Here is a 72,089-nt window from a genome sequence, read left to right as displayed (position 1 = left end):
TACTAAATTGGATTTACTAGGTCCGTACAAATTCGGAATACATTCTCAGGCCTGGTTTAGTGTGTACCAAGCATGGAAAATCATTTGCATTCATTTCATACATTCATTTACATTCAGTTGCCTCTAACTTTTGTCATCAACAGCATTCCACAAAATGATGTATATAGCTTTTGTAGGTACTGTTATAAGCTACAACTTTTGTTAGCAAGTCAAATCCGTATCTCTGATGCATGACGAACAAGAGCGAACAGAAGCCACTACTGTTTTTCAGTGAATGTATTTTACATTCACTGAAAAACAGTAACAAGTTCTGCCCGCTCTAGTTCGTGATGCATAAGAGATACAGATTTGAGTTATGAACAAAAGTTGTAGCTAATAACAAAACCTACAAAAGCTATATACATTATTTTGCGAAATGCAGTTGATGACAAAAGTTAGAGGCAAATGAATGTAAATGAATGTATGAAATGAATGCAAATGATTTTCCCTGCCTGGTGTGTACCATATTTTTTTATGAATTTTTAGAATGGTGTTAAATAATGACCTACAGACTAAATTTTTTTCGCCGAGATTCCTACAGCCGAGTAGTTCTGCAATTTATTTAGCTGTGATTCAGTAAAACAATTGCCGAGACTCAGCTAACAAATATCATTTTGCTGAGATATCAGCTAACAAACAGATATTTTGCAGATATATTAGCAAAAGTTAATGCCGAAGTAATCGGCTGTTGGAGATTTTACCGAGCTAGATTGAGTGTGTTTTACATTCTTAAGTTTTCATAACAGTTTAAAGGAATGCAAACACGTCAATTGCCAATTTCTCGTGAATAAAAGAACAATCTCGCAAACAAACTATACCAAATGATAGAGGAATCATTCCTCTACCTGTTTGTGTTGTTATATTCGCGAGAAATCGGCAAATGACGTGTCCGTTTACAAAAGCAATTACGCCCTTATCTCGAAGTTCTCCGGAATTGTTGTAACGTTTTGACAGGATACAGAAAATACACAGGACAACATATAACACATGCAGATACATGTGTTTTTACAAACTGATCGAATTGAATCAAATCGACTGTTGGTGCGTGAAATTACCACTCGTGTGAAATAATCCACGTTCAAGGTTTACAGTTTCCTAAATAGAAACTATTATGCTGATAAACATTCTTAAATGAAAAACATGCATATAATTATTAATTAACTTTATGAGTAGGTATGTGAAACAATGAGGTGTCCCACAGGTGTCGAATGGTTCAAAGGGTTGGGCATGAGCCGCGACTTAATACGCATTATAGGGAAGAGCGCTACTTCGTCGTAATCGCCCATTTCCGTTCTATCGAGCAGAAATCATCAATTATATCAATGATTTCACCTCGTACAAATCAATAATACGTTTGTTCCGATCCGTTATTTCATAAGCCACAACATGAACCCTATTACAGTGCATTGTATGAATATTTACACACATTGTTTTCAAAACAAAAGAAGCGCTCCTAGCGAATCCACTTTTTCTTCCATCATCCGTAGTGCGGGATGTGCTTAGTAGGACGGAAATTAGATCAAAACCCCTATCAAGACTTATGTCCAATCACTGCTCGTTAGACTCGTATTTCTATCGAACTGGGCTCTCAGGCAGCAATTTATGTGCGTGTGGCAGTGGTTATCACGATATCGAGCATGTTGTTCGGTCATGTACCTTACACCGTGTTGCCAGATCTGAGTTATCCACATCCCTCAGGGCCCGAGGAAAACAACCCGCGATACCCCTTAGAGATGTCTTGGCGAGCCGAGACCTCGACTATTTGAATTTAATTTATGTGTTTTTAAAACGGATAGATTTGAGGATTTAGTAGTTAGTGTCATCTTGTGTTCTCCCAAGTTGTTAGCTGCCCATCGGTGTACCCCCATGTTTGTCTTTTTCATCAGAGTGTCGCCTAGTTCGAGATCAAGAGCACATTGGTCTCCAAACCTTGTGTTCACAATCCCTACCCTGCCATCCATTTGTTACAATTTGTTACCCCTAACCTCGAGATAGCCGCGAGTAATCGGCCCCCGCTTTGCTAACGTTAGTTTTAAGTAATTTTGTTGTCTAAACAATGAATATCGGCTCCGCAAAGCTACAGCAAATGAGCCTGGAAAAATAAACGAATTATTAAAAAAAAAAAACGATGTTATATCCCACACGAATATTTAACAACATGGCAACACTGTATGCGCGAAGGTGCTTTGTGAGTCAGTCGGTCTAAATGTCGTACGTTTTCCCTCCTCTTGGGTAGGGGAAGAATATTGACAAAGTGAACTGAAAATCAGTTTTTCAACAATACTCATCATCAATCCATCGCCAACAATATTATCTTTTCAATAATATTGGCAGGATGTCAATTTATTGTCAGTATATTGACTCGTGTAACGAACACTTTATACCCCGTACAGACTATGGCTTATATCATGTAATATAGGCTGTCTTGCAATGAGCACTCATATATCTAGTTTTCACTGGAAATCCTATGTACGAGTGCTCATTTGCAAGACAGCCTATATTACATGATATAAGCCATAGTCTGTACGGGGCGTTATAGTACGTTCAGACTACAGAGTTTCAACATGTTATAACTGTTGTCAAATAATTGCAACACAGAAACGACCATCAAGATAGCGCTAAGACAGGAAGGTCCCGAAGAAACGTGCTCAACTTTTTGGCTCAGCTCTGATACTATCTTCGGTCCCAAGGTAATCGATGCACCTCTCGAAACATAGGAAAATCCACTATCCCCTCATTTTATCTGTCAAACTTTCATACACTCAAAGATAAATTAAATCAAAAAAGCTTAAAAAGTATGCAGTTTCTCGCTTCACCTTATTGAGTCCGAGCCATGATTACTTTGTCAGTAGTCAAGCATGATTAAAATTGGAATAATCTTTCCATTATTAAATTTAATTCTTGTTCAATACTGATATATAATAAAAAAAAGATTAAAATTCAATCAAAAATGTTTAAAATAGAATCAAAAATGATTAAAAAATATTCAAAAAAAGATAATCTACAATCTAATCAACCATGATTAAACTGGAATTAATATCAGATGCTTATTTTTCAGAAAGAGAGGATTAATTTTTAATCATTCGATATGATTAAACTGAGTTTAATGTCATATTGATTAAATTTCAAGCAAAATGGGAATAGTTCAATTTATCAGTGTAGCGAATCAAAACAAACATAGTACTGCACTGAAACAAAGATAATAGTTAGGAATACTATTTTGCAGAAAACACTTATTTTCAGAATAACTACGTTTAAAACCGTTAAATCTACCATGATTTCAGTATAGTTGACTATAAATATAATCAAATTTACTGCCATTCTGTCAAAACTACTATGCTTACTCAAACGGCATAGTAGTTTTGATAGAAAAAATAGTAAAATTAAATGAATTTCGTTTCTGCAAAAATCTATTGGTGGCAGTATTTAATTTAAACCATCAATATAGTATTTTTGCCAATGGATTTTGTTTCTGTGTGGAATTTCGACTACACTGAAAAAAAGTTTTCACTTAGTTTCTATTAGGAACGCACATAGTATTTTTCCAAAACAAAAACGATGATTTTTACCTGAATATCACATAGCATTAGAAATTCTATATGAGAAATCATATGCACACTAAGATTTTGTTTTCGTGTTCGGTAAATTTTACCGAAATCAGAACAGCTGAACGTTCGGTAAAACTTTGACCTTCATTTTAAAGGCTATTGAACTTGAAAATACTTTCAAAACATGGTCAACCTTGTTTAAAGGATCAAATCTTGTCATTTTAGTGGAGATTTAGTTTCAAAGTAGCTGAAAAGCAAATGAATTGAATTGCATAAATTTTACCGAACAGTTCAGCTGTTCAGATTTCGGTTAAAATTACCGAAGTCGGCGATAATTTCTAAGTGTGTAGATTTCATTTGACACATAACGTTCATGTGATTTAGTGGTGCATTTTCCAATTATGGGATCACATGAAAGTTATGTGAAATTCACATGAATATTTTCCACTGGTTATGTGATTTATTTTATGAGTGTAGAATGGGATACGTTAATCGTTTGCTTGGGACCAATAGGCTAGTCAAGTAGTGAGCCAATTTAAAATCGTTAGTTTCGTATTGATTGTTGTTATAACTATATAGTCTGAACAAAACATTTAGCATAGAGGTAACTCTAAGACCAGAAGGTCCAGAAGAAACGTGGACAAGTTTTAGGCTCAGCTCTCGTACTTTCTTCGGTCTCAAGCTAATCGATGCACCCCTCAAAACACAGGAAATCCACGAACCCTTCTGTCAAACTTTCATAGCGAATGGAGAACGTTAATTGATTTGCTTGGGACCAATAGGCTAGTCAAGTAGTGAGCCAATTGTAAATCGTTAGTTTCCACTCGTTGGTATTAGTGTATGGTTATTAATGTTGTTAATGTTTATATATTGATAATATTGTAAAGAAATATTGACGTGTGTAATGGGCGCTGAAAGAAGATATGTTACGTGATATTGATAGAAATATTTCAGTTGTTTTTCTGAATAAAATTTCAACGACAGAGTCTTTTGCTAACATCTCATTGTTTTTTTTATTGTCAACAGCAGAAGATAACCATGATAAGACCAAAGGGTAGGTCAATCCGCACACCAATCTTGGGTCAAAATTTTTCTCAGTGTGCTGTAAGTGTACCGTTGGTGTGCTGATTGTGCCGGCGGTTGCGGGCATAGGGCAAGCTGCTATTTTAAAAGAAATACGAATAGTATGGTATACTTGGCAACCCAGTATTTCTGACAGCTTGAATGTTCAGGTTTGCAATCGCAACGGCTCCGAAAATGTCGAATATCGTGGTCGATAAGGATTCTTTCTACCGACGAATACAACGCCTCTACGCCAGCTGGAAGGAACCAGAGTTTCCCATGTTGATTCGCTGCAGAAGGTGGATTGCATTCTGACGGCAAATCATCCTCGCTGAAGACCTGGCTGCTGGGATTACGGTGCTGTGCAAAAAGTCAATTTTTTTCCAGACCAGCAAGAAGAAGGTTGATTCCCTGAAGCAGATCGAGAATGAGGGTGAGGAGGGAGTTCCGTCGGTGAAGCTGCTGGTTCGGGATAAGAACGACAAAGACAAGGCCAATTTTGACAAGCTGCTGGAGGCTATTAAGGGATCCAAGGATGGCAAAACTTTGGGCGTTTTCTCCAAGGAAAACTTTCCGGGTGGCGAGTCCTCTAAGGAGGGCTCCGAGGTTATCACCATCAGACGGTAGATATATTCAACAAGTACCCCAAGGATCACGTCATGGAGATTATGGCTGCTGATAAGAAAGTAAAACATGCCAAACTGTCGGAGGGTGTCGAGCAGGCACTGATGGACAAAAGCTACGTCTCCGGTGTGGATACCAACTAGTTGGACATGTGCTACCCGTCGATTATCCAGTCGGGTGGCCATTACAGCTTGAGCGACAAGAACTATCTGCACATTGGATCTATCATCTGTACTCTGGGTGCTCGTTACAAGTGCAACTACTACAATGTCATCCGAACGTTGCTGGTTGCAATCCGACGGAAACGATTCCGAAGCACTACACTTTACTGCTCGATCTGCAAGAGGAACTACTGAAGGTGATGGTTCTGGGTAAGAAGCTCTCGGAGGTTTTCGACGTCGAAATGGTTTATGCCAAGAAGAAGGATCTCAAATTAAGACGTTCGGTTTTACCATCGGGTTGGAGTTCCGGGAGAATTCGTTCGAAATTCAGGTTAAAAACTGTAAGTTAATTATTGTTCAAATGAGTTTGGTTTGGTAGACGACCAATTGACCGACTACTTTTCACGGCACAATCGCACGCAATTTTTATTGCTTCCACTCAACCTAATTAACTTTTATTTTCATTAAAAAAAATCGAAAACCATTTATTTCATCTCGTATAAGATGACACGTATCCGAAAATAAAACTACTCTTTAACTTAATTCAAATTTAAATCCTCCAGAATGATCTAGGCCCCCTCCAGATTTTTTTTAAAGATATATATAACTTAAATTGTTGGAATTAGCATCTCCAAAAAATATGGAGCGAGCGTGGATCATTCTGGAGTAGACCAGGCACCCTAGGCACCCCCATTAGTTATGCCAATGGTTAGTAGTACACTCCATTTGCGTAGTAGCTGAAATACTTGTGACTGGCATCGATCGCAATCGACAGCCTTCCGAAGCCTACATTTGAAATTTAAATGTGAACCGAGAAGTTAATGGCTGGACTGAGTTCCTCTAGAATATTCAATAAGAGTATGTTTCTGAAATACACAGTCAAACAGCACTTAATGTTGTAAATAATTTCTATGACAGCTGTCCAGCAGTGCTCCTATTTTATTTAATGAACAAATAATTGCCTACGAGATTGTGTCGAAAGTGTACCAATGGATGTGCCCAAGCTGTGCCGAATCTACTTTCGGCACACTGTGCTGAGTGACTTACCCCTTGGATAAGACATTTGTTATTTCACGCATATTTCAATTCTTGCTGTGCACGTACCAGTGCTGAGATTTCGCGTGATATTGACAACATTGTTTTTCACATAGCCACTGACAGACTTGATCCTCAAAAAAACTTTCGTCAAAATTTTATTCATTTTTTCGTCAATGACAAAGGTTCACCTGGTGTATTCTGTGTCACATTATTGTTATCCAAGCAGTTCAGGACGTAGATGTTTCTGCACTCTTACGGCTCCATATAATTGTGTACGTCAAGTCATTTTTTGATAGAAGAGATTTTTTACAGGCAATTTCAAAATCATCTTCAAAACTTTGTTCTGAATCCTTTGAAGTGCTTTTTTCCTGGTTGTGCAACAACAAGATCATATTGGTACAGCGTAAAGCATGGCCGGTCTAAAAAATTGTTTAAATATTCGAATTTTATTCGTCAGGCAAAGTTTGGATTTCCTGTTTATAAGAGGATACAAACATTTTGTATATTTGTTACATTTGGCTTGAATGCCCTCAATGTGATCTTTAAAAGTTAAATTTTGGTCAAGTACTAATCCAAGATATTTCACTTGGTTTGACCAGGAAATTGGAACTCCGTTCATAGTGACTATGTGACTACTACTAGGTTTCAAAAACGAAGCTCTAGGCTTATGTGGAAATATTATAAGTTGAGTTTTGGAAGCGTTGGGAGAAATCTTCCATTTTTGTAAATAAGAAGAGAAAATATCTAAACTTTTCTGCAGTCTGCTGCTAATAACACGAAGACTTCTTCCTTTAGCGGAAATGCCTGAGTCATCAGCGAACAAACCCTGAGGCAAATTAGGGAGGTCCGAAGTGAAAATGTTATACAATATAGGCCCAAGAATGCTACCCTGAGGAACTCCTGCTCTAACAGGTAGTCGATTAGATTTGAAATTTTGATAATTTACCTGCAGAGTTCTGTCAGTTAAATAATTTTGAACTAATTTCATAATATATCATAATATATTGGAAAATTAAACTTTTTCAATTTAGCAATAAAACCTTCATGTCAAACACTGTCGAATGCTTTTTCTACGTCTAGAAGAGCAACTCCAGTTGAGTGGCCTTCAGATTTGTTTGAACGAATTAAATTGGTAACTCTTAAGAGTTGATGAGTAGTTGAATGTCCATGGCGAAATCCAAACTGCCCATCTGCAAAAATTTAGTTCGTATTAATGTGAAGCATCATTCTATTCAAAATTATCTTTTCAAAAAGTTTACTTATTGAAGAAAGCAAACTTATTGGGCGGTAGCTAGAAGCTTCAGCTGGATTTTTATCCGGCTTCAAAATTGGAACAACTTTTGCATTTTTCCATTTATCAGGAAAGTATGCCAAATGGAAACATCGGTTAAATAATTTTACCAAGAAAGACAAGGTAATTTTTAGTTACAGACGTTACTTCGTCCAAATCAGTCCCCCAGGAATCATCAAAAATAAATTGTGGGAACTCTCGAATTGCTTAGCAAGTTTCTGAGCTTTTTCCAAATTTGTGATCAAAATTTTACCACCTTCTTTAAGCGCTGGAATAGGCTTTTGAGGTTTTTTCAAAATTTTTGTGAGTTTCCAAAATGGTTTGGAGCTCGGGTCTAATTTAGAAACATTATTTGCAAAAGTTTTGTTCCTCAGGGCAGAGAATCGCTTTATAATTTGTTTTTGCAAATCCCGCCAGATAACTTTCATGGCAGGATCGCGTGTTCTTTGATAATGTCTCCTACGGACATTTTTAAGACGGATCAAGAGCTGAAGATCGTCGTCTATTATAATTGAATCGAATTTAACCTCGCATTTTGGTATTGAGGCAGCTCTTGCTTCAACTATAGAAGTAGTCAGAGATTCAATAGCATAATTAATTTCATCTTTGGTTTGCAAAGGAATGTTTGGATCGAAGTTATATTCCGTAAATGTTCGATACTGCTCCCAATCAGCTCTATGGTAATTGAAAGTAGAGCTGTTGGAATTAGAAATTATTTCTTGGGATATTTCAAAAGTTACTGGAAGGTGATCAGAACCGAAGTCAGCATGGGTAACCAATTGGCTACAAAGTTGACATGAATCAGTTAAGACCAAATCAATAGTTGAGGGATTTCGTGCAGAAGAAAAGCATGTTGGGCTGTTTGGATATTGAATAGTGTAATAACCTGCAGAACAATCATCAAACAGAATATTACCATTGGAATTGCTTTGAGCATTATTCCATGAGCGGTGTTTTGCATTAAAATCACCAATAATAAAGAATTTAGACCTATGACGGGTAAGTTTCTGAAGGGCACCCTTGAGAAAATTTTTAGCTTTTTGCGTGCTCTCAACTTAGTGTTCTAAATGCACTTCCACAGTTATTAATTGAGAGCTTTCGATGCTTGTACCATTTTTGCATTGGTATAATTGTGTGGCAAGTCCAATCATACTTCTGTGCCCGGGGAAGTCGAGACATTTTCCAACCCGAAAAATTCCTAGACCAGACTGGGAATCGAACCCAGCCACCTCCAGCATGGTCTTGCTTTGTAGCTGTACCTTTACCGACTGAGCTAAAGGAGGTCCCCATCCCGACGTCCAATTTGTAGTTAAAACTTAACTTTCACGAAATTTAAAAGTTCCATGCGAAGAGCATGGAAATCGGAAGTGGTTATCACAATAGGGGGAATCTTTTCCTTCTTGGCATTAAGCCGGGAAAGTTTACTAGAATTTTTCTTGGATGATGAATCATTCTCATCATCCGTGAGCAAATCAAATTGATTACTCAAATTAATTTCATCAGAAGGGGGATCAACAGTTTGCCCCTTTCTTTTGCGCTTAGGCGCCATGGCGGCAGTAAATTTTTATCCAAATTGACTTCCAAGCAGATTACTATAAGAATCTGAAGGATCGAAGAGGAATTTTCCAAATTGATATCCAAGAAGGATTACCTCGGGTAGGGTCCAAACAAGGATCGAAGAGGAATAAGAGTTGAATAAGGTAGAAATTTTTTACAGTTTGAGAACTGAAAAGTGCTGTTTAAATTTGTTGTAGCTTTAGGTAGTAGTAACACTTCCTTCAGCAAAAAGCAAATAGATCCGCACGGCAAGAGAGCACGATGTGGACTGGCCACCGTATTCTCTGTATCGGTTCGGTTAGGCGCCTTCCTTACCTTGAAGAAATGAAGTCCGGCCCGCTTCATTGTCTGCTGGACGCATCAGACGGAAGAATTGACCTTCTTGGCTTGGATGCATTGTCTCGTATGTATTGCCACGTGGTAGAAGAAACAGATGTGTCATGTAACGTTTTTGAAAACGCGTTGTACGTGAACCAGATTAAAGATCCAAGGATTGTTAAGATCAAAACTGATTTATGTATCGCTGAGAGTAAAGATTATGAGATACGCGATAATCTTCTTTTTCGCAAATACAAGAACCGTCTACTCTTGTACGTTCCGAAAAGCATGGAAGATTCGGTTATCTTTAAATGTCACGATAACCTTGGACATTTTGGTATCGATAAGGTCAGTGAACTGATCAAACGTTCGTATTGGTTTCCCGGTTTGCGGGCGAAGTTAAAGGATCACATCGTGAAATGTGTGACGTGTATATCATTCAAACCGAAGCAGAATAAGTTAGATGGACCATTACATCTCGTGGACAAAACGAATGTTCCATTTGCAACGATCCATATTGATCATTTGGGACCGTTAGATAGGACAAAAGGCAAGAACGAACATATTCTTGCAGTAGTTGACGCGTTTACCAAATTTTTGAAGTTGTATCCAACGAAGACTACAAACTCGCGTGAAACGATAAAACATTTGAAATCATATTTTATCGCATATTCTACGCGAGATGTTCTCGTATTGGATCGTGGTACCGCGTTTACCGCAGATCAATTCAAATCATTCGCTAACGATCTTGGATTTCGACACCAGCTTGTAGCCACCGCGTGTCCTCAGGCTAATGGCCAAATAGAGCAGTACAACCGCACACTAGTTCCGTTGTTAAGTAAGCTAGTAGAAACTCGTAAGCATCAATGGGATACTGTACTCGTCGAAGCAGAATTTCTGCTGAACAACACGCTTAATCGATCTATCGGAGATATTCCTCCTCGATTGCTATTTGGTGTGCTGCAAAAACGGTATATTTCTGATGGTTTGACAGATTACGTAGATGAGTTGAATTCACACAACGATCGGAATTTGACCGATATCCGCGAAAACGCTGCGCGATCGATTAGTAAGCTGCAGCATTATAATAAACAGCAATATGATAAGCGCTGCAAGGTGCGTACGCATTGCAGTGAAGGCGACCTTGATTCGATTCGTAGCGTTAGACAGGTAGAGGTTAGAGGAAAATTGCAGCCAAAGTTTAAAGACCCTTACGTCATCAGAAAGGTTCTTGATCGCAATCGGTATTTTATTTCGGATTTAGATGGTTTTCAAGTAACCAACAGACGTTTTGAAAGTATATTCGATCCCATGAACATGTGACTTTATCAGAAGAGCAACAATGAAGAGCTCAATAATTTTTCTGATTCAGAAATCGATTATGAAGATGTCGAATACTTAGATGAAGAGTTTCAGTAAGTGAAAAGTACAAAACACTGCGAGTAAGATTTTAGCTCAGGTTAAAAAAGAGAAAGTTGATCAATTGAAATTTAAACAGCCAATGTAAACAGACACCACAAGAGAGAGAACACCAGCGTTTCGAGGAACTGTCGCGGTCGACAGTAGTGTCAGGATGGATGTGCTGTAGCAACCTTGTGCACACTGTCCTACCCTTTTTTTTTATACAGGGGGAATCTGCTCCCAGACTCCTGAGAAGATAACTCAGAGTATGGGGATGGGAGAAATAGCTCTCCCGACCCACTAAACCTTACCCTTAGCTCTAGGCCCTTGCCCTCCCCGGAACCGCCCGAAAGCATTGCGTCATGGGAGGGGGCCGGTGAGCAGCTGTGCTGGGCCTTCCTCTTGTTGTTCGTTGTTCGTTGTTCGCCTGGGTTCTAGAGCAGACGTGATAGCCAGCCAACTGTCCAACAGGGCAGCTTAGGACAGATATGACCGCTTACCAGCTGCGTGTGCTAAGCACTCTAAGAACTCGGCGTCACTCCTGCCTTTGCACAACGAGGGTTTGTGCAAGGTTTCTCTGCGGTAGTTCGTTTAGCCGCAATATCTCTCCCTTGGGTTCGATAATTAGCGTTTCCAGGGCACACCACGAGGAGGCGAACTACTTCATGCTTCGAACTACTGTCCTACCCCTAGAAGAGGATTATCTCTCAAGTTATCTTTTTCCCGCATGATGAGCTGTCACTTTGACAAGTCTGTGTTCGTGCACATCCGTTAAGCTCCCCGCCAGAGGTTTGAGCTAACTTCCGTCGCGGCGTGTTCTCTATTCTCAAACAGATTTCCACACAGTACTGACAAATAAAATTTCTCTCTATTAAATATAAAAACGTGTTCGTGTAAAATCGCCTCAGAACATCGCAAATAATACCACAGAATGTTGGGACAAATATGTCGCATATGTCGTAAAAGTGACAAACAATGTTTGCGATGCATAACATATTTTGAAAGTAGTTTACACTGGTTTAAAAACCTAAAAAAAAACCCAGGTGCATGCTATAATTTATTTAGCACTGGAATCTTGTGACTGAAACAATAGCTTAGTAATTATAGAATTTTCAGATTTTTCATGGAATGTTGGAGTAGAATAGACTGAACCCAACAAACAATTGAGAGCTCTTATAAAACACCTGAGTTGATCAAACGTTGAATAATAGCTTCCAGAGTTGTACAAGAATGTAGTTGTATTGCCATTTGGTTAAAAGCTTCAAAAGCTGCTTGGAGCACTCTTAAATGATTGTTTACGTTCGACCAACCACCAACCACAATTTTGTTGCTAAAAATAGCACAAGTGATAGGCACGTTTATATGACCATAAGGCAATGATTATTCAACTGCAAGAGAAGTCACTCAAGATGAGCTTCATATACTTCTCTCATATGATCAAAATATGTATTCAAGAATAGAGCAGATGGAAACAGAAGCGGCTGGCAATCCGGGATCATGAGTTCGAATCTTGCTTCGAGAAACCTTCGGTGGAGTAGAGGTAAATTTATATATAGGTTTTATTAATAAATGCAAACATTAATTTAAGACATATATCATATAATCAACGATAACATTTCTAGATAAATTCTCTCAATTAATGATTGGAGAGATTAACTGAAAGAATATCAATCAAAGATTAAACAGATGCTTGTTACTACTTCCTCCATGATCACAGAATGTGAATTATGGCATAATTACATATTTTTTCAATGTGCACAAATAAATTAAATTAATAAAAACTGTACAAGCAATTATTTTGGCGTACCACTACAATAGTTAAACTCATTTTAATCTGTGAATATTGTGAGTACTTACACAACGGTTATTAAGGAGTCATTAAAAAGTGCTATAAACGCTTTTCACCGCTTGCTGTGTAGTGATTATTTAGGAGTCATAAAAGAGTGTAACAAACGCCTCTCTAATACATTTCGAAGCAGCTGTTAGGAGGTGTCTACAAACGTTGTATTAGAGCTTTCACCAAAACAATAAAGCTTGAGTTTACATATGTATCTATAAACGTTGTATAAAAGTTGCTTCTATCCGGTTATTAAGGAGTCATTGAAAAGTGTTATAAACGATTTTCACCGTTTGCTGTTCAATTAATATTTAGGAGTCATGAAAGAGTGTAACAAACGCCTCTCAGGTTTCCTCTCTACTAAATTTCAAAGCAACTGTCAGGAAGTGTCTACAAACGTTGTATAAGAGCTTTCACCAAAATAATAAAGCTTGAGTTTAAATATGTATCTATAAACGTTGTATAAAAGTTGCTTCTATCCAGTTATTAAGGAGTCATTGAAAAGTGCTATGAACGCTTTTCACCGCTTGCTGTACAATGATTATTTAGGAGTCATAGAAGAGTGCAACAAACGCCTCTCAGGTTTACTCTCTACTAAATTTCAAAGCAGCTGTCAAGAAGTGTCTACAAACGTTGTATCACCAAAATAATAAAGCTTGAGTTTAAATATGTATCTATAAACGTTGTATAAAAGTTGCTTCTACTCCTATACCGCGTATACATATAATGCTGTAGTTGAACAGGTTCTCCAAACCAGTGTAAACAAGAGTTTTACAGAAGTTGTAATAAACAAATTGTACAGTTATTATTCAGCATGCAGTTGAATAAAATCACAATGGAAGCGTTTCTTCAACAAGAAATTGATTTTGGGTAAACGTTTTACTTTATACGTTAGACAACACCTTTGTGTTGCAGTTGTATAGGTTCTCCAAACCAGTGTAAACAAGGGTTTTATAAAAGTTGTGGTGAACACATTGTGCAATTATTATTCAACATGCAGCTGAACAAAATCAAAACGAAAGCGTTTCTTCAACTGGAAATTGTTACTTGGGAACACAAGTGCTACCATTGCATACACTGAATTATTTTTTGCGAGAAAGATTCCTTTATCCAATAAAAATGTTAATTTAAATTGCAGACGTTAACACAGACGTTATCGGCAGTTATCGATTTACAAACCTGTATGGGGTGGACTTACCATGAGCGGCAGTACCGTATAGTCTTGAAACCCAGACACACAGTCCACAAATCCGGACACTTAAAAGTTGATTATCGATTCCTACCATAATCAAAATAGCACGTCCATCTTATCATGGTCTTTTAAGTATTAGTCAGAATCTTCACACATATTCATTATGTTACAAAGTAGTCGGAATCAGGGTTTTTAATCGATAATAGAGCCACGTCCTGCTCATACACATTTAAACGTATTCAACCGTACTTAATTCCGAATGTACTCCCCGTAATTATGATTCGTATAAGCAACAGTATGCTCGTTTTCGAATCATCTCTCCCATCATCGATCAGAATTTGAAACATCTCCCGCAGTTCGGGCGTGACATAAATAAGTAAAATCACATCTTCAGGGGAATATCTGCCGATGGCAATCACCAGTCATTAAAACCGAAGAATTGCAAAAATAAATGCCCAACAAAAACGGAACCAAAGCAGCGCAGAACGAAACTATTCAACGCTGAAAAGTGGGACAGTAAATCACTTGCTTTGTTTACACAAATTTCTACAGTTCCACCAAAGCTGCAAGCGTGGAACTGATGTACTCTCATACTATGAGTACACCATTTCGGGAGAAAGAAGAACTCCAGCCGAGAGAAGTCGCAGAACGTGGTCCAGATGGTGCTTATAAAATATGCCAAAATATCTACAAGCAAAAAACAACAATAACAAGCTGTTTGGAAAAGAGCACGCTCAACGCGACGCCTCCCACTTGGGCCCCATCGTTTCAGCGTGAAGGCAAGAGGGGTACGCCATACTATGCGATGTTGTCGTAGTACATATGAGGCGCAAAAAAAAAAAGACAAACATATTGTGGCGCCAGTACTAAACCGAAGCGCGCTAGTCAGACAAGCGTCTTCCGAAGTCATTGGCGACATTTGCGAAGACCGGTGATACCAGGGAGAAATGCCGCTCTGATTTTCAGTCGGAAGCACAATAACTCACTTACGCTACTCATCAGTGGAATTTAACTGTACAATCAAGCGTATCAACTTTGTAAACAAGTTTTTTTTTGCAAAGAACAGTGACGTGCGCTGGATCCAACATAGCACTCATAGCAGGCCTACATATCCAGATTGCTAACTTGATAAACCCCCCTCCTTCCTCCTATCTTCGGATCCTCTGTGACACAGCAGCTAACGGAACGTTTTCAAAACAATATCCCCGTCAGTGCAAGTACAGCACTAGCGATCAAATCTTGCGAACCATGACCATACAGCAATAAATTCGCATTCTCCGTTCTTCGTTGCACGCTATGACGACGACAACGACGAGAAACCCTTTTAGGAACGCGGAATCCGTGAAGGTCGGATGAGGGACGCCGAAAAGCAGGGAGGCAGGGTGGTTACGATCGTACAGCAATGCATATCAGAAAAAAGGTTCATAAACATCCTACAATGATAGTAGGCTGTACTCCGCCAGTAGAAGTTGTTGTTATTGTCCCCATCGACAACGGCTTCGCGTACTCCACACACATGACCTCTTTTCAGAGTCCCTTTCGCTTCCATACCCAAAACCGACCTTCCTCACCGCCCCACCTGCTCCAAGCTCAGCACAATCTTTTATCACCGCAGCGCTAAACTGAGCGGCTTTTTGTCTCTATCTCTCTCTCTCCGGTTGCACAGATGCGTGCAGCAACGAATGACGCCGCTGTTCTTTGCCCCAAGTCCGGTTCCTCCCCGCTCGAGTTCACTTCGCGTATTTTTTTCGCGGTTCTTCTTCCTCTTCGGCTGATTAGTGCTCTTTTACTTCTCCCATAATCTCGTCCACACAAACATCTCACTCTTCCTCTCTCACACTCGGTGACTGTGCTTGGCTTAAGCCGAATCCCTCTCAGCCAATCGTGTGTAGCGTCATCAGAAAAATTTGAATTTTCAACCGTTGGAGCATGGCACTAAAAACCGAAGCCGGCTTCGCTTGGCTTGGAGCGTCACTTTCGTCGCGCACACGCCTCTTGGATGCACTCTTTCGCTGGGGCAGTGCCCGGTTTTGTGCTGTGCCTCACCCCCGTTGCGGCCTGTGCCTGACCTCCCCAAGGATCTCTCCCCCTGTGATTGGCGAGGCTGGTTGGTTCGTAGTTCACGACTGAAATTTGTGAGTACCTAGTAGGTACCTATCGTACGTGCTGCAGCATGTTGATGACGAAGATGAAGATCGAGGATCATCGATCGGGAAGGAGCAGGTGGGTGCATCGTTGCAGTTAGAGAGAGAGAGAGAGAGAGAGAGAGAGAGAGAGAGAGAGAGAAAATAACAGGGCCCTCTGTTTGAGTTTGCAGTAGTAGGACGAGTCGTTTAAAGTTCGAGTTGGTTCAGAGCAGCTCGGTTCACTATTGTTTATACATTCTAATTGGAGCTTCCACTTTTGTCTGTGCATTTGAGGAAATACCTCAAGTCCCCTCATCCATCATCTGAGCTAGGTAAAGGAGTACGCATTCGATCAGTATTGTCGCATTAATGGGCCCTTTGCTCAATTTTAACATCTGTTCAATGTCCAAACTGCCGACTTAGTAAAGAATTCACTCCCAAATTTGTAACATGTTAATGTAGATTTGCGATTGATATTTTTCAATATCAAATCTGCATTAAAAAATCTGTTATTTAAGTTAGTATCAAGGTCATTATTTAAATATTCTTCTTTGGTAGTATTTCCCTCAAATCTTTATCTTTATATTTATTCGGATCAGGGAAAAGCCCATTTGAGTAGAGCTTCAAAGCTTTTTTCTCAAATAAGCATAAAACCTCTTCATCTTTTAGCATCAACAGATTACAATAAAAAATGTACATTTTTTTTTTCTTAAAACTAGGCAAACATTCTTATGATTCTAAATTTGACAACTATTTATGCTAACCTACCGGAGCAATTCACGGAACTTACTTTTATTAACAGAACGGGACAAGTGAAAGTTGAAGACATGACAACAACGATTGAACACACGACAAATACTACTGATAAATGAGTCTATAGCCATGATTAGTGTGGAACGTAGGAATTCGAAAAAAAATATGTGAGCGGAGGGAACGACGACGAATATCGAAATTCAACTCAACCAATACACCAGGGCAATCTATGAGAGACTGAAACATGTCAGATACGAAAGAAGCCTTAGTAATGTTCCTGAGGCTCTCGAGAAGATCGAGGCCGATTAGTTTACAGTGATCTTCTTAAACTTACGAGGTTGAAAGGATCCTTCCAAGGCAATCGACGAAGAGCAAAACGGACAAACTTGCGTTGAATTGCTTCTACTTGTTGTTTACTGTTTTGATAGTATGGGGCCCATACAACAACTACACACTCTAATGTACAGCGAACCAAAGAACAATACAGGGTCTTTAAACAGTGAACATCTTAGAATTGTTTTGCGGCACACACAATGAAACCCAGGCATTTTGATTCTTTGGAGGTAGGAAACATTCCTGCATGATCTTTAAAAGTTTAACTCGTATCTAAAAGAATACCCAAATCCTTAACTGTATATTCACGCTTTAGAGTTTTACCAGCGATAATGAAATCACATGAGTGTTTACGAGCAAAATAAATCACTTAGATTTGTTGATTTGTTGAGTACCATTTGGAAAAATTGCCAAGCTCCCTCTGAAGTTGACAGGTTATTACAAAGTAAAGTTTGAAGTCATCAGCATACGAGAGCTTAAAACATTTATAGTAATAGGTTGACGTTTATTATTTATTTATTTATTTATTATTATTATAGTCCATCTGACTTGATAGTCTCAATGAAACACTTAAATCTAAATGTAGTCACTCATTAAAAATTAAAAATTGGTCAACAGCAAACGATGACGAAACATCGAGGCATTGATGTCAAAGTCAAATAGGTCAGAGGCTTCGTTGAATTGATGAATCATGGCGACAAAGGAACTGTTTGCAGCATAGTTGGTTGCATATACTACTTCATGTAGCAAGGTTCTCGGACGGAGTGTTCGGGCAGGAGCATACAGATTAATTTTGGCCAGTAACTCAGGAACATCATATTCTGCGAGTAAAACTTTAGCAACGAAGACGACCTGCGATATGTTTCGTCGCTTAGCAAGAGTATCCAAACCCAGTAAACGACAGCGGTCAGCATACGGTGGTAAATTCAGCGGGTCACTCCATGGAAGATAGCGCAGTGCGTATCTGACGAATTTGCGTTGAACAGCTTCGAATCGTCCACTCCATACAGCTTGGTAGGGATTCCAGACTACACTCGCGAATTCCAGTAGTGAGCGTACCAATGAACAGTAAAGGGCTTTAAAACACAGAGGATCACGAAATTCCTTAGATATCTTGAACATGAATCCAAGCTGTCGATTAGCTTTGTCGATCGTGGTTGAGAAGTGGCGAGTGTATGTGAGCTTTTCATCCAACATGACACCGAGGTCTTTAACGTGATCGACACGTTGAACTGCAGTTCCAGCAACGTTATAATCAAACAAAATAGCAGTCCTAGTTCGACGGAAACTAATTACGCAGCACTTTGAGACGCACAGGACCATAAAATTACGTTCACACCAATCATTAAAGATTTCAAGAAGGTTTTGTAGTTCTAAACAGTCGGCATAGCCTCGAACGACTAGATAAATCTTCAAGTCATCGGCAAAAAACAATTTACCTCCTCGTAGTAGAATAAACGTTACATCGTTCACAAATAAAGAGAAGAGCATTGGTCCCAAAGTGCTACCCTGTGGAACTCCTGATCTGTTCGAGAAACAGTACGATGAGTAGTTTCCAATGCATACAGTAACTTCACGTTGCACGAGGTACGATCTAAGCCAGCTGCAGAAGGAAACAGAACATCCAATTTTTTCAAGCTTTGCTAGCAGAACGTCGTGCACAACTCTATCAAACGCAGCTTTAAGATCAGTGTAGATGGCATCCACTTGAAGTTTCTTGCATACATTTTCCATACAGAACGACGTAAAGCTGACGAGATTAGTTTCCACGGAGCGGCCAGGAAAGAAACCATGTTGACATGTACTTATGTAATGCTTGCAGGAAGCAAACAATCTCTCATTTATCAGCGACTCAAACACCTTAGATTCAACCCCAAGCGAGGTAATCCCACGGTAGTTTTCCACATTGCGTTTGTCTCCTTTCTTGAAAACAGGGAACATAGTAGACCGTTTCCATAGTGCGGGAAATTTCTGTTGACGAAGTGACAGGTTGAAGAGCAAGGACAACGGAGCAGCTAAGATATCGGAGCATTTTTTTAGGACTGCAGATGGAATAACACTCGGACCTGGTGAAAATGATGATTTGGTTTTACTCATCACAGAGAGAACCATTTGTACATCTACGACAAAAACATCCATGTTTACGACGTCGGTTGGCACATCACGGACGGCTCGCTCAATTTCTGCTTGCGATGGGGAGTCATTCGAGAAGACGCTTAAGAAGTGCCTAGCAAATAGGCTGCATTTGTCCTCAGTTGTCAATGCTACGTCATTGCCGAGAAACATTTTTGACGGCAGTCCAGTTTCCTTCCTCTTAGTATTCACAAACGACCAGAATCCCTTGGGGTGGCATTGCAGATTATGTTGAGTACGAATTACATACCTCTTGTAAAGAAGCTTGTTGTAGTGGCGATAATCATTGCTGGCAATTGAAAAATTTCGCTTGGTAAGGGTACATCGTCGATGAGTGAGAGCACGGAGAGCTCTAGATCGCACTCGTTTCAGGTTGCGGAGAGTAGCGTTAGGCCGATGACATAGTAACGCGTTTAGCGAAGCGTGCGCGTGCGCGTGTGCGTGTGCGTCTGAGCTGCTTTGATGAGCGTCCATGCAAAATGCTTGGTAAAACGCTTACACCTGTCATAGTAAACGCGTTGCGCTGCGTCAGCAATAGCGTCAAAGCACTCCTTGAAGTGTTTTCAAGCGCGTGCACGCAAAAGACTGTTGTAGTGCCATTGAAATTAAATGGTGATCGACTAGGTAACTGCGATTTCTGTCGTATAAAATGAATATGAATAATTGCGTCATAAATAGCATCGGTAGATTAAGTACATTTTAATATAGCCGGCATTTTTGTTCAGTTAAATGTTACATGTTAAATGTTAAACAAACTGTTAATAAAGAATTTTGAAATGTAAAATGTTAAATGTAATATGTTAATTGTTAAATGGTAATTGTCACATTTTACATGTAATGCTTCATGTTGAATGTTAAATATTTATTGATAAAATGATAAATTGTAAGTGTTAAATCTTCAATTGGTTAATTTTAAATGCAATTGTTGATTGTTAAACGTGAAATGCTTAATGTTAAATGTTAAATGCCAAATGCTAGATGGTAATTGTAAAAAAAATTAGATGTTAATTGCTAAATGTAAAGTGTAAAATGTGCATGTTAAATGTTGATTGCTGATGTTAAATGTCAATTGTTAAATGTTAATGCTGAATGTGTATGTCAAATGCTAAATTCTAAATGATACATGTTAAATGTAAATTGTCAATTGTTACATATTACATGTAATATGTTAAACTTTAAAGTTTAAATGTTAAATATTTAATGATATAGGTTTAATGCTAAATTTAATGCTAAATATAAATGCAACATGTGAATTGTAAAATATAAAATGCTTAATGTTTAATGCTAAATGTTATATGTTACGTACATGTTAATTGGTAAATTTTAAATCAGAATGTTTAATTTTAGATGTAAAATCTGAATGTGAATGTTAAATGCTAAATGCTCAGGATAAAATTTTAAATTTAACATATTATACGTAAAATGTAACATGTGAGATGTAAAATGTTTATTGATCCAGGTTACATTTAATATGTGAAATTATAAACGTAAAATGTTAAAAGCTAAATGTTAAATGTTAAATTTTTAATGTTAAATTATAAATGTTAAATGTTCAATATTAAATGTAAGATGGTATATGTTAAATGCTAAATAGTAAATGCTAAATATAAAATGTAAATTATAGCAATTTAATTTGCGTTAAAACGTTAAATGTAAATTTTTTAATGTTAAATGATACAAGTTAAATGTTCAATAATAAATTTCAGATGGAAAATGTAAAATGCTGAATGTTAAATGCTAAATGTTAAATGCTTAATAATAAATGCTGAATGTAAAATGTAATGTATAAAATGCTGAATGTTAATTGCTAAATGATTAATGCTAAATGTTACACGTTACATGTTACACGTTTAGTGTTAGTTGTTAAATGTTTAATGATAAATGTTAAATGTTACATGTTTCATGTTTCATGTTCCATGTTCCATGTTAAATGTTACATGTTATATATAATATTTAACATTTATAATTTAACATTTTACATTGTAGCAAGTAACAAACAACATGTAACATTTAACATTGAACATGTTAACTTTAGTATTTAACATTTAACCACAGACAAACAGACATAACGCATAGAATAATTTTCGCAGTAAAACATCGTCGCTAAAACTCTACCGCCATCTGTTGAGTACACTGTGATAGGCAGTAAGCTCAACAGATGGCAGTTGTGAATAAACGTCATACGACTCCCATTGCGCTTGGGCCTTTAGCAGTTTACATTTAACGATTTGCATTTAACATTTAAAATTTAGCGTTTAGCATTGAACATTTAACGTTTATCAATCAACATTCAGCATTATAAATTAAAACAATTTAACATTCTACAATTCACATTTAAAATTACGCATAAAGCATTTAACATTTAGTATGTTCTATTCAACATTTAAAATTAAACATGTTCAATCTATTTCTTGTGTTGAAAACAACGCCTCGTTTGCAACAAAAACGAAACAAATATTTTTGCGCGTTTTCCTGCTTTGCTGTCATACCGAATAGCAACCCATCTCGGTTTGCAACTTGGTCCACAAATTTGATGACACGCTGCTACCCGGTCGTGTGTTCACGGTTTTTCGCTATTTTGTAGACCCATTTACGAGCCCACTTAGCTCCCATTTGGTCGTTGGGTTGCCGAAATAGAGATAAGGCCCCGTTTGGAGCCCGCGGTGGAGATGCTCTTAACGATAAATAAACCGATGGAACTTTTCATTAGCTACCGATTATGAAGAAAAAATCCGACCCGCTAGAACATTCCTCAAAGTGCTTACGCAAGTGAACTGCTGTTTAATTGGAATTAAAATGCATATCGACTCAGAAACACTAATTTCGCTAGTTTTCGCAAAAAAACCACTGTGGGATAAAACGGTGAAGCAATACCGGATCAGGACGTTTGTGGACAAGCTCTGGCGCCAGGTTTCAACCGAATTAGGAAACGATGTTACAAGTAAGTTAAAAGCAAATTGCAATATATGGGTGCGGAAATCTTATGTTTCTTTTTTGTTCTTCAGCGGAAGCTTGCAAGAAAAAGTGGAAGTCATTACGGGATCATTTCGGGAAAGAGTTGAGAAAAGTTCCTGAATATAGATCAGGAGACCCAGGACCAGATAACTACGAGACGTACACCGCTTGGCCACATTTCAAATCCATGCTGTTTCTTAAGGGCCAAATGATACCACGAAAATCTGGAGGCAATCTGCAAGCTGATGCCTCCGAGACGATGGAATCTTTGAACGATAATGACGTGCAGCAAACGACAACAGAGAACACTGCTGACGAATCAATTCAGTTGCTTGAAGTCCCGGATTCATCTGATGTTGATGAAACGATCCCACGTCCACAACCCAGACCTGGTAAAAGAGGTCTGCAACACCAATTGGTCGACATCGAAACACGCAAGTTGAAGCTTTTAGAAAAAAAGTACGCAAAGCCAACACTGATGATGACGAAGACGAGGCATTTTTTTAAAGTTTGCTGCCCCATGTTCGGAAGTTGAAGCCAGAGGCGAAGTTATTGTTTCGGATGGATATACAGAAAGTCGTACAGGAACATGTGTACCAGAAAAACCGTTTCCTGAACGATCCGAACCAGAACCTCGATGTACATGGAGCTGCAAGTTCAGAAAATCCCATGCTGTTCCAGTATTCTACTCCAGTGCGAAGTCGAATGAAATTTACCGAAACGATTGGAAGAACTCCCCGATCACATGATGGTTCTGGATATCATAGCTCTCCGCATTTTCAGAGCCAAGCTGGAATTGTTACTATTCTGAACCCGGACGAACAGATTGATGCTGCAGATCAATTCCCTACAGTCATTTCATCTGCAAGACAGTACTACACGGTAATCACTTCGCCAATTTCCAGTGCACTATCACAACAGTGAGTTTTATTTTCATTTACCTGTTAATTACATTTAATGCCTGTATTCAAATAAAACAAATTTCAGTTATTCAGATTTTGTTTTTGTTCACAAATTCCATGAAGTAGTTTCGTACGGCACTGCCTGTTTTCGTGGAAACCCTGTTGAAGTTGGTTACGTTATTGTTGTTGGCCATGTTTGTAAATACGGCAGCTTCCTCCAACTGCGCTTCAACTCCTTCATGGTCAATTATAATATTGTGCAGGATGCAAACTGCTTTCACAATGTCATCAGAAAATTCCGGCATTGTTTCAATTGGCTTGCATAAAATTCTCCATTTAGCGGTCATGATGCCGAATGCGCATTCAACGCATTTCCTTGCCCTAGAAAATCTTGCGTTAAAATATTCATATTCCGGACACAGTTGCGATCTTGGATACGGACGGAGCAAGTTTCTCATCAGAGGGTACGCTTCATCTCCTATGAACACGTGCGGCATTTTAGAACGTAAATCTGGATCAGGTAATGGAGCATCTGGTGGAACGTTTAGCTTTCCTTCATGCAACAATTGATACATGTCGGATGCGTTAAACGTTCCTCCATGGCTCTGCTTTCCATATCCTTCGGTTTCGATCATCAAAAATCTGCAATTTGCATCTGCGACTGCTTGTAGCACAGTTGAAAAAAAAACCCTTGTAGTTGTAAAACAGCGATCCAGATCCCGGAGGGCACTTTATGCGGATATGCTTCCCATCAATGGAACCTATGCAATTTGGGAAGTTCCATTTTTTCCAGTACTCTTCAGCTACCATCCGTAACATTTGTTCTGTGGGTATTGGCATGTAAATGGGCTGAAACACTTCCCATAAAACTTGACATGTTTCACGCACTATTGCAGCAACAGTTGATCGACCCATTCGAAAAGAAAATCCTAGCGTGGTGAATGATGATCCGGTTGCTAGATACCTACAAAAAATAAGTTATGTATTTATAAATTATGTTATTTTCCATTTATTGAAAACACTTCCTTACCTAGGCTTACCATATCAAAAACTTGAAAAGGAGGACATTTCATTTGAGGTTTGGAGAGTAAGGAGGACAATGATTCCTTTTCTTAACATTAAAGGAGGACAATGAGTTTTTATCAAACGTTTTAATAATATGTGCGCTATCACAAATTTCATGATTTGCTAAGGTTCAATTGAGATGGTTCATAACTTGTGGTAGATATCAATTTAATTCATGGAATGAAAACTGCAGCTTTACAGCCTAAAAACCATCCCAGCCTTTATCATGTACAAAAATCAGGATGCATGTCATCGCTGATTGAAACCAACATGGAACATCTAAGCAACCTGTTAAATTTACCAGAGAGTTTATCGAACATTATAATTTATTTTCGAAATGTCAAATTTAACTAAAAATACAGAAAAATTGATGAATTTTCACTGACTCTTCGAAAATAATATATAATGTTCGAAAATACCTCTGTTGTTGTCGTCCGATTTTCGAGAAATTGATTGTCAAAATTGATTCCTGGTTTGTCTGAAATATGCAGGTTTATTTAAAAAATTTCCATACGTCAAATTTAGGTTAAATTCACGAAATGGTCAGCAACCTTGATCGCAGCCTAAATGTGGGGAGTTGACAGCTGTAGTATACTCCTAGTCCCACCATCGAATGGCATTTGCTAGATAAGATAAAGTTGCGACATAATTAAACAAATAAGCTCTGCAAACAACGCTTTTTGAAAACAATTTTATTAATATGTTACTGGAAAAATGCAAGGATTAAAAAGGAGGACATTTTTGGGCAAAAGGAGGACGTAGAAAAAATATTGAAAAAGGAGGACATGTCCTCCTTTAGGATACCATATGGTAACCCTATCCTTACCTCAGTGTAACAATGAACCGTTCGCAAGGCAAGATTGGTTCTTTATTAAAATTTGTCCAGTTTTTCATCAGTTTAAATTTGATCATATCCATCATCAGGTCAAAAGTTGACATGTCCACCCGAGTGTAAGAACGGAATTTCTCCGGGTGGTTACGAAGATCGGGGTAGAGTCGGTTAAACTCTCCATCTCTGGTTCTATTTCTGTTAATTGGGTGAATCGCAAAATCTCTCTCATTTTTCATCAACAAATGTATTGTGCTTGAAGAAGCAAAAAACTCTTCGTCGAAAGAATCCATTTTGACTGCACACAACACTTTAATTATAAACTACCCAAATCTTAGCAGGATCTACTCAAATTCCGTTAGAGGTGGGGCTACTCAGGATTGAGTGATAAAAGTTTGGACTGACATGATGACAAATGGATTAGCAAATGGACAATATCGACCTTAATCTGACCGATGTTGTTCATTTGTCATCTTGCTAGTACCAACTTTTAGCACTCAATTTTGAGTAGCCCTAGTTTCTTGAATTTGGGTAGATCCTATTGAAAATTGGGTGGTTTAGAATTAGTTTGAAGACCAGTGATTTTGACTGACAATAATGCGAGCTGCGCTTTCAAAAACGCGTTGAGTATGTCATAGCACGCATCACTTGACGCTTTATTGAAATTCAGCAAACGCGAACAACACGCGTTGCTCGACGCTCAGCGTTACTATGTCATCGGCCTTAGACCAAGGCGGTTTTCTTGGAGGTTGGCACTTCGGTACTGAAGCACAAACACAGTCGCGCAAAAGGCTATTATATCGAGCGGCTGCTGTATCGATATCAAGGTCATTCAACACATTCCAGTTGATCCGGGACAAGGAACGTCTCAGCAAACGGAAATCGGTCTTCCGGAAATTGAGCCGAGTGGCAGTCATGGTTTCATCAAAACGCATTTGAGATCCGTTCGCGATAGATATATCCAAAGCAGGGTGGAAATTGTCAAGAGGAACGATGACATCAGGCGCTTCAACGATGACACAGTCCAGAAGTGCACTTTCGCTAACAAAAACCAAGTCAAGAAAACGAGACTGGAAATTGGGAACAAGGTTTATCTGGCTCAGTCCATGAAAAGCCGTGCCGTCAACAAGCAAGCGGCTGGCAGGAGTAGTTGAAGATGCAATCGGATCTGGAAACGCATAACCCTGGCCTGAGGGTGACCAGCTAAGCCCAGGCTGATTAAAATCACCAAGCAGAAGAAGCACATCCGTTATATCAGCCATGGACGATGCAAATTCTATAGCATCCAGATGAAGCTGCATTGTGGTGCAGTCATGTCGACGTTCAGGGGGAATATACACCGCTCCAATGAGGATGTCCCGCGAAGTGAGGCTGACCTTAACCCAAACCGCTTCAATTGTAGTAAATAGTTCGTTGGAGATTACGCAGGAGGCGAATTCGTTGGAAACAGCGATGAGCACACCACCACCGCGAGTACGAATGCTGTTGGATGAATTACGGTCTAATCTGTAGACAGTAAAAGAGTCACCAAACAGTTGCACTGAATTGATCCTCCCATCGAGCCAAGTTTCCGTGAATACATAAACGTCATATTCCCCGTCAAGCGCAGCCAGATAAACATCGTCCAATTTAGTCATGAGCCCCCTGGTGTTCTGATAGTAGACACGTAAACCGCTAGAGGGTTCGGTGCGAGCCGTGTCAATGATAACTTGTCCAGGATCCGCACGAGAGAACGGTGAACTATCAGGCAGCGAAAGATCACCTGACGTAGAAAGGCTTGAAGTGGTGGCCATAAGCGAAGATGAACTGAAACGAAGTGGCGGATCAACAGTTGAATTCACATGGACGAGTTCATACTTGCCGTAAACGAGTGGTTGGAAGACCCCTTCACCAGGCCCACACACAGGGCCGGGACGGCTGCAGGTCGCTGGCGGGAATGGCTCGACTGTGGCGGGGGGCTCGGGGGCTTCCATGATGCCAACGGCAGTGCGTCCCAGTAAACAAACAGAAGTTGATTCATCATAATAGTTTAAGTCGTCAATCTTCGGCAGGACTAGATCAGAGGATCTGAATGCTTCTTCCGGTGAATTTTCTGTGGAGCGTCTCGGCTTCTGGTATGGTGGGGCTAGTATACTGTTAATGTTATCTTCAGACCACAATTGTCGACGAGCAGACATATACAATGGCACTCTGGAAACCAAGAATTTTTCAGACAGAGCAGTTGTTGCTTGCTGATTATACTTGCCTACAGTTGGAGTTTGGAAGACCCCCTCTCCTAACTCAAACGCAGGGCTGGGACGACTGTTGAACGCTGGCAGCATAGGCTCGACTGCGATGATAGGATCAGGGGCTTCCACAAGGCTAGTTGCAAGTGTGCGTCCGAGTGTCGAGTTGAATAAAGCAGGTTGTGCTTTCATCGGAAATGATCGGCTGTAGGCATAATACATTTCAGGAAGTGGATTGTTCGAAATAATGTCGTACTTGCCTGAGATAGGGTTTTGGAAGACCCCTTCATCAAATCCAAACACAGGACAGGGACGGCTGGAGGTCGCTGGCAGGAATAACTCGACTGTGATGGATGAATTAGGGGCTTCCATAACACATATGGCAGGCGTGCGTCCCGGTGTCCAACATGGGTCAATCACGAAGGAGTTCATTGTTGAAGTTCGACTAGAAGTGATAATCGTTTCAGGGACGGAATTATTCAGAAAGCGATCATACTTGCCTGTGGTTGGATTTTGGGATCAAATACAGCAAGAGTAAGAAAGGTCCGATATGGCTGCCCTGTGGAACACCAGATGTGACAAAGAATGGTTATGATATAGCCTTTCAAATTTTCACTGACTGACTAAGCCAATCTAGTAAACTGGCAAAAATAAAACGTTCAAGTTATGCTAGCAAGATTCTAGCTTGAAATGCGAAGAAGAAGAATGATGATGGACACCTCAGCTCAGGATGCACTCCCCATGCGACGCTAGTGTGCACTTTGACATCTTATTGCTTGATTTAACTTGACAGTACGACTAGTTAGAAATTCTAAAGGACTTAGATAGAAGTTCTAAATGACCTATCGTATCTTACTCGAGAAAATCACTAACCACTAGTGCCGTTTGATGATAATGGCTTGCGGTGCCTTCCATTAATTTTGACAAAAAAAAAATAAAATTATGGAATATGGGTTTTGATCTAATTTCCGTCCTACTAAGCACAACCTGCGCTTTACCTCTCTTCTTTGAACGGGTTTGAACAAAAAATTTAATTTTTCTGTCAAAAATGACGTTTAAATTTATTCACCTTTCCACCTTGGATTTGATAAAGAGTAACACATTGTTGAGATATTGTTTAAAATCTAATACTGCTTCTTGATTCTAAATTCGTCCTACGATTTTTGATTCCGTCCTAACGCATTGAAACGCCATTAGATTTTCTTCTTCCTACGGATAAACGAAGACGAACGCTTTTTTGTTTTGACAACAATGAGCGTAAATATTCATACAATGCGTTTTAATAGGATTGATGTCGTAGGTCTAATGTAGAACTAATGCATCGGAACAAACCTATTATTGATTTGTGCACGGTGAAATTATTGATATTATTGATCTTTTCTGATCGATAGAACGGAAATGGGCGATTACGACGAAGAAGCGCTCTACCCTATCTACGGAATAAGTTTGATGAGTAGAAGTGGAAAATTGACATCCGCCGCCATTTATGAATTTAAGATGACGGACCAAAGTCCAATGAGGTGGCCTCCGGACAGCGAATATGCATCTAAACCCATGCAATATGGAAATCTACGGAATGGACTCTATGAGTAGAAGTAGAAAATTGACATCCACCGCCACCTAACTTTCAAACAGGGTTACTTCCACTCACTTGCTATAAAAAAATGTTTTTCGGGATTATGAAATCATGATATAGTATAATACTAATTAGTACTTGTAAGTTACAAGAAGAGGTCATGAAGTATATATTTGACACATAAAATCTGTCAAAATTGCTTTCAGTGCGTCACAATCAGCGATTTTACGACTCGTGAGCGCTCACTCTGAGTGAACACTCACGAATCATAAGATCGCTAATTGTGACGCTCTCAAAGCGAAATTGACAGGTTTTATGAGTCAAACACATAATTTACTACCTCTTCTTGTTACTTACAGGTACAACATAGCATTATTGCATCTAATGATTGCATAATTCCGAATAATATTTTTTTTTTATAGTAAGTGAGTGGAAGCAACCCTGCTTTCAAACACAACCATATACAAAAAAGACCCTTTGTAAAATTTGGGTGCAATCTAACATGATTCAGAGGAGGCGAAACAGGGTAAAGTTAAACCTCAAATTAAACGTCTCGAAAATTTCACAAGGGGGGTATACCTATGGTTTTGTTTGAAAGTTCGGTGTCAGCGGATGTCGATTTTCCACTTCTACTCATCGAGCCCATTCCATAGATATCCATATTGCATGAGTTTAGATGCATATACGCTGTCCGAAGGCCACCATATTGGATTTTGGTCCGCCATCTTGGATTGTGCGGATGTCGGTTTCTTACTTTAACTGTAATACCAAGGTATTGATTATCCGTTTGGTGATTTTGTTACCTCAAAATCAGCTATGGTTGAAATCAGCCTTAATTTTCTGCTTTGTGATTTTGCTACTCTCAAGATCAGCTAAGATAAAATCAGCCGTGATTTTCTGTTTGTGATCTTTCTGAACTCAAGATCAGCAGTGATTTTCAGCCGTTCCTGATTTTGGATTTTTTGATTTTCCCCAGTACTGCTCGTAGTCGTACGTCAATAATGCGGCCGTGCTTGGGACACAACCTTTAAAAATTTTTAATTGAATTTTATTAAATCGGTGAAACCGAATTTCCGGCATTATTTGGTAATTCCGGTTTCCCGGTTAACAGGTCATTCTGATTATCGTATTTTGCATTTGAAACTGGACTCTTCAAAGGTCCGGAATTGCAAATAAAAGTGTGCTTCGATGGTGTTTCGTCTCGGTTTCATTAGTTTAAAGAACTTCCAACTAGGAACTAAGCATTTGGTAGCCCCGTAACATAGGAAGATCATTTTTTCATGGTATGCTACGGGATGTAAGATCTACCACCGATTCCTAGTCCTGACTACTTCAAACTTGGGGAACTGGATTTTTCAGTTATCAAAGGAACACATCTTAGTCGTTGTTACTTTTATGCCTTGTTGATAGTAACAAGACTCGGTTTTGTCCACCGAGGATGATCTTGAAACAAGGAAAAAATGAGTTAGTTAGTGTTCATCTAGGTATGTGATTCCTAATATTCTATTTGGTATTCTCTAGGTTGAAGTGGTTAAAAGACTGGGGTTCTGATGCATGGTCATTATCGGTGTCATTCCTTAATATTGACTGACAAAGGGGCACGCCTTTGTAGGGTGTTTCAACATTCTTCTTCTTCTTCGCATTTCAAGCGTATTGCATATCGCATATTAGCTTATAGCGTGCTCTCAACTTAGTGTTCTAGATGCACTTCCACAGTTATTAATTGTGTGGCAAGTCCAATCATACTTCTATGCCCAGGGAAGTCGAGAAATTTTCCAACTCGAAAAATTCCTAGACCGGACCGGGAATTGAACCCAGCCCCTCCAGCATAGTCTTGCTTTGTAGCTGCGCCTTTACCGACTGAGCTAAGGGAGGCCCAACATGTTTCAACATTACGAAGGGACCTTTCAATTAGAGTTGGATCCTTGTGATAGATGTAAGAATGGCAACTGTAAAAAAAATCGAATACAGTGGTAGACATTCGTTTAGCCGACCCCTTGACTTGTAGGATAAGTATCTCTTAGTTTCGACAAAATCATCATTAAAACTTTACATTAGTTCACGTAAGTTGTAACAACTTCTATTTATTTTTTGAACTATTTTTTCATTGCAATTCAATCAGGAATGACGCAAAAAGTGACTTCCGTGACTTTTTGTCGAAAATAGAGACCAAAAAAAAAATGGCAAAGTCATTAAAAAGTGAACAATCCTGAAAAACAGTATCATTTATGGTCAACGACCATTGATCATATTGAAGGCCTAGGCCACCTAGACATTGGCGTAGCTAGAACATTTATCTGGAGGAGGCCTACGGGGGCCTGCTGCATTTTTTTTTTAATTTTGCTATGATACGGTTAAATTAAAACTTGCGAAGATGCAAATTGCATCAAGGCAACTTGATTTTGGGTACATTTTTTTTTGTTTGTTTTTTTTCGTCGATCTTGTTTTCCGTGCTGAGCACCAATGCTACCAACGTACCAGGAAGGCAGCTCCCACACCTGGACCCTACCTATCGACCCATCAACTCATGAACCGGGGACCAACGGCTTTACTTCCCATCCGAAGGAAGGCGTGATCAGAGATGTTATGCCTCAGAACATCCCGGCGGTGCCGACTCGGATTGAACCCAGGCCTGCTGGGGTGAGAGGTAATCACGCTTACCACTACACCACCGGCGCCGTTGCATTTTTTTTTCTGTGACGAATAATATTACATTGAGGATCACTATTATTTTAATGGATAAACAAAAAAAATGATAATTTCATAATAACGATTAGAACCTCGATTGGGGGAGCCTTAATAGCGTACTGATTTTGAACAAGCAATGATCGTTTATGCATACTTTTTGTAAAAAAATCACATAGTATCCGGATCCAATAAATTTAAGCATCTCAAACTTAAGAAAATTCTCAGAGCTAACTTATTTAATAAATTTTGTTACTAGCGTTTTTTTTTTTAATATTTTGAATATTTCATCATTAGTTTAATCTCAGACATATTATTTTACAATTTTATAATTTTATGAAACTCTGGCTCCGAAACATGGATATGTGTACACAAATTACATTTCATACATTTAGGACCTAGGAAAATGTTCAAGATATATGTCCATGCACAGTTCTTATCATTCGCAATGTGAAAATAAAAATAGTTTTGAGATCTCAAAACGATTTGTTTTAAATATTTTGTATTTAAAAAAATAGATATCTCTGATACAGATTGAAGATATAGATTTTTCGAATACAAATATAAATAAAAGACAACGAAATTACTGCAATTGTCATAATTCTAAGGGTACGGCCAGGGTAGACGCGATTCGCGACGCGACGCGACCAATTCAAAAGAATCTTATTATTTATTATTATTCCTTGCGTGAGTCGCATCGCGTCGCGTCGCGTGTCGCGTCTACCCTGGCCGCGGCCTAAGACTAAGACAAAATCACAAGATCTTTCCTAGACAGTCATTTCATGAGAATGCTAGCACATGAATATTAAAAAACAAATGAAATAATAATTTAAATAATTATAATATGTTTGACCCAATCAAAAGTTTAAACAAGCTCCACAAAATCAATATTCTTTAAAAGAATTCGGTGGAATTTGGTTCAAAATAAATTTAAGGGGTTAAAGAAAGGTTTTGCTCAGCTTTGAATCTCCTCGACTATATTTGTCTTACAAGATCTCGGGAAACTTCCCTAGATTCTGAGACTTTAGAGCATTTTTTGAGAGGAAAAGTCTTCGAGCATGAGCATGAACATGAGCATGATTGACCACCCACGGTTGCTACTCTGTTATTGCCAGACCAGCTGTAATTACACAGAGAACCAATAGACGATGCTTGGGACTAGCAATCATCCTCAATGTGTAAAAACTGGTGATGTCAAACTAGGCAATACCAGCGCCGGCTACGCCCGAACACAGGTCAAGAAAGAAAGGGGTAGGAATGTGTTGACGTGACACTTGCTTTGATGGAAGCCGAGAACACCTCTGCACTTCCACGAGGAATCACTGGGATATTGGGTAACAGGGTTGGGTTTGCAGCAGGGTTCGTTTTGGTAAACGATAAGCTGAATCATATGACGCGAAGGAGCTTGGGATTTAACCCACGCTCTTATGCTCAGTAAGCAAAAACGTTTGCCACTAGGCAGACGAGCCCTTTTTTAATCATCGAGTTGTTGTTATTACCATGTAGTCATGTTAACAAATAAAACGATTGACGAATCTTGAATGTGGATGGGTTTGAGATTAGACTCATGATGTTCTGCCCAGTAAGCAAAACCGGTTGCTCTAAGGCCACCTCATATCACATTATAGCACATTATTAATATGAAAGGACCTGGGACCGCGTATTTCTGCTCAGTAAGCAAGCCACTGCAACCGACGATCTTTGAAATACTAAAACTAAAAGCTACGAAAGAGTACTTAGGCCTTCATTAAGATCCACTTTCACGCGACGTTCAATGTTTCGATTTTCTCTTTACGCATTGTTCAAGCAATCATAACAAGCTATGACCGACGCGACGATTGTTTAAGACCAGGTTAAACAAGCTATTCAAATGAAATTACGTTCTCGAATTTCACTTGGCATGTAGTGAACAACAGAAATACGCGATAATTCATATATTCAGCGGTTGATGGTTAATTTTAAATATACCAACGATACTGCCTACGGCGACCACGACGGCGCCTACGACAACGACAACAGCGAATTTGTAACTTACCATTTGTCTAGGATATGACAGGCACCTCCACTGGTTCTTCATGTCCGCTATCTGTCACTGTTTGCAAAAATATCTAATAGCAGTTACCTTTGTTGCAATACTTTCTGCATTGCCATGGTCATCTGGGAGGAGGGTCACATCTAGTGCTTTCCCCAGGAACCGTTCACGGTCACCGGCCACCGCCCGTCCAGTCCTGGGCGCGTCCAGCGAGGCATCCTTCAGCTTACTCACAATCTTCGACACTCGATGCAAATCGCAGGCACACTTACGCTAGTTACAAAAAAAAACACATCCGTGCAAAGAAACGGATCCTATAAACGTTCCCCTCGCGAAAGCTTACCCGTCGTCTTCGAATGGCAAAAAAAAAGGAATTGGTGGGCAATTTTGTGATACGGATTTCCACAATCAACCGGGAATGCACGAATTTCACCACACCCAACTGCGAAACACGTTCAGAAGCACTTTTGGTACACTTTCGTTCGAAAACACTTAATTTTTTTCAAAAATAGTTCCGAGTGAACCAACATCATCACCGCGTAAATAAACTAAAATTAAAATTATCACTCGCGATGCCACAAATTTCTGGTCCGGGAGAAAAAATCAAACAACGCATATGGTGTCAAATCTTCTGTCGCTTGCCAACATGATGAAACATGTTTTCTTTCTCCTGTTCGACTTGATAAAGTTTAAGGGCCAAAAACGGTTTTGGGTGAATTCGGACAGGATAATGCCTGAATGAGTGGGGAGAAGAGCCCGCCTCTATTCACGAAATGTTAAACAGAGGCAGTTGGCATTTCCACTCTCCTATCCAGCCCAGCACGTAATGTTTTATATAATAATGGAATGAAAGTTAAGAGAAAAATAAAGAAAAGATCTCACCCGATATGTTGCAAAGGGATCCATGATTTTGAAGAGCTCCCATAGATATGCTGCCGCTACTTCTTCAACAGGTGTTAAAAATAGCACTCCCAGCTTTCTTTCCTCAGCTTTCATTTTCCAGGATGCTTCCAAGAAGTGGCTGTGTTGGTGTTAGATTATATTCTATTAGATTAAAGAAAGATTTTGCTAAGCTTTGAATCTCTTCGACTATATTTGTAATTCAAGATCTTGGGAAACTTCTCTAGATTCTGACTCGTAGGGCATTTTTTGAGAGGAAAAGTCTTCGAGATAATAAATTATGAAAGAATTAAGGTTTAAATATTTCGATAAATCTTGACTTCTGACAAAAATCTGAAAACCAGGGTATAATTTAACTTCATCAGGTTTTTAAGATACCGGATTTTGAATGTCATGAATCTGAGGTGCCTCCATTAGCTCAGTCAGTAAAGGCGCAGCTACAAAAAAAGGCCATGCTGGAGGTCACTAGGATCGATTTCTGATCTGGTCCAGGATTTTTTTGGGTTGGAGAATTTTGCTCGACTTCCCTGGGCATAGAGAATGTTTGTACTTGCCTCACAATTATACTAATTCAAAAATGGTACAGGCATCGAACGCTCTCAATAAATAACTGTGAAAGTGCATCTAGAACACTAAGTTGAGAGCACGCAATATGCTACTAAAGGGTGATACGGTCAAAATTTGGTCAATATCAACTTGACGTATTTCTTTCAATTTTGCATTTAAAAAACCTGAACACCCCTCATTTTGAAGGTGTGTGTAGAATGTTGCTCCTATTTTAATTTTGGAATTCACTCTTCAGTTGTCAAAATGCCGTCCAAGCAAGAAGAGCAGCGTATCAAAATTTTGCTCGCGCATCGCGAAAATCCGAGCTACTCGCACGCAAAGTTGGCAAAATCGCTAAAAGTTGCCAAATCAACCGTTACAAATGTAATTAAAGTGTTTGGGGAACGTTTGTCGACAGTCAGGAAGTCTGGATCGGGGGGAAATCGAAAACCGGAAGCCGCTGAGACGACAAAGAGAGTTGCCGGTAGTTTCAAGCGAAACCCTAACCTCTCTCTCCGAGATGCCGCAAATAAGCTGGGTGTATCGTCTACAACCGTGCATCGAGCCAAAAAACGAGCCGGACTATCGACTTACAAGAAGGTAGTGACTCCAAATCGTGATGATAAACAAAATACGACGGCCAAAGCGCGATCCCGGAGGCTGTACACGACGATGCTGACGAAGTTTGACTGCGTGGTAATGGACGACGAAACCTACGTCAAAGCCGACTACAAGCAGCTTCCGGGACAGGAGTTTTATACGGCAAAAGGAAGGGGAAAGGTAGCAGATGTTTTCAAGCACATGAAACTGTCAAAGTTCGCAAAGAAATATCTGGTTTGGCAAGCCATCTGTACCTGTGGCTTGAAAAGCAGCATTTTCATAGCTTCCGGGACTGTCAACCAAGAAATTTACGTGAAAGAGTGTTTGAATAAACGTCTGCTGCCTTTCCTGAAGAAACACGTTTGTTCCGTACTGTTTTGGCCGGATTTGGCATCTTGCCATTACGGTAAAAAGGCCATGGAGTGGTACGCCGCCAACAACGTGCAGGTGGTTCCCAAGGACAAGAACCCTCCCAACACGCCAGAGCTCCGCCCAATTGAGAAATACTGGGCTATTGTCAAGCGGAACCTAAAGAAGACCAAAAAAAAAAAAAAACTGCTAAGGGCGAGCAGCAGTTCAAGGCAAACTTGCTTTCTGCGGCGAAGAAGGTGGACAAGGTGGCTGTACAAAATCTGATGGCAGGGGTCAAGCTTAAGGCCCGGCAATTCGGATTTGGAAAAGCGGAAGCCTAACTGAATATTTTTCCTGAATTTTATACTAATTGAACTTGAAAAAGAAATTTAATTTGATTTTTTAAATAAACGATTTCACCGATTTACACGCGTTTTCCCTTGACCAAATTTTGACCGTATCACCCTTTAATATATGCTGCACAGTAAGCATAAAGGAATTTAAATCGATGTTTGGGGTTCAATTTTATTAATCGCTGTTAAATAAAGTCTTTTCCAGTTTGACCGCTTCTTTTTGATTGCTGTAGCGCCTCTAGTTGCCGTAGCAAGAAACTATTGACAGCGTTTTGATCCGGAATGATGGTTTATTTAGTAGTGAAAAAATCCTGGGCCAAAATTTTACTTTGCCAAACGTTAGCGGGATGCTCCAGAGAGGCATGGAAAATCATTTACATTCATTTCATGCATTGATTTACATTCATTTGCCTCTAACGTTTATCATCAACTGCATTCTGCAAAATGATGTATGGAGTTTTTGTAGGTTTTGTTATTAGCTACAACTTTTGTGGAGATTTCAAATCTGTATCACTTATGCATCACGAATAAGAGCGGGCAGAACTCGTTACTGTTTTTCAGTGAATGTAAAATACATTCCCTGAAAAACAGTAGTGGATTCTGTTTGCTCTGGTTCGTCATGCATAAGAGATACGGATTTGAGTTTTTGACAAAAGTTGTAGCTAATAACAAAACCTACAAAAGCTCCATATACCATTTTGCGAAATTCTATTGATGAAAAAAGTTAGGGGCAAATGAATGTAAATGAATGCAAATGATTTTCCATGCCTGGCTCCAGATAAATTCAAATTTGTCTTTGCAGATAAATTCGCTTGCAAGTTGATGATTTGGCAAGGCATCTGCAGTTGCGGAAAGAAAACAAAGGTTTTCATCACTGGAGAGACTATGAATGGACAACTTTACAAGGAGGAGTGTCTCCAGAACATAATTTTGCCGTTCATTCAATCACACGAAGGTCCCTTAAAGTTTTGGCCTGACTTAGCCAACTGCCATTACAGCCGCGATGTCATAGAATGGTATAAGCAGAATAATGTCGATATTATTGAGAAAAGTATCAATGTCCAGATTTTCGTCCCATTGAAAAAATTTGGGCATCTATCAAGAAATGTGGCAAAACAATCAAAACACCATCTGATTTGGAGAAGTGGGGCAAAAGGATGGTAGATGAGGTTGACAGTACTACTCAACTGACATGATGAGAGGTATTCCGCGAAATGTTCGAAAATTCATCCGAAAAGCTGAGGAATAATTTGTTGCATTTTTTCCTTAAAGCTGCATAAAAATCCTACAAAATTACACCTTAAGCATTTTTGTTCTTTATTTCCCCTTAGAGAAATGACCTATTTTGTGCGACCAAATTCTAAATGGAACAGACTTTAGTACCTTCGAATTTGACAAACTTGACAAAACACCGGTGAATCAAATAAAAAAACACCAAACATTGTGGAGGGGGGCTGACCCCTTTGGCACCCCCATAAGCTACACAAATGCACCTAGACATGTTCCGGGGACTCTCCTTGGGAAGTAGCCAGAATTCTGGCATTTTTGTTGGAATATGACATGGTAAGAAGAGTCGGACCGCACCGTAGGTAGATAAGTTATAATTTTATGGACATCATCCAGTACCAACCCCTGATAGGAACTGACCAAGACGTACGACACCCTATAGCCACTACCAGTCCTGCCACGTCGTCGTTCGTCTCCAAAATCCGGTCGCTCAAACGAACAACTGGGAGAAATTCGGGAGGTGTAATACCAGTAAGTTGAATTTTATGATTCATTGTAATGTTGTTATTCTTTTCGTGGTGTGGTTTTCTTGGCTTGCTGTTGTCCGTTTGCCCCGGCTTGGTCCAGCAGCCGTACAGTGTGTGCATCTTCTACTGCTTCTTTTGCGTCTTCTTATTAGCGTCCTTCAGCAGGATTTTGGATCGAGTTTGATTTCGTTTTCTGCTGCTGCTCCAGGGGCTTCTTAATTTATGGTGCATCTTGCTGCAGCAGCGTTGTATATTCGTACAGGTTGGGTTTTATAATAATCAGACAGCAGGGGTTGTCAGAGGAACGGGATCGAGTTGAAGTTAAAAAAAAAAAAACGGGAGAAGAAAATAATAACAACATGTAGAGAATGAATAACAACAGCAACAATATCATTTATTTTATATCGGACAAGGATGTTTGTTTGTTCGAAGAACATCGCTGCAAGCTACTGTTGGCGTGGTCTGGGACGAGTTGTTTTTTTTTTATTATTTCACTCGGACTAATGACCAAGAAGGAAAGAGGAAAACGAATACATTTTGAGCAAATTTTAAGCCGTGCTAATTTTGATTTATTCGATATGCTTTGCGTTGACCTTTTGGGGCCTCGGTGAGCTGGTCATGGCAATGCAGTTCTGTGATGTAGATTCGCCTATCTGAATGACTTTTAAACAATGCATTGTACACGAGCAGCGAACGTTGAAATTTATGCTCGCAAAAAAAGAAGCACACTTGACCATGGCTGACTTGCACGAAATGCATATATTGGGGCAAGAAATCTTCAAATCATGCAAGCTGATCTCATCCAGTCGAGAATGGATTGCAAAAAGTGCACTTTGCTTAAAAGACTATAAAGCACAGTACTTGAACAAGTCAAGGACGGCGCTCGCGAGACACGGGCATAATTATTTTGAGTCAACAAATTTGCACGCTCTTCTTCATTCCTTTAGACGAATTTCCTGATATGTTAAGTGGTTGAGGTTACACGATTTGTTCCGCTGATCATCGAATTAAGAGTATTAAATCTGTTCAACAATGTCTTCAATGATCTTGGCTGTCTTCTGCCCTCGATAAGATGGATAAGGAGTCGAAGGAGTCAAACCTTAATTAAAAATGGGTCCTACGGAAATTATTTACTCAAATTAATAGGCAAAATCTTGCGGAAATCCCATTCGAGTACTAGGCAACAGATGGGCAGAAAGACCCGCACATATGCAAGATGCCGAATCGGAAAGCGTAGGTAGGTATACAAAATAACGAGAAACGAAATTAAAGAAACAAATTATTTTTTATTGCCCATGCATATAATGCAGGGAAGGTGCAGTGCAGGTCGTGGTAAATCCGTGCATCGCATCATCGCGCGTCGAACGTCGAAAATCGCGCGTTGTCCGATTTTCCGTTCGCCTTGTGCTTGCTTCCACTCGGACTACACAGGGCCTACACACACGACCTGGTGGCGACGGCGACGGGGGACTGCTGGTTCTTCTCATTTCGCTTTCGGAGGTTTTTGGCGCGCTCGCTTGCTGTTGGTGTTGTGCACAGCAGTCACCGTTTTTCTTCTGCGTAGCCAAATTCGGCAAACTGGATGACGTTTCGCTTGAATGCATCAGAAAACTGCCAAAAACTTCATCTTTAATCATTTATTTTTCGAAGAATTGCAGCAGTGAAAAAACACTTGTCAGAAGTTTTTTTTGCCATCCTTACGGCTTTTTTTTTTTCAAGATCCCAGCGTGTTCTCCTTGCGCTGTTGTTCCCTCTATTATCTGCGCGATGATAGGTGAAGGATACGTTACGGATCGAATTTCGGGTCGTTCTGAGTAGCGTATTTTTTACTTCTCTCGGTTGAGGCTATTAAACCGCATAAGTTGTGGTGCTTTTTGAAAACAAATCTTCTTCGTTGCCAAAAAAAAGGGGACAAATCCTCCTAAAAGTGCAATTTCCAACGCACGGTCAAACCGAAGGCACCGAAGGAGAAAAGCAAAACAAAAAATCGAAAAAAAAGGATCGCGTACTCCGAATTACACTTTGTTTCGTAGGGGTCCAGGGAAAAGAGCGATCGAGTGTGTAGATTGTGTGATGCTGGGGCTGGCCAAGATGATGATGATGATGACGACGACGTCGTCGTTCGTGGCTGCTGCTGGAGTAATAAGAAGAATCAGTAGAGAAACTGTGGAATAAGATCCTGCAAGGCGAAGGGACGAGTGAACCACGACAACGACGACGACGACGACAGAGCGCGAAGAGGATTCAGCGATAAGAATAATGGAAAGAAGGCAAATATAAACATGATATTTGATTTTTAAGTTGCACGTGTTCAATTCCAATAAAAAAGGGTTTTGTACGTTCTGTGGCGGTTACGGTTCTGATTGGGTTCACCGGTGGGGAAAAGTATTGGAATACTTGACTCAAGATTTCTTCACGATCCAGGTACGGACGAATACACGTGTGGTACCTGTTGAAACTATGAATAAACGAGTATTTAGACTACGGGACATCGAAAAACCACAGACAAACAGACGTAACTCATTGAATTTTTTTCTTCTTTAAAACAGCGTTCCTAAAAAAAATAGGGCATCAGTAACGACATCTCTCGAGCTTCTCGCGGAAAACAAGCTTGCTCACAGAGTCGCTAACAATGTTGCATGTCAGGTAAACAGAATACAGTACTTTCCCGATTTAGTCAGCCCCATCTGAAATTTTTGGATGACAAAAACGGGATGCTGACAAAATCGGAAATTTTTTCTTCAATAATTTAACTTTCAAAATGATTTCAAATGCAAGATTAACAATTATTTATCCATTGTTAAATGAATTACTGGTAAATTTTCACTATTCTTACATCATAGGGTACACCAAACGTCTCGAAAAGGCAAAACTGTTTGCTTACGATTTGTTGAGCCGGTACGTACTGTTCAGCATCCTTAAGTTCTGCTGGTTTCCAGCGGTGCAACCCAAGCTGAATCTCCATATCTCACGATCAACGAAGATACACTAGCCAGGAGCCGTCTCTTGCTACTGCTTGGTCCCGAGTAGTTCGGCATCTTTCTAGTTACCGCGTTGATGACCTTTGCAGTCATCTTGCATTCGACGGGGCTATTGAAGTCACGCGGTTGTCGATCATCACTCCCAGGTATTTCAACACGCGTTTTGAGGCTAGGTATGGCGTGCTCCCCAACGGTGATTTCTATCCGCTGCACCGCTTTCAAGCTACTGACCAATAGCATGTCGCTTTTGTTGTGGGCTATCTGCAGTTTCGCTCCATGTGTCCAGTTTCCAATCATGTCGATCGGCTCGGACGTCAACATTTCCATCTCTTTCAGCGTCTTGCCTGTTACCGTAATAAGACGTCGTCCACAAAGCCAACCATCTCAACTCGTTTGGGCAGCTTCAGCGTTAGCACGGCGTTTTACACCCCGTTCTAGAGCGTTGGACCAAGGATGGAACGTTGTGGAATTCCCACCGTAATCCTTATCGATCTCTGTCCCATGTCTGTCTCGTAGATCAGAACCCGGTTCTGGAAGTAACTCCATAGAATCCTGTACAGGTAGTCCTCATTATATGCAGCGCAACGGTGATGATCTCTCAGCTGGCGCTGTTGAATGCGATCTCCTCTCCGCTTCTGTTTCGACGCCTTCTCGGTTTTCTCGACCACTGTCCGAATTGCATCCACCGTTGATCTCCATTTCCGGAATCCGAACTGCTTCACCGACAAGTCCGGCTCAGTCTCCGTGCATTTGGTCACCCTGTTTAGGATGATCCTCTCCAAGAGTTTTCCGAGTGTTCCTCGTTGGTGACTTCGTCGTTATCTCCCTCTCCGTCTCCGTACGGTGTAGGTGGCCAGGTCGGTGGAAAGTCCTTCTACGATGACTTTCAGGTTCTCTGGGAACATTTCAGCGGGCATCGTTTGACCTATGATCTTCGTCATCACGACACGGTGGCGTCGTCCTAGAGGTTTTTTTTTAACTAGTTAATTTATTTACTAGGCTCAGTCGTGTGTGACATTTTGCGAAGCCAAATATCAGTAATGCTTGAATTTACATTTTAAACAGCAGTAGTTCTATGTTAGTATTGGGTACCAATTACTCGTGGCGGGCTCGAGGTTAATGGGTAATAATTTCGATTGGAAGGAGCTAGGTAGGAAACTGGTTTCTGAAGCCTCCTTCAGAACTCTCGGACGGTTGACCAAATCTTGGCTGGGCAGGGGCAAGTAGCACAGAAACAGAAGGATAATCAGACTGGGACACAATGGCTGGAAATTGTTTGGAAAGGAGGGGATGGTCACATCAAACTCTAACATTAGACAAACAAAGGAATTTGTAGATCACCTGCATGTAGGGAAGATCACGGGATCCCAATACATCTCTTACTTCACGGAAGGGTTGTCTGCCTCGGGCCACAAGGGTATCCAACAGTCGTGCTCTGGAGGCGTCAATACCCGGGCAATACCAAACTGCGTGATCGATGTCATCGTAACCGTTTCCACACCGACAGATGTTGCTGTCTACGAGGTTTATTCTATTGAGATGAGCATCTAGCGAGTAGTGGTTGGACATAAGTCTACTCATCACGCGAATGAAGTCACGGCTTAAGTCCAAGCCTTTAAACCACACTCTCGAAGAAACATTAGGAATAATTTAATGTAACCACCGTCCAAGATTTCCATTGTCCCAATCGGTTTGCCAACTCGAAAGGGTACTCTGACGCACTAAATGGTAAAATTCATCGTGTGAAATTTGCCTGTCATAAAATTCGCCTTCCTGCGCGCCCACCTTTGCGAGAGAGTCCGCCTTCTCATTGCCTGGGATTGAGCAATGTGAGAGGACCCATACAAAGGTAATCATATATGATATTTCGACCAGTACACTCATCTGCTCCCTTACCTTTGAAAGGAAATAAGATGAGTGCCTACCTTGTTTCATCGACCGAATAGCCTCAATCGAACTGAGACTATCCGAGAAGATGAAGTAATGGTCTATGGGCATATCGGAAATAATCCCCAATGCGAAGTTGATTGCTGCTAGCTCAGCAACATAAAAGGAACAAGGTTCCTGAAGTTTCCGAAAGGCGGTTGAGTATTCATTGAAGACACCGAAACGAGTGGATCCATCAATGCGTGATCCATCAGTGAAAAATCTTCTATTGCAATTGACTTGTTGGTACTTATCGTCAGAGGTTGGCAGCAACGTCTCGACACAGCTCCTTAAAACAGTTTGACTTGCTCTGTTTTATCTCTCGTTTATGTGCGACCCTGGCCACTCGGAACATTGCTCTACGTTCCTCTCTGTCTGCTTCTGCTCTTGCTCTCTGAATACGTCTTCTGGCTCTGAGACAACTAGCGCTGAAGGTGCTATTTGCTTCATTCCACCAGTAAGCTGAACGCCATCTGCTATTTGGCTCCAGTTTCCTCAGCATGGTCGTGCCACATGCTCTCACTAACGTTTCTGCCAACTCGTGTTCCACTTTCGGTCACCAGTTATCGTCCACCGTACTGTCACAGGATTTCGTTGACCGATGCCATATCGGATTGCCTGATGGTCGCTTTGGGTATATCCTTCGCACACTCTCCAATTAATGTTTGCCACAACCATCTCTGCGAAAAGTGCTGCTGGTGTCTTCGTTGGACAGCCCTACAATTTCCAGCTTTGCTATTGCTTCCAGCAGACTGTGTCCTTTTGCGTTGGTACATCTGCTACCCCAATCCACTGTCCAAGCATTGAAGTCTCCTCCGATGACTACCGGTCTTCGTCCGATCAGCTCTTCGGTAAGTCCATCCAGCATCTCGTGGAACTGCTCCATCGTCCATCTGGAGGGGGCGTAGCAACTGCATGTAAAGATTCCGTTAATTTTGGCGATCACGAAATCATCTTCTTGAATGGGGTTTCTGCCCATAACATAACCTAGTTACCATTTTCAGGAGGGACTCGATACGATTGCGCAATGGTTGCATGATTGAGGTTTACCTCCGTTACTGTTATGTCAAAACAATTAAGTGTCATTTGGAGCGAAATGCTTAAGAATTTATGCTTAAAAACCAAAAAGTTTAGGAAAAGCAGCAGGCTGACAAAATCTGGGGTGGACAAAATTGGGAAAGCACTGCATATAGAAACGTCAAAGTGATCCGATGCCAGCACTTCAGTGAGCACTTCGTGCCCATGATAATATTGAAATCAATCGTTAAATGCATGAACGATGATCCAGAATGAAGAGCTACGTCTGTTTGTCTGTGGAAAAACCATCTATTACGAATGATGAAGCTGTTAACGAGCCTCGTAATTGCATAAAACTCCCGCGTTGGAAAAAGGTTAAGCAACCTGGGCTTAGTAAAAAAAACCAAAATGCCAGTTAAGGGGGTATTCCCAATCTTTTGCCTTTTTTCGGCCTGTTTTTCAATTAATTTTTTTTCAAGGAAAATGAATAGTAATGCGCCTAACTCTTTGGGATTCTTGTTTATTGAACATTAAAGTTTACAAATAAATTTTTTTTCGACATAAAAAAAGACATTATTGACGTCACAAAATGGCGGCAAACAGACCCCTGTTCGCCGCAAACGCCTGGACGGGCGAAGACTTTTCTCTGGAACGGCTTCATCTGAAACAGATTTCGTGATGAAATTAATAATCTGATAAGATTCTCTGGAGCTTCTCCCGTTGGCAGCAAAAAATCTTGAAAATTAACAAAATGACGGCCATATGAAAAAACAGGCGATTTTTAGCCCGCTTTTTTGCAGCTTTAAGTTGCTTCAAACAATGTTAAATGTTAATATTTTTGGCTGAAAGTGGGAGAAGCTCCAAAGAATTTAATAAGGAACAAAATGCGCAAAGATTCAAGTCGTTATCTCTTATAGTTTCTGAGAAAAATCTTCGCCCGATAAAAAAAATGTGGTTTCGAGAAAAACGCCTTTAAAGTTTTGACTTTAGTTAAAACCATTTGGGGGTTCTTACCATTAGTCAGCTATGCCTGGACACCGAATTCGCTGATCGGAAAACGGCTTGGGGGGATGAAAGTATATAGTCTAAAGTACAAAAAAACGTGAAAAAAAAAATTTGATTTTTTGAAAAAAAAGATGTAACAAGGTTACAAGTATTCAAAAAAATAAGTCCTAGAATACAGTCCTACACAACCCCATTAAAATTACGATTTTCACACGAGCGAATCGCGTTCCTAGTCTCTGGACTCGAACCGGTCAGAAACGTCAGGCGAGGAATGTCAAATGACGACGGGTAGGTAGAGTTTATGCCACCGGAAAAACTCTCCCGAGTGTGTATAATGGGACACGAATTCTGACCTGACAAACTTCGGTTCGATACTGGGTCGTAAAAGTAGACGGCTGTCCAATTGAATGCTATCTGATCTCAACTGCGTTACCGATCACACGGTCAAAGATAGTTTATCTAGTGAAGGCAAGAATTAAAAGAAGTAGGAGTACCTAGTCGATGTAGAAAGGTCTAGTGGTTAAAAAAAAAGCCGTTTGCTGAATTAGTGATTTTTTCCGGGTTTGTAGAATAAAAGTGCGAGTAAATTTTGCTTTACTAAGCCAGTTCAGTTTACAGCTAGGGAAGCCATAGTGTAAAGTGTGAGGACGCTTCGCTTGCACAAGCAAGTGCCAGCCATTTCGAAAGGTAAATCCGTCAGCTATGAAAATGATAAAATCTATCACGGTGATATGTTTGAAGGAACAATCCCTTCAAACAAGGGTGCACCCCTCGGGTCGTGGATCCAGAACGACCGAGCGAAGGACGGATCCCTTCATTGAGGTCGACTCGCAGGGACGTCACCGTACACGTGTTGGACTGATTGGAGTCGGAACAAACGGTTCACTCCTAACCTCACACACGCCATCTGCAGATCAGCCACGTGCATTACCTCTGGGAAGCTTTGCGCGAACGTCGAAAGCACGACGGCTTGGTGAATCCCAACCTCACCATAACCTCAACGTAGCGGTGAGTAGCGAACGTTGCACGGGGAGGGTGTAATACGCTAGCAGAGCCACAAACCTCTTACACGACAAAACGACGGACACCAGCGAGCGAACATTTGCCACCCACGCACTCGGCCCACGTATCGCCGAGGCTGAACCACGGACACGTGTCCCGACATCCAGCGCTACAGAAGTCAGGTTAGCACAGATCAAAACCCTATTCGATGTACCCCCTACTAACCCTAGTTTTATGAATAAACACCTGAAATGCACCTCGCAGTGAAGAGATTCGAATAAGTGATCGGACACGTGAAAGAGTGACGGAAACATTTAATTGGTTAAATTCGCGTGAACGTTGTTAAATATTCCCGTAGGTAAGCAGAGGCAAACCTTCAAAGGAAACCCCTCTTACTGATTTGAATGAGTCTGTCCCCTGTTGGTTAAGTTTTGATTTTCAGAATTCGCAACCGCTTTGCTCGCCTTTTGTTGTTACGTTGAACTCGCCCTGAGGTCTCAGAGCCGGGACGGGTCTGTTTGAGTCCCTCGCTTCTTCACGGTAGATTCTCGTATCTACCTGGGGCTTAAGTGAAGATTGTAAGCATTCCTAGTTCCAAAACACCTGACCCGTTACAAAGATCGGGAATACCCCCTTAATGATTAACGAAAAGCTCCGTATGTTCGAGAGCTGATGATTTTCAGTTAATTATGATAGGTTCTTAGATATAATTAACATAATGTCAGTTTAAATCATACATGCAATCTTTCGTTTTAAAATTTCTCAAATATTATTCAGTTTCTGACCATGAGCATGATTGATCGCCTGCAGATGCTACTCCGTTATTGCCAGATCAGCTGTTTCTACACCTAGAATCACTAGGCGTTCGGGTCAAATGTTGCACACGTTAGAGAACATTTTGCAAAAAGCCTGCTGTTGGAGTATTTGAATAGCAACTCTTTGTTGATTCCAGATTTCCAGGATATTGGGAAGGTCATTCTTTTGAAACTGCGTTGAATTTGGTAATGGCGACGTGGAAAGCTAACTTGGTTCGTAAAGATACGCTTGTTGCGGTTTTTTTTTATCTAAAACGCAGTATTGTGTGTGTGTGTGTGTGTGTGTGTGTGTGTGTGTGTGTGTGTGTGTGTGTGTGTGTCATCCTCTATCCTTCACCCAGCCGGGGGCGTTGGACAAGTAGTACTGCGAATAATTTGATCAAATCTCATGCTCCGTAATGGTGCCCTTTATGTTGTGAAAACTAGTACTTCAAAAAGGGTAACTTTTGAGGCAAGACAGGGTGTCCTCAACAAGTTAAGGGATTAGGGTGCACATTGAAAACGAATCACTTTTACTTCCAATCGCAGGTGAAGACGAAACATTACAATTTCTTTTTGAAAAAATCTCATATTTAGGTCTACATCAAATTAACCACGTAAAAAATCAGCAAAATACATATTTAGACCTTTTATTTACAAACTGTACTGAAAACTTCTGTGTGTATGCATCATTATCACCTTTATGGAAAAATGAAGTGTTTCACTCAGCAATTGAATATTCAATCTTAATACAAAATACTTCTTCTCCCAGCGACTGGGAGTACGAGGAAGTGCCGGAATATCATAAAGCAAATTACGAAGAAACCAAACGTAGACTATGTACAATAAATTGGCAAAATATAATGAGTATTGAAGGAAATGTCGACCATGAAGTTGGCAAATTTCATTCAATTATTCGTAACATAATTTCAGAAACCGTACCAATAAAAAGAAGAAGGCGAACACAAAACAACAAACTGCCAGTGTGGTTCAATCCACAACTAAAACATTTGAAGAACAAAAAGCAGAAAGCACACAAATTATACAAAAAGAAAGCACTAGAACAAATTTACAACACTATCATAACATATGCAACCAACTCAACACAGCCATTAACACTGCACATGAAGAATATAATCGTAAAGTCGAAAATGAAGTCAAATCGTATCCTAAGAACTTTTTCAATTATGTAAAAACGAAATTGAAAAGTCATAAGTTTCCGTCACGAATGCATTTTGATGGAGATGTAGGTGAAAATCCTTCTGAAATCTGCAATCTCTTTGCAAATTTCTTTCAGGAAGTATGCACCACTTTTTCTGAAAAAGACCGTGACCGCGACTTCTTTGCATTCATTCCCGAAGTCTCTAACATCATATCTGTCAATCAAATTTGTCAACATGAAGTCCTCAATGCACTAAAAAATTTGGACGTATCTAAAGGACCAGGACCTGACGGAATTTCACCTGTAGTCTTGAAGAATCTTTCAGAACAACTTACCCTTCCTTTAGAACGCCTTTTCAATATGTCTCTGAAAAATGGGAAATTCCCTGAAATTTGGAAATCGTCTCAATTAGTGCCTATTTTCAAATCAGGCAAGAAATCTGACATCCGTAATTATCGTGGAATTGCCATTATCTCTTGCATCCCAAAACTTTTTGAATCAATAGTAAACGACAAAATTTTTGAGCAAGTAAAAAATCAAATTACAAACAAACAGCACGGCTTTTTTAAAGGTCGTTCAGCTACCTCTAATCTTCTTGAATTTGTAACCTTCATTCTTAACGCAATGGACAATGGCAAGCACGTGGAAGCTCTTTATACTGACTTCAGTAAAGCATTTGACCGAATCGACATACCATTATTACTCTTTAAACTGCAAAAAATAGGAATGGAATCTAGGCTTCTGAATTGGCTCCAATCATACTTAACGCAACGCAAACAAATAGTTTGTTTTCAGAATAAACTTTCAGAACCTATTTCGCTCACCTCTGGGGTGCCCCAGGGCTCTCATTTAGGCCCAATTCTTTTTATTTTGTACGTAAACGTCATTTCCTACATACTTAAAAAATAATAGTTCTTATATATGCAGACAACATGAAGCTCTTCATAGAAATAAGTAATTCTAGCGATACAGAAGAATGAAATCAACTTATTCAACACTTGGTGTTGTAAAAGTCTACTCCAACTCAATGTAAAAAAATGCAACGCAATTGTATTTAGCAGAAAAGTAGAAACACCTCTTTTTGAAATATTTTTAGGCAACCAAAAAGTAGATTTATAAGAGACCTAGGTGTGATCCTAGACTCCAAACTCACTTTTGTAGAACATTACAATACAATTATAACGAAAGCTAATAGTATGTTGGGCTTCATTACGAGGTTCAGCAATAATTTTCAAGACCCATACACTATCAAATTATTATATATTACATACGTAATACGTACTATTCTGGAATATTGTAACCTGGTATGGAATCCGTACATTGCCATACACGAGGAGCGCATAGAATCCGTCCAAAAACAATTCCTTTTATATGCCCTTCGGAAATTGAATTGGACCGCATTTCCTCCTCCATCATATGAAGCACGCTGTATGCTCATCAACTTACAAACAGTCAAAGAACGCCGCGAATTTGCAATGCTTTTCTTCATCAATGACATTACTTCACATCGCATAGAATCATCAGAAATACTTTCACAATTAAACTTCTACACACCCTGTCGGCATCTAAGAACACGAAAATTATTCTCAGAAAAATCACACAGAACAAATTACGCAAAAAATGGCCCCTTCAATCGAATGATGCGACAGTATAATCTACATTGTGAAGCCATTAGCATCACTATGTCAAAAGAAGAAATTAAAGCCCAACTAAAACATTATAGAAATAATGCATAGTTTGTAAGTAAAACATTGTAACCATTGTATGTAGTCTACTTTGCTTGACGAAATAAATAAATAAACTAGATGTCCACAACAGGTGCAGCAAAACATCACATAGACGCCCTTACTCACACTAACTACTCAGGGGGTAGAAGGTCAAGAAGAGCCACCGCCTGAAGCTTAAACCGGGTACCTAGGACTCCCACGATATACCCACGGCAATGGTCAGCAAACGATGCCCTGTGCGTATTTAGTATGTAATATGTATTTGGATACACAAAATGTTTGAAGCCATGCGTCATCTAAACCATAATTTGCATCACCACAAATACACTTGTCAACAATCTTCAACTGGAACGTACTCACCAAATCACGTCACCCGGGAGCGCATTCCCGATGCTTCCACGCATATTTTTCTCTAGTCATCCCTGAGCAATTCCTCCTCCAGCGACTCCAACCACACAACAACCTATCACTTTTCTTCGCTTTTCTTTTTCAAGTCACTCCGTGCACAAAAGCAATGCACATCGCAAAACCCTAACAATAGATCAGCGCCGTTCTTATCACCACGTAAATAAACTGAAATTAAAATTTTCACTCGCGATGCCACAAATTTCTGGTCCGGGAGAAAAAAATCGAACCACGCAGATAGCGTCAAATCTTCTGATGCTTCTTTTATCTTAAACGCAGTACTGCATATAAATTGTTTGAAAGTTATTTGTGTGACAGAACTCAACGGACTGTTTTGATAATTCTGTTTCCAGTACCGTGGAGAATAACCTTGGAGTGCCTCAGGGAAGTATATTAAAGCTCCTTTCTAATTATTATGTATCTTAATGACTTTCGACGTGTTTTACGATTTTGCGACATAAGGTTCACAATAAGCTTTAAAATGGCTATCAAGTAAGAAACGGATTAATATCAAGTCACACCGTCAAATATGTTTTTGCTGCTTTTCCTCCTTCATTATCTTTAAGAGATCGAGCATTTCAATTTAAAATATTTAATGATATAAAATCCATTACTGAATTTCAAAGTCATGCCAATATTGTTTCGCAAATTTTACTCCAGTTTGAATAGCATCAAAGATGGAGTTAGTTTTTAGCATATCAGTAATCATGTCAATTAATGATTTCTGTAAAAATTCCACTTTAGGAGCAGTAATGCTTCTTAAGTCAAAATTTTCAAAATTTCTGTTAGAATTACGTTGGCTAGTATTTTGATTTCTACCCGTTGCAATAGCACCATAGGTAGCTCCATTAACTCACTGAACATTGTTAGCTGCGAGGGGAGTAGGTACAGATGAAAAATTTAAAGCAGTGGTGATATTTGTACCTACGTGTACGAATGTAGAATTTGTTCCTCGCTGACCGTTGTTAACAGCAGAGAAATTTACCTTTATTCTACCTGGTCGGAAGCGTGGAGCGTTTCCTACCTATCACTTAGAACGAGATTGTAGGATTGCTTTGCGAGTCTTACATTCCCAAAAAATGAATTTGTGGTTCACACCACAATTTGAACATCTAAATTTCTTAGGATCTTCCATCACAGGACAGTCGTCCTTTGCGTGTGAGGAATCACCACAATTCATGCATTTAGCTGGCATGTAGCAAATTTTTGTTCCGTGACCCCACCCCTGGCACTGGGTGAGGTTTTGGAAATTTCCTGCAGTCTTCCTGAAGAGTTCTAACTTCACTCGGAGATGGAGCATAAGGCTAGCTTTTTCTAAGGCCTTAAGGTTGTTTAGTTCACTAGACTTGAAGTGAACTAAATAAAAATCATTAGAAATCCCGTTGCGCGAATCGTCAGGACGTGATTTCATTTTCAATTTGATTACTTGGAGTGGCACAACTCCAAGTAATTTTGCCAGTTCATCTTTGATCTGATCCAGGGATTCACCACTGGGCAGTCCTTTCATGACAACCTTGAACACACGTTCAGTTTTGGTGTCGTAAGTAAACAAAAAAAAAATGCTACTTGCAGACTTCATCAGTGCCAAGTACTCAACACCACTTGTGTTGAGTACTTGGCACTGATGAAGTCTTCAAGTAGTAGACGAAATACGCGTATCTGTCAAAAGATAAGCAATTATAACGGAATTTAAAGGAAATAAACCAACCCACTCAAAGCTCTTCCTAAAGGGATTCCGTGAAGAGGTTTGACAAATTTAAAGGAAAAAAATGCTGCTTCTCAGTAAAATATTTGAGAAGACATTTGAATCCATCCAAGGTTTCAGCCAATACACGGCATTCACCCCGACGTCCAATTTGTAGTGAAAACTTAACTTTCACGAAATTCAAAAGTTCCATGCGAAGAGCATGGAAATCGGAAGTGGTTATCACAAAAGGGGGAATCTTTTCCTTCTTGGCATTAAGCCGGGAAAGTTTACTAAAATTTTTCCTGGATGATGGATCATTCTCATCATCCGTGAGCAAATCAAATTGCTTGCTTAAATTAATTTCAGCAGAAGGGGATCAAGAGATTGCCCTTTTCTTTTGCGCTTACGCGCCATGGCGGCAGTAAAAGTTTTATCCAAATCGACTTCCAAGAGGAGGGATTACCTTGGGTAGGGTCCAAACAAGGATCGAAGAGGAATAAGAGTCTAACAAGATAGACAATTTACAGGTATATTGAGATCTGAAAAGTGCTGTTTAAATTTGTTGTAGCTTTAGGTGGTAAGTAGTAACACTTCCTTCAGCAAAAAGCAAACAGATCCGCACGGCAAGAGAGCACGATACGGACTGAGCCGGTTTGGATGTTTGATGTCTTTGTACGACTTGTATCCTTCCCTGGCCAGGAAGTTCCGCACCGTTTGAAAGTTGGCGATGTACCTTCTGGCCACATCTCGGTTCGAAAGACCGGGGTTGGCTTTAACGCACCTCAACACCTTGCTGCGTAGCTGACGATCCCTGGTTCCAGTTTTTTCGTAGGTCCGCTGATTCCTTTCCACACTCAGTGTTTCCTTGTAGGTTTTGAGCACTCGCCAAACTGTTGTTTTTAGCATCTTCAGCACTTTAGTCGGACCACTCCGGATTTTACAGGTGTTTGTGCACAATGTTTTTCGAGTTCGAGTTCCATGTGACGTTTTTTTTCTGAACGCGATTGACTACTTTGATCAAACTTGCACCAGTTGTTCTTTATAGAAGTGTAAACAAACCACTGTCAAAGATTTTCGATGCGTGCTAGTGGCACACGAGGGGCGTACCAATTTCCTTGTAGTCAGTCTTTATGAGATGGTGTTATACGCAAAGTGTGAAGAGAGAATGAATAGAATACGAAAGGGATTAGTTTCAAGAAATGATAGTTTCGTCAGATTCCCCAACTAACCATAATCAAGCAAAGTAAGAATATACAAGCTATATTGCGACTATTTGGTTACTTGGGTACTCATATGGCCATCAGAATAGTTCATCGGTAGCGAAGTGAAGTATTCCTGGAAGTGAATACTGAGAAATCAAATATTTCTCAATGTTTTGATTTTATCCTAATGTTACCACAGACAAACAGACACAACTCATTGAACATTTATCATAGTAAACACTACTGCTATCTGTTGCATACACTTTGATGGGCAATACACTTAACAGATGGCTATAGTGTGGGCTACAAAATGGTGAGTGACAATCTGGAAGGAGCGATATACCTAGCTCCGGTCCTCACAAGTTCCTACCTCACGCCTCCACGAGTCATATGATCACAAAAGACTGCCAGCTGAAACATGGACACAGCTGGTTGGCGTAGCCTGGGCAATGTTGTCAATCCAACAATAGCAGAGTGAGAAGGTGCGACGCGAACACTGGCGCGGTAACCATAGCACGGTGATAGAGGAAATGCTTCGCCAGCCCGAGCGTCTGTTCACCATGGAGGCGTGGCTCAAGCAGCGTCTGACTTTCATCCAGCAGCTGAATAAGAAATGCTCTTCTTCGGAAGCTACACCTAAGATGGCAGCCCCAACATGGCGGATAGGAGACCTTAGGCCAACCACCTACTGTCTCTGAAACCTTTACAATTGTTACAGAAACCAACAGAGAAAGACATCGAACTGATTTAACGGCAACGACTTTTAGCGCAAAACAACGGACACGAATTGGATCATGGAATGTATTGACGTTAGCCCAGCAGGGTAAACTGGCACAACTCACCAACGAGACGCGACGCATTAAGTTAGAAATCCTGGGACTAAGTGAAGTTCGTTGGCCAAACTTTGGAGAACACAAACTGCCGTCGGGACAGGTACTACTATACTCTGGTATTCGAGGTGAAAACGCTTCTCGCCATCGTGGAGTTGGTCTCCTACTTAGCGTCCAGGCAAGTGCTGCGCTCATCAAGTGGGAGCCTGTTAATGAGAGGATAATCGTTGCCAGATTTAGAACACGGGTTCGTAACCTTACCATAATCCAATGCTATGTGCCAACCGATGCTGCCGAGCTACAGGACAAGGAGAATTTTTACAGTCAACTGAATTCCGTCGTGGATAAGGTTCCAAAGGGTGACATCAAGATCTACACTGGTGACTTCAATTCGAAGATCGGCTCCGACAACACGGACTATGAGCGTGTCATGGGACGCCATGGTCACGGCGAAATGAGCGAGAACGGTGAGCTGTTTGCAGAATTTTGTGGCAATAACGACATGGTGATCGGGGGCTCGCTCTTATCCCATCGGCCAGTGCACAAAGTCACGAGACGGAGCCTTCTTGATGTCCGGAATAAACGCAGCGCCGACATCGCGTCTGACCATCACCTTCTAATCGGTGAAATCCGCCTACGCATGGCGCGGATCCAGCGACGGGAGGAGATACTCGGGCGGTGGTTCAACACACGCCGACTTGAAGATCCAGCGGTAAAAAGGTTTTTTTTTTTTTTTTTTTTAACTCTTTATTTGTTCCAAATTTAAAATAAATTACATTTCATTTTAACCTAGGTGCTCCAGTTACTGCAGTAACGTACCAGCCTTAATTGTTATGATATATATCTAAGTGTTTTTACATTGTTCATGTCTTGGCAATTCAGTATTTTAAACAGGTTTTTTAACCTGCATGTCAGTATAACAATTGATACCTTAAAACTAAAAACTAAAACTAAATCTTATCTAAGTATAAAGGGAATTAATCGTTGCAATTGAGGATTGCAACGATTTTTGCCTGAAATTATTAATTATTTTGTTGGACATTTGTGCTAAAGTCTCAACATTCGAAATTCTATGTACTTCGGTTGTACTGTACCAGGGAGGCAACTTCAAAATCATTTTCAGAATTTTGTTCTGAATCCTTTGAAGTGCTTTTTTCCTGGTAGTGCAGCAACTAGACCATATTGGTACAGCGTAAAGCATGGCCGGTCTAAAAACTTGTTTAAATATTAGAAGTTTATTCGTCAGGCAAAGTTTGGATTTCCTGTTTATAAGAGGATACAAACATTTAATATATTTGTTACATTTGGCTTGAATGCCCTCAATGTGATCTTTAAAAGTTAATTTTTGGTCAAGTATTAATCCAAGATATTTCACTTGGTTTGACCAGGAAATTTGAACTCCGTTCATAGTGACTATGTGACTACTACTAGGTTTTAAAAACGAAGCTCTAGGCTTATGTGGAAATATTATAAGTTGAGTTTTGGAAGCGTTGGGAGAAATCTTCCATTTTTGTAAATAAGAAGAGAAAATATCTAAACTTTTCTGAAGTCTGCTGCAAATAACACGAAGACTTCTTCCTTTAGCGGAAATGCCTGTGTCATCAGCGAACAAAGATTTGTGGCAACCCTGAGGCAAATCAGGGAGGTCCGAAGTGAAAATGTTATACAATATAGGCCCAAGAATGCTACCCTGAGGAACTCCTGCCCTAACAGGTAGTCGATTAGATTTGGAATTTTGATAATTTACTTGAAGAGTTCTGTCAGTTAAATAATTTTGAACTAATTTCATAATATAAAGTGGAAAATTACACTTTTTCAATTTAGCAATCAAACCTTCATGCCAAACACTGTCGAATGCTTTCAGCGGTAAAAAGGTCTTTTGTTGAAGAACTTGAGACTCGAACTGTGGACGTTCCAGAAGGTGGCAGCGTAGAAGAACAATGGACGGCCATCAAGAATGCCTTTATAGAAACAAGCGAGAACAACTTGGGTGAGCTGCGCACCCAGAGGAAAGAGTGGATCACAGATGAAATCTGGCGGAAGATTGAGGAGCGGAGAGAAGCAAAAGCCGCGATAGAGCGGGCGAGAACCAGAGGAGCCAAGAACGAAGCCCGTCAACGGTACTCGGCTCTAGAGAAGGAAGTCAAGCGCTCTTGCAGACGGGACAAGCGAGCGTGGGTGAACTCCCTGGCCAACGAAGGGGATATCTCACGACGCCTGAGTGGAGCAAGGATGAACCCGAGGATGCCAGTGAAGAACACGACTGGACAATTGCTTACCGACCCCACTGACCAGCTGAAACGCTGGTTTGAGCACTTCGAACAACTTCTTCAGGTTTCGACGGCCAACCAGACATCAACATCTCGGCATGATCCGCCTAGGGTACCGCGCATCACTCGCGTTAATTCCGAGGCCCCATCACTGCAGGAGATTGAAGCAGCTATCCGAAGCATGAAATCCAAAAAGGCTCCAGGGGTCGATCGCATATCAGCAGAGATTCTCAAAGCTGACCCCATGTTATCCGCAAAAATGTTGCATCAACTATTCTGTAATATCTGGGACACCGCGACTTTTCCGGCCGACTGGATTCAGGGCATCTTAGTGAAGGTCCCAAAGAAGGGGGATCTGACTGTGTGCGACAATTGGCGAGGCATCATGTTACTGTGTATTGTTCTCAAAGTTCTGAGCAAAGTTATCCTGAATCGGATACAGGAGAAGATCGACGCGACTCTCCGACGACAGCAGGCAGGATTCCGTGCAGGAAGATCTTGTGTGGACCATATTGTCACACTCCGCATCATCCTGGAGCAGGTCAATGAATTCCAAGAGTCCCTTTATTTGGTTGACTACGAAAAGCTTTCGACCGTCTCAATCACGAGAATCTGTGGGCGCCCTGAGACGCAAGGAAGTCCCGGATAAAATCGTCAACCTCATCGAAGCGCAGTATGAGGCTTTCACGTGCAGAGTTCTGCATAACGGAGCCTTGTCCGACCCTATCCGGGTAGTGTCGCTGGTGTGAGACAAGGATGTATACTATCACCGCTACTGTTTCTCATCGTAGGTGGAGGCGAACCAGCCCAAGGCTGAAAGCCTCCCTAATAAAGATAAATAATAATAATAATGTTTCTCATCGTAATCGACGAGATCATGGTAGGTGCAATTGACCGTGTACCGAACCGTGGGCTGCTTTGGCAGCCTATCACTATGAAACATCTCAACGACTTCGATTTGGCTGATGATGTTGCTCTACTAGCACAACAGGCGCTCTGATATGCAGAGTAAGCTCACCATCAACGCCAACAAGACCAAATCGTTGGATATCAACACGGGCAACCCTTCCAACTTTACGGTAGCGGGGCAAGCAGTGGAGAAGGTCGAAAGTTTTCAATATCTTGGCAGCGTCGGACGGCGGAACCAAAAGCGACATAGTTGCACGAATCAAGAAGGCTAAGGCTGCCTTTGCGAGTTTACGAAACGTATGGAGATCCAACCAGATAAGTCAATGCACCAAAATCCGAATTTTCAACTCGAACGTGAAATCTGTGTTGTTATACGCCAGCGAGACGTGGTGTGCGGAGAACACTCAAAAGCTGCAGGTCTTCATCAACCGATGCCTGCGGTATATAATTTGTGCCTGGTGGCCTCACGACTGGATCTCGAATGCCGAGCTCCATCGTTGATGTCATCAGAAGCCGATAGCAACAGAAATTCGAGAGCGAAAGTGGAGGTGGGTCGGCCACACACTTCGACGGGGCGGAAACGAAATCTGCAAGCAAGCGCTGGATTGGAATCCGGCAGGACATCGCAGCAGAGGCATCATTCTGCAACATCCAATGTTTACATCGTCGGGTTCATGCAATACTGTCACAACTCAAAATAAAAATCGTTGAAATTTTCGCTATGTTTTTGATTTTTCATCGAGGTTTTAGGATTGCAATGTTTTGTCAATCCACCGCAAAAGTCATTAAAAACTAGATGTAACACAGTAACATTAGGGTTTTGATCTAATTTCCGTCCTACTAAACACAACCCCTGCTTTACCTCTCTTGTTTGAACGGGTTTGAACAAAAAATGGAAAATTTCTTTCAAAGATCACTTCTAAATTAATAATAAATTTATTTACCTTTCTATACGTACCGTTGGATTTGATGAAGAGTCACAAATTGTTGAGATATTGCTCAGAATCTAATTCTGCTTCTTGATTCTAAATTCGTCCTACGAGTTTCAATTCCGTCCAAACGCATTGAAATGCCATTAGATTTTCTTCGTCCTACGGATAAACGTAGAAAAAGGAGATTCGCTAGGAGCGCTTCTTTTGTTTTGAGAACAATGAGCGTAAATATTCATACAATGCGCTCTAATAGGATTGATGTTGTAGCTAATGAACTAACGCATCTGAACAAATCTTTTATTGATTTGTGCAAGGTGAAATCATTGATATTATTGATTTTTTCTAATCGAGATCGATACAACGGAAATGGGCGATTACGACGAAGTAGTGCTCTATCCTATTTGGTTTTTGTATGCTTTTAACCGATAAAACGAAAAAAATTGAAAATTTTGAGTAGTGACAGTATTGCTATAGAGGCTTCTCTAAGACCAGGAGGTCCCGAAGAAACGTGCTCAACTTTTGGCTCAGCACTGGTCTTGGAGCTACTTCTATGGTAATAACACAGACAAACAGACATAACTCATTGAATATTTCTCACTGTGAAACATCGTCGCTAAAGCATTACCGCCATCTGTTGAGTACATTATGGTGGGTACACAGATAAAAATTCTGAATTTTAATTGTGATGTAAACATTCATTCACGTAAACTTGTATTTCATTTCATGCAACCGAGCAACTTGTAAACAATGTTGTTTACAAAGATGGGCTTTTGTATACAATATTTGCTACATTGCATGAAATGTCTCAGAACTTTACATGATTTATAATGTAAACTTATATGATATGTGACGCTCCATTTATGTGCATCATATTGAACAGAAATTTATACTACTTTTTCGAACTGTGAGTACACTAAACAAATGGCGGTAGTGTGTAAACGTCAAGCGCAAGGGAATTGACTATGCGCGCCACAGGTGGCGGTACTACCAACTACGATGCTTTTAAATTCACCGTTAAATGCTTTTTCGATAAACAACTTACGAGTGTTATGTCTGTTTTTCTGTGGTAATAATGTTATAACAAACCCTATATTGGTACTTACGGAACCGAATTCCAGAACCCTGGAACCGATGTTAAACTGGCCAAATGTCACCGGATACACCTCAAATGGTCTTTATTTGTTTGATTCTACTTATTTGGCATGAATTGAAATGATGCACGATACGATTTCCAGAAATATTACTATGTTTTATAGATCCGGGTTCCATAACTCCCGGAATCGATAAAAACGTGGCCAGAAATCGTAGAAACATCTAAATTTATTCGTACTTTCCTTATTTTATCTATTTGGAACTGTTCAATGCACCAGATAACCAGACAACAAATAGCATTTGGTCATACTTGTGGAAACAACCTAAAAAACAGCGGAGCGTTACCTACGTAACAAGTTAGATCCACTATTCCCCTTCAATTAAAATCGGTTGTAACTTTGCTGAGAACGAGCATTGTGAAAAAAAAAAATCGTCCTGGAACTTTACGGGTTAAGAAAGACTTAGTGTGGGTTGTGCTTAATAGACCAGAAATGGGGTAGTGTACCCTACATGTTTGAAACTTAATTTTGAGTTGGATAGAAATCTAACCTTGATTTTTTTAAATTAAATCTTCATATTAGGATATTTTAACGCCTTATTTTAACACTATGAATAAAGAATCGAATTTTTGTAGGATTTGTATTTGATGGATTTTGGCAATTATTATTGCGTCAATAATACGATCGTGATTCGGACACAACCCTGAACTTTTTTTCCTTTAATCTGACTGTATTTGTGTATCAAGTTCCACTATGAACAAAGCAGAATCACAAATATCCAGAGTCCTGAAGCCACTGGAAGCTTTTAAACAAATATTAATAAATATTCAAATAAATCTTTCCGCCAAGCCACCGCTGCAGCCTGAAACCCGTTTGCCGCCAAATTGTCGCGCGAATTCGTCCGACGAAATCGCGCCAGAACGGTTTTCGCGCGCACGCTCCGAGCGCACTCACCAATCCGCGTGCTGATTTGCATTCGAAAACGACGACCAAAACAGAAAACCAATAAATATAAAGGTAGGAAGGTACACCTATCAACTCGAGAGCGCGCCAAAGGTGAGATCTCCATAGCCTGTCTCTGCTCGCTGTGCTGCTACTGCTGATGCTGCATGCATAAGAAGAAGTCAAACCAGCATCCAACAAACAAAACAAAAATCACAGTTCGAAAGGCTGCTAACAGCAGAGGTAAGGAAGGCATAAGAACGCGAAGAACTAAATGACGCTCTGAAAGATAAAGATTGGAACAGGTTTACGTGACCAGGTCGCGTCCCTCCTTGCACCTTGGATCCTCTCGGAGGTCGTGTTGTCAAACATCCGTACACCAGCATCATCGCAGCAGCGGTTAAGAGCCTCAGCGTAATCGTGGACCGTTTGTTGTCTTTTGTGCGCAGTTCGAAAAACTCTTGATCCCGTCGGTTTTCGTGGTCTTATTCTTCCCCTTCGGGAACAAGAGAGCTCTGTCCACTTGTTTGTGGCTTCGAGGCGCGAGTCTCGTGTTTGTTCACTCTGGCCTGGCCGGGGTCGAATGTCCATTCGGTTCTTATCAATACTTCATTTCGTTTGCTTTCGTTGGTTTCGTCATCGACAAATGGGAGGTTGATTTTAATAGGGTAAGTGACGGCTTCGGCAATATCTTATTCTATTAAGATATTTCCGGTATTTCCGAAGCCGACATTTCCCCTATCCAACAAACAATTTAACCCGTAAAAGCCCGGGACAAACTTTTTATTTTCGAAAATGTGTATCTCAGAGATGCCATGGCCGATTAAAATGACTTTTTTTTAACATCATTCCGGTTAGTGGTTCTTACATTTGTTGGGTGGTACTCCCCCCCAGGACCCTCCCTATTTTGTATATATTCAAGAATGTTTTGGCACGGGGGAATTTTTTTCAACAATAAGTTGTTATTTTGAGTGCCATTGGTCATATTTCGTCGATTAGATGTGATTTGATATGTCGCTTGGTATGGTTATGAGCGATATTAAATTTGACCATACAGAACCATAATCCGGAATATCCGGAACCGATTTTACGGTGGTCATATGGCTCTGTGGACGTCGTTTTGAGTGTCATTGGTCATATTTCGTCGAGAAGAAGTGATTTTATATGTTTCTTGATATTGTTATGACAGACAATAAATTTGACCATTTGGAACCATAATCCAGAACATCCGGAACCGATTCCATGGTAGGCATGTGGTCTTATGGCTGTTCTTTATCATTTCCGGGAGTTCCACGAAAAAAATCAATATGTTGTTGCAATGATATCATATATCTTACAAGCGACATATTAAATCACATCTAATCGACGAAATATGACCAATGGCACTCAAAATAACAACTACAGAGCCATAGGGCCACTGTGGAACCGGTTCCAGATATTCCAGATTACGGTTCCACATGGTCAAATTTGAAATCTCTCATAATTATATCAAGCGACATATCAAATCACATCTACTCGATGAAATATGACCAAAGGCACTCAAAATGGCGTCAACAAAGCCATATGGCAACCGTTAAACTGGTTCCGGATATTCCGGATTATGGTTCTGTATGGTCAAATTTGATATCGCTCATAACCATACCAAGCGACATATCAAATCACATCTACTCGACAAAATATGACCAATGGCACTCAAAAAAACAACTATAGAGCCATAGGGCCATCGTGGAACCGGTTCCAGATAATCCGAATTATGGTTCCGTATGATCGAATTTTATATATCACACAACCATATCAAGCGACAAAACAAATCACATCTACTCGACGAAATATGACCAACGGCACTAACACAACAATAACAAAAACTATATGTTTAACATTATGGTCAGTGTTTTGAAAATCATCCTCATATATCATTCATTAAGGAGCCTCCCAGAGAGAATAACAGCACTGTTTAGAGACCCACGGTGGCACGAGGACCATGATCAGGTACTGTAGATACAAATTATCAATTGTATGAAATGTAAAAAAAAGATAGCAGTACTAACTATGAATAACTCAAAAATATAATGCAATTAATTTTTGAAACTCATTGGTGATTGCAAGGCAAAACTCACAGGTGAATTAACTTATTCTTGAGATTTGGGTTTTTGAGTTTGTCCGAACTGGATGCAGGCGAATCCGTTGTCTATCAATTTTTGTTTCTAATATTTAAAATATTTGGTTTAAAATTCATAAAAAGACATAATTATTAGTAATTACCATTTTACCAGTAATTATTCTTTTTGAAATCTCATTAAATCATCATCATTAATGTACCCATACGTTAACACATTATTAATACGAAAATTTACCACATGTGTTTAATGTTTTTAGAACGAAAATTTCCTGGATAAAACACATTCACTATATTTATTTACTTGTATTCCTCGAAACACAGCACAATTACACGCAAATGAATACATAAACTCAAAACAACTGCTTCAAAAAGCTCTTGGTGAACAAAATTGATCACCACATGGAAAAAAGCCATCACATCTAGTCCAAATGCTCTTGCACTTGACTCAGTCTGTTATGCGGCACTACAAATCGAAGTGATTTATCATTGAATTTAAAGCTATTTGCGTTTTGAAATAAATTGATTTGTCGTTCAAAAATATGTACTGTATAACACCTTTAAATCAAAATGATTATCATTTGAATTGGCACCACTGTTTTCATCCATTGAATTTGATTAGTTCTGGATCAACAATAGAAAAGGGTCCATCAGCATTTGTAAACAAACCGTTCCAAAGCCATTTACTCACAAATCTAAGGCCACCCACGCAAACCAACACCATCATCGGATAGGGGAAACTTCTACCTACACGATGATGATGTTGGTTGGGGTGGACGGCCTTCGATTTGTGAGGAATGGGCTTTGGAACGGTTTGTTTACAAATGCTGATGGGCCCTTTTCTATTGTTGATCCAGAGTTTTTCTTTTGGAAGCAAATCAAACTGAACATTGCATTAGGTCCTAAGTAACATTAATCGATTCTCTTCGTCGACTTTCTCTTTCGTTAATAACTTGAACACATAACCGTTTCTTATTGTGTTTGTGATATTAGTTGCTAGATAAAAGTTTGTTTTACCGATCTATGTGCTGAAAATACCTGGGAATGTCTTTACATGGCCGTGGGGATACAAAGAGAAAGTCGACGAAGAGAATCTGTCAATGTTACTTAGGACCTAATGCAATGTTCAGCTTGAAATGTCAAAAACGCACATGACAAACATTACTCGCGAAGATGGCAACCCTAATAAAAAAAACCCGAATTTATCCACCTATGGTGTGATCAGACCCTTCTTACTTATTCATGTTTATTTATTTTATTGTCATTATCAGTGACCAAGCCCCCCACCCCCGTGTCATCCAGTGACGCTACGCCACTGCCTGGGGGTACCCGGAATATATCCGGGTGTAGTCTATTTGGTGAGGCTGCCAATCACCTTATCATCGTATTTTAATGTGATTTAATGGGTTTTAATTCAATTCATATTCAAGCAACTTCCCCGGGGTACCGGAACATGTCCAAGTGTGTCCAATGTTGTCTGGAACACTTAATACGACTTGCATTGATCTTATTTTTGAATTCTGTAGTAATTTGATGTGTCGCATGATGGTTTTAATACGTTTTCCGTTAAATCCAGCGTGAAGGCCCATGTTCACCGGATCTTATTCCGGCCATATCTCCGGAACCGGTTCACCGATTCCAAAACCGTTCAATAGCGTTCAATGGGACCCCAAGACCTATCATTTGGCGCCAAGTTTGTCCAAATCGGTTGAGCGGTTGCTGAGAAACGTGAGCGCATTCATTTCGTTACATACACACACACATACACACATACACACATACACACACACACACACACAGAGCTAACGAACAGGCGGCGTCCAGCCTACTGGTGGAACGAGGAAATTAGCACCCTCCGGGCTACTTGTCTTCTAGCCAGAAGGCGTGCTCAGAGAGCAAGAACAGAAGCAGACAGAGAGGAGCGCAGGGTGGTGTTCCGAGAGGCCAGGGCTGCACTGAAACGAAATATAAAGCTGAGCAAGTCAAATAGTTTCAAGGAGTTGTGCCGCGATGCCGATGCCAACCCCTGGGGCAATGCATACCGAGTTGCGATGGCGAAGATCAGAGGCCCAACGATGCCGGTTGAAATGTGTCACAACAAGCTGAAAGTCATCGTGGAGGGACTTTTCCCACAGCATGACCCAACGAACTGGCCACCTAGACCATATGGCGAGGTAGATGAAGACAACGTTGAACAAGTCTCCAACGAGGAACTCATAGCAGCAGCGAAAGGGTTGAAAGCGAATAAAGCTCCCGGCCCGGATGGAATTCCCAACGTGGCGTTGAAGGCGGCGATCCAGACGTTCCCGGAAAACCGCCGGGGGATCCTGCATCGTATAGGCCAATATGCTTGCTGGATACTGTAGGAAAGCTCTTGGAGAGGATCATCCTCAACAGGCTGACGAAATGCACGGAGAGTGAACACGGATTGTCGGAGAGACAGTTTGGATTCCGGAAAGGGAGATCGACGGTGGATGCAATTCGGACAGTGATTGACAGAGCCGAGAAAGCTTCCAAACAGAAGCGGAGAGGAAATCGATACTGCGCCGTGATTACGATTGATGTGAAGAATGCATTCAATAGCGCCAGCTGGGAGGCCATCGCCAAGGCGCTCCATAGAATGAGGGATCCAGACTACCTCTGCAGGATTCTAAGTAGTTACTTCCAGAACCGGGTCCTGGTCTACGTGACAGACACGGGGCAGAAATCGCTTAGAATCACGGCGGGGGTTCCCCAAGGCTCCATTCTAGGTCCCACGCTGTGGAACGGAATGTACAATGGCGTGCTGACGCTCAAGCTGCCCAAAGGAGTTGAGATCGTTGGCTTTGCGGACGATGTCGTCTTGACGGTAACCGGTGAGACGCTGGAAGAAGTGGAAATGTTGGCGGCCGAGGCGATAGATACGATTGGTAACTGGATGCAAGGAGCGAAGCTGCAGATAGCCCACCACAAAACAGAAGTGATGTTGGTCAGTAACTGCAAAGCAATGCAGCGGGCAGAAATTACCGTTGGAGAGCACACCATTGCTTCGAAGCGCATGCTAAAGTATCTGGGAGTGATGATCGACGACCGGCTAAACTTTAATAGCCACATCGAATATGCTTGCGAGAAGGCGACGAAGGTCATCAACGCAATAGCCAGAATCATGCCGAACAATTCTGGTCCAAGCAGCAGCAAGAGACGTCTTCTGGCTAGTGTGTCCTCATCAATACTAAGGTACGGAGGTCCAGCCTGGATTGAAGCGCTGAAAACGAAGCAGAACCAAAGGAAATTGAGCAGTACGTTCCGGCTCATGGCCATGCGAGTCGTGAGTGCGTACAGAACAATTTCGATGGAGGCAGTATGCGTATGATGCGGTATGATCCCAATCGGCATCACCTTGGCGGAGGACTACCAGTGCTATATGACGAGAGAAACCAGAGGAGTACGAAAAATGGTGAGAACGGAGTCGATGGCTAAGTGGCAGCAGGAGTGGGATGCAGCAGAGAACGGTAGATGGACACACAGGCTAATACCGACTCTTTCGACCTGGGTGAACAGGAAGCATGGAGAAGTCAACTTCCAATTGACGCAGTTCCTGTCTGGTCATGGCTGCTTCAGGAAGTACCTGCATCGGTTCGGACACACAACGTCACCCTTCTGTCCGGAGTGTGGGAATGTGGAAGAATCACCAGAGCACGTGGTCTTCGAATGTCATAGATTTGATGATGTGCGAGAGGATATGCTCGCCCTTAGCACGGAGAATGTCGTCGAAGAAATATGTCGAGAGGAGGGCACCTTTAACGCCGTCAGCAGAGCAGTAACGCAGATCATGTCAGCGCTGCAGCGAAAATGGCGGGAAGACCAACTAGAAAGTAGTAATGTGCTCACACAAGTGCGAACTGAAAGCCGAAGCCGGGAGAACTCTCCGTCAGAGTAGGCTGTATCCACCACCAGGGATAACCGAGTAGAACGTGACGCTGGGAGCTAAATGGCTCACAAATTGGAGAGACGATCAGCGAACTGGAAGCGCCAATTAGCTGAGGTAAAGTGAGGTGCGTAATTCACGGCCCCCTCCGAAGTAATACGACAAGTGATTCCGGGGGAAAAGGGCAAGGCGTCTAAGGAGGTTTTAGTGCGGTAAGAATCCCACACACCATGTCACTGCGACTGTGCGCCCAGTCGTCAAGCGGTGGCACGATGGCCTTTTTGAAGGTTTCCTCCTTGCCAAAAAAAAAAAAAGAAAAAAAAACACACACACACACACACACAGACATGTTCCGATCTCGTCGAGCTGAGTCGAATGGTATATGACACTCGGCCCTCCGGGCCTCGGATCGATAGTCGGTTTTTCAAGTGATATCTATACCCTTCTTTGTAAGAAGGGTAAACAATACGTTACCCGAATGATAACCCAAATAATAGAACTATTCCACAAACGGTTTGGATGATACGCTGAACACGTCGTTAAGCAAAATAACCATAGACATTTGATTAGGGAAGTCAACAACAAATGAAGTCAATTGAGAGCGATAATTCTCCATCTCCACCCGTAATAATTTGCGTTCTAGAGCGTGAGTAATACGAAATTGTAGCTGTTTTCAATAAATGTGTATTATTCAGATAAGTTCTATTACAAAACATTGTCAAACTTATCAAATTTATTGCTTAATGTCTCGTCTTGCTTCTACTAAAAGCCTTGCGATCTTGTTCAATATCACTTGAAAACATGTGATCTGGGTAATGTTTTATGGTCATATTATGTATAACATATAACAAGGCTTGCAGTGTGAACAAGGCAATATATATATATTTATATATTAGATAAATTAGTTAAACTTAAAGTGTTAGATTGTTATTATCAGTATGGTTGAAATTTCGAGCTCAAAGCACAGCACATGAACAACGATCTGCAATACAATATAAAATGAAGTGATTTTCTGTTGATTTCATCGTGTTTCGATATGATCTCTTCCAAGGGATCGGCACATCGAATTGCAATGTTTAGAAAGTAGTGCAAATTCAAGGCATCAGAAGGCATCGGAAGCTCTAAATTAATAACTGTGGAAGTAGAACACTAAGTTGAGAGCACGCAATAAGCTAATATGCGATATGCAATAAGCTTGAAATGCGAAGAAGAAGAAGAATAAGTCACTACTTGACTAGCCTATTGGTCCCAAGCAATTCGATTAACGTGCCCCATTGTAGTCAAAATTCTAGTACTACACTATGTTTGTTTAGATTCGCTATGAAAGTTTGACAGATAAAATAAGGGGTTCGTGGATGTTCCTATGTTTCGAGGGGTGCATCGATTAGCTTGGGACCGAAGATAGTACCAGATCTGAGCTAATAAATTTGAGCACGTTTCTTCGGGACCTTCTAGTCTTAGAGTTACCTCTATGGTAGCATCGTGTCTCATCCTCTTTGTTCCCCAAACCACCGTGAGAGTAAGTCATGCGTCAGTCTCTCTCCTGGGATGGGCCTTTTCTTCTGGCTGCAATACGGGATTCCACAATAAAGAATGTATTTAGAAGAAATGAAGACAGTTAAAATGCAAAAAACTGTCGATTCTGATGTCGTGCAGAACTTTATGGCTAGGGTTAAGGCGAAGACATCATATCAAGAAGACTGGCAACTTTGCCAAAATCAAAGCGACAGATACAATAGCGCTGCGCTTGAGTGAAGGTGGAAGCAATGCATAGAAAAATGAGCAAATACGCAAACCTTTCTTCTGAGGATGTAATATTTGCTATCAAATTCGTTCGAAGCATTTACCTTTGAGCGGCAGATGACGCGATTATACCTGTCCCATAGCGTTTGTTCTGGCATCACTGCAGCACTTCACTCACACCTTTGGAGCTAAGTGCATTCCTACTCGTTGCCCGAGAAACGTCAACGGCGAAGTGAACAGTAGAAGAAAGAATAGTAAATTGATAGGCAGTTTAGAGTTCAGTGCAATTGATTTTTATGAAGAATTAGGAAAATTTTGATGAGTTAAGACGGAATTATTCTTCCCTATGTTGAAATTTAATTATGCTGTGCGATTTAGGTTCTGCTCTGCTACAAGATTGTCCCGTCTGGCTCCAAGGAAGTGAATCAGAGTAGCATTATTAAGGAGAAAACTAATGTAAGTTAGCTTTTCGATTGTTTTGCATTGTTTATTACAAAGAATCAATTGCAGCTTTGAGCTTTTGTCTCATCGGGAAACGGTGTCTGCTGCAGAGATTTTTCTCTTTAAACCATCCGAACAGCGTTCGTATGAGAAAATGGAAGAGCTGCCAGTCTTCTTGATTTGTTGTCTTCGGTTAAGGCAATGTTTGCGCATTCGGATATAAATGCGAAGTTAATTAAATGAATGATGCGAAAATTAACTTTAATTGTTTCGTTTTACTCCCTGAACATTTGGTGAAAATAGGATAAAAACTCGAATTTTGTGTGTGCGGATTTTAAACGGTATATACCTTGTGTATACACCCTTTATGGGGCAAGTACGAAATCAGTTTTCATAGCCAAAAATTCTATCAATGCAGATAGGTCCTTTGGAAATGTTCATCAAGACTTCTCCGTGTGGGTGTCAGCTATACAGGGAATCAAAATTATATTATTAAATAAATCATTAGCACGAAAACATGACAAACGGCTGCGATACGAGGCCTACGTTATATGCAGAGAGGAACAACATTCCACATTGTTGCAGAAATCCATCGCAATAAATGATATGACAAATTATATCAGCAAATGTATTTGAATATCAAAAAGTGAGCACGCGTGCTGAGTGCTCCTCGTTTTCGATAATTGTTTATCAAGTAGGAACCTGCAGGAACCAACCGTAGAACGTTCTACCGCAAGTGCGTGTTCCTCGGCATCACCTGTTTGCCCAAAGTCGCCCTACTCGAATCAAGTTTCTTAATCTTCTTCCTACCGTAATGCCACACATGAAAATAAATATTGAGCAATGCTTGTAAAACAATCTCCTGACCACAATCAGCAAAGTTCATGTTATTTTCCATACGCGACTCGCGTTGCGTTTGTCATCGTCGTCGTCGTCGTAGGCTCGTTGCCTGCTCGAGATATCGTGCCTTTGCGCTTGAACTGGAACGTTTTTGGGAGTTGATGGAGTGAGCAAAGCAAACAAACAAGTCCAGAATAAAAAAAAAAATGCGAACAGATAAGATAAGGGAGTTCGCGGTGCTACACTAATTTGAACTCGCGACGCAGGCCTGGGCAAGTCACGTTCGACGACGGCGGACGACGGTGCGGTTGGATTTGTGGTTTATTTGTATGCTACCCTTGACATTTTTCCCGATGCTCACCCGACGTGTGTTTTTGACTTAGATTCGCGCCAATTTTTAGATTAGCTTGTGTCGTAGAAGGAATGCTGATTAGAATATGAATGGCGGAATGAATGGAATGGTTATAGATAATGCAATTGATCGTGGAGCAAATCCACACCCAACCGGGAAATGTAAGATACTATTGCAGATTTGCATGAAAATTATATAGAATTTGCAATGTTGCGCTGCATGAACAGACTCTGAATGGTGGTCGCCGGAAAGCTTTGTTTTCCCAAATGCATTGCGTCCAAGAAAATCATTTCGTGATGATTTTATGTAAATATATGCATTCTGGAAAAACTTGCTTGTACGCTGCAGTACATTGCAAAAACCTGCTTTAAGGTTCAATTTACTTTGATGCATTTTCGAAAAATTCAAAAGCAGTTTTTTTCGACGCATTCTTTCAGATTGCTACTGCTCTTGAATTTTTCGAAAAAGCATCAAAGAAAATTGAACCTTAACATTCCGTTGGTTGTAAGAGACATTGTTTTGCGTGAAATTTTGCATAACTGTGCACTATTGGCGTTGACGGCGACTCTGTAGCTCTTTACTCCAATGAGGAAATCCATAAGCAAACGTCAGACTGTGCGTGAAAATGGCGGACTTTGTACTATCCATTCACTCCTCCGAAAATTCTCTTAAGAAACTGTCTATAATTGCTGGAAGAGAAAATTTTTCGACGGTGCCGTCAACGCCAATAGACAATGAACTAAAGTTTGTGTTGAAATTCGACCATTTTAACTATCATGCCAGCACCATATTTTGATGGAGTATGATGAGTACCTCGCTACTACCGATACCTTGCTACCAAAGGGAACTACGGAGAAAATGAATTTAACTACCTTTGTTTCTATGCACGTTGAGTGCTATCTTTTTTCTCTCTTTTGCACACTTGTACTTTGACACAAATAAACACGTTTCGCTTGAGTTCGGTCGCGTCTTTATTCCGCTTAGAGAAAAACCTTTGCTATCCGTTTTTACTCCGGTTCCGCCTATCTGCTGGTTGTCTGTCCTTCAGGTTATGGGCCCAGGCATCCGGGAGTGTGAAGTAGTGAAGTGTTTCGGTGGAGTTGTGGTTTTCCGGGAAGTTTCTGAGTAGGCTTTTCGAAGAGATTTGTTGCGGCGCGATACCTATTGCGAAAGTGTAAATACAAAATGGCCGACGGCTTGAAGGCATCGTTTGCCAAGCTCGGCAATGGAAATTAAGCCTCGTGGAAGTTCCGCATGCGATCTTTGCTGGAACGAGAGGATTTGTGGGATACGATCGGTCAACCGATGCCGGAGGAGATCGATGAAGAATTTCCGCAGTGGAAGAAGAACGATATCAAAGCGAGAGCGACCATCGCTCTGTTCGTTGAGGACAGTCAACTCCGCTTGGTGAAGAAATGTGAAACGGCTCATCAGATGTGGGAAAATTTGCGAGTGTATCATGAGAAGGCCACCATCGGTAACCAGGCAATGTTGTTGCAGCAGTTATGCTCGAAGAATTTGTGCGAGGGCGGTGACGTCGAGAGGCATCTTGAAGAAATTGAGTGTTTGTATGAGCGCCTCGACAATCCGGGGGTGGAGCTCAGTGAGCTGTTGCGCATAATTATGATTTCGTGACGTCGTTAGAGAATCGACCGCAGGAAGATCTCACGATGGATCTAGTGGTAGCTCGGTTGCGTGACGAGTACCAAAAGCATGCGGGTCCCAGTGGACGTGGTGACAACAGTGAGAAAGCGCTGCGGGTTGCCGACAGAGAAAAGCGTGAAAAGAAGTGTTTCTATTGTTCGAAGCCGGGACATTTTCAGAGAAACTGCCGTAAATTTCTCGCGGAAAAGGTGGTAAAAATGCAAGTGAAAATCGTAAGCCGACGGGATCCAACCAGGCTGTTAAGCCGAAAGCAAAACAAGCCCAAGCGGAGGGCGGCGGTGGTGATCGTTCGAAGCAAGCGGTCACGGATGATGTTGTCTGTGGGGCCGTGTGCTTTATGGCCGGTGACGTTATTCGTGGAGCGTGGACGATCGACAGTGGCTGCACGTGCCACATGACCAACGACCGTGAGTTTTTCGTGGATTTTAAACGCGGAGCCGTCGTGGATGTGACCCTGGCGGATGGAACGAAAATAAAATCGGCCGGAGTAGGAAGTGGCGTAGTTATGGGCGTGAATGCCAAGGGTGAACGCGTTGCAATTACTCTCGAGAATGTGTTGTTGGTTCCCTCGTTGGAAGGCGGGTTGATCTCTGTCCGGAAACCCGCAACGAAAGGCCTCACAGTAGTTTTTGGGGCAACAGGTTGCTCAATCAAAACGGCTGATGATACCATCCTAGCCGTAGGCGAGCTGGTCGGCTGCCAGTACAAGTTAAAGCTGGCAGAACAGTGTTTGTCGGTTGCGGGAAATCATGGTGTGAACTGCCAGCATACGTGGCATAGGCAAATGGGTCATCGCGACATTAGGATTTGGCCAGCGGAATCAAACTGACAGATTGCGGAGAACGGTTGGTGTGTGAGTGCTGCCTGAGGGGTAAGTTGGTACGAAAGCCCTTTCCACAGGTTCAAGACCGGAAGTCGAAGCGGCCGCTCGACATCATACACACCGATCTCTGCGGG

General features: G+C 40.7%; 1 protein-coding gene across 1 annotated transcript; it reads right to left on the bottom strand.

Annotated features, from left to right (window-relative positions):
* Window positions 1-41,104: 41,104 nt before the first annotated feature.
* LOC135699812 (uncharacterized) lies at window positions 41,105-41,494 on the bottom strand. Its single transcript, XM_065220158.1, has one exon. The coding sequence runs from the start codon at window positions 41,492-41,494 to the stop codon at window positions 41,105-41,107; it is 390 nt and encodes a 129-aa protein (XP_065076230.1).
* Between the last annotated feature and the right edge of the window lie 30,595 nt (window positions 41,495-72,089).

The sequence above is a fragment of the Ochlerotatus camptorhynchus genome, unplaced genomic scaffold, assembly GCF_037179485.1.
Source record: "Ochlerotatus camptorhynchus isolate MF236.1 unplaced genomic scaffold, CSIRO-AGI_Acam_v1.1 ptg000116l, whole genome shotgun sequence".
NCBI lineage: Eukaryota > Metazoa > Arthropoda > Insecta > Diptera > Culicidae > Ochlerotatus > Ochlerotatus camptorhynchus.
Note: the sequence above shows the minus strand (reverse complement) of the source record. Positions and strands in the feature narration are given on the sequence as shown.

What these genes read in the sequence shown, in the direction of transcription:
- LOC135699812 (XM_065220158.1), bottom strand. Translation starts at nt 41,494, where the DNA reads ATGGAAATGTTGACGTCCGAGCCGATCGACATGATTGGAAACTGGACA.